The sequence below is a fragment of the Hibiscus syriacus genome, unplaced genomic scaffold (genome assembly GCF_006381635.1).
Source record: "Hibiscus syriacus cultivar Baekdansim isolate YM2019G1 unplaced genomic scaffold, ASM638163v2 tig00110607_pilon, whole genome shotgun sequence".
Lineage (NCBI taxonomy): Eukaryota > Viridiplantae > Streptophyta > Magnoliopsida > Malvales > Malvaceae > Hibiscus > Hibiscus syriacus.
In genome coordinates, this window is record NW_024062799.1 from 1,260,286 (window position 1) to 1,321,233 (window position 60,948).

The following is a 60,948-nucleotide window of genomic DNA, read 5'->3' on the forward strand; positions in this document are numbered from 1 at the left end:
TCAAAAGGGGGAGATTATAGAACTAATATTTTGATATAACAAATAAGGACAAAAATGTTTTTGGACCAAATTGAATTTGTTCAAACATTACAAAAATAATTCAAAGTTTTTATGTTTTTAAAAGGTAAAACATGCAATTTTGGGCATGGTTTTGAAACCCCCATGGCAAAATGCAAAACTTGCCAAAGGTTTTAAAACCCCCTTAAAGGTTTCGAAACCCCCTTGGCCAACGGTCAAAATTTTAAGGAAGGTTTCAAAACCCCCTTAAAGGTTTTGAAACTCATGCGCAGAACAACAGATTTTTCAGCTCCCAACAGCTCCAAATCATCCCCAATGGCTAGAAACGACTATTAACTCATTTCAACATATAAAAACAAGTTGAGGACACTTGAGGAAAAAGACCAACACCTATACAAGCATTCATACACAAGAGAAAAGTTTTTCAATTGTTATTTTCTTTCTCTTGTAAATATTTGTGTTTTGAGCTTAATTGTATATCCTTACGTTTTGTTTTTGTGTGCTAAATCTTTGTAAACACCAACCTAGAGAGATCTTTTTGTTTACACATTTCTTATCCTTTGTAAAAGGTTTTTGGTTCTTGTTTAGCCAAGTGAAAAACTAGGGAGTTGTAAATGTTACTCTTGATCCTTGAAAAAGAAAGAACAAATTAGTAGATTTGTTGGAAAATCCTAAGTGATGAGCTTAGGTAGTGGATGTAGACTTCATTGAGAGAGTTGAACTACTATAAAGCATTGTGTAAATTTGTCTATCTTTATACACTTTACTCCCTAAATTTCAAAAAGCCAATTCACCACCTCTTAGAATATTTTCGATTGATTCATCGAGCTTCATCAAGCCTAACAACAACCATCAACATCATTGAATTTTAATTTAAAGTTTGAGTAGGAACTAATGTTCCATATCACAAATTAGGCGAATAAAAAAGATTACCCATTATTCTGTTTAATGTGAAATAATTCCAACAATAAATCAAAATTAGATTTTGATTTATTCAATAAATAAAATTTAGCCATGAACTAAAATTCTTAAACAAACCAGTAAAAGAATTGTTACTTCCCACGATTTTTATTATAAAGAGAAATTAAATAATTATGTTGCACGACAGAATTAAAATCCCATTTGATTTAAATATGAAATCAAAGATTCTAGTAAACATAAAATTAATTCTCGTTTATTTTCGATTTTGTTATCGAACAGAATCAAAATTCTGAAACAAAATCAGTAACCACAATTACTTGTACCATAATTTTTATTAAACAGTTTTTTCCACTTTGAGATTTTGACAAACCTATTAAAACTACAAGATAAATCCCGAAACAAATTTGTTTGCTATATCAGATTCTCACGATATATGCATAATTTTAGATTTAAAGAAATGTAGAAGAAAGAGTTCCGAATCTTTTCAGATTAAAGGGAAATATTCAAATTTCACCTACTTGATTGATTTCATCGTTTTCAACCAAAATCTTGAATTATTTATCATTAAATTCACCATTGATAATCAAAGCTTTAACAATCAAGAACCAAGGTGTGCCCCACAGAGTGTGCAACCACAAAGATCTTGTAAAGATTTTGAAATCCAATTATTTGAATCCCTAGACAGAAATTAATTGAGTCATATCTCACATTAAAAATTAAACTAAAAAATATTCCTTGATATAAATTCAAAATTGAAGGAAACTTATCTTTGGCATAACTTCCTCTTGATTTTCGCTCAATATTGTTTTGCCAAAGTTTTTACACTTCTCTTATACACAACAAGGATTAAACTCAAATGAATTCTAATCATCTTGGGAAAGTAAGAAAAATTTGTCTTAAAACTATTAGAAAGATAGCGTTGCAATTCGAGATAATATAGAAAAATAATAATGATAAACAAATATCACAATAAAATCAAGAGAAAGAACGGGATAAAGTGATAGAACGAGTTTACTCTTATCTTGAGATTGTTATCCGAAATAATAATTTGAGACAAAACCAATCCTTAGAAAATAAACCAAAACAGTTAAACTTCTTAAAAGATAAAATAAGAATAAATGGAAATAAAATACTCTTTTTATTTTGATCAATTGATCAGAAACAATTGAGGTATGTCGCTACACAGATTCCTTAAGACAGATTTTCGGCCACTCCTTTGGTGCTCGAGTTCGTTGGTCGTCTGTCTTACAGGATACAATAATTAGATGATCAGCTACAATAACACAACAATAGAGATCACGAACTATCCTTGCTTTCTACTATCATCGGAAAACTAGTGGAAGATGGAAAATATTTTTTTCTTTTTGAACTTGTCAAACTTATTGACTTGTGAAAACTTATAACTTGTGAATAACCTAGCATGTTAACTCACTATTTATAGGGAATTTTCAAGAGATGTTTAATCCAACCAAATACTTTTTTTAATATTCAAATGTAAACATATAAAAATATCTTTTAATTTAAAATATTCAAAAGATAAAACTCCTTTTACATTCAAACTTAAACAAATATTATTTTAATTTGAAATATACAAAAGTATATAATTATCTTTAATATTCAAAGTTAAAAATGTAACACATACATTTTTAAATTGACATATTCAAAGAGTAATTATCATACTAATATTTAAATTAAAAAGTATCTTTTTAATTTGCAATAGTCAAATGGAATATGAATTTCGTATAAATATTAATTCATCAATTAAATTCACTTTTTTCCAACAATTGAGATTGAATTCGATTCTAAATGAGATAACATAGTCCAAGTTGGATCTTTCCATATCTTTAAATTGAATTGGCGCTAGCGACGATAGCCATAGTTAGTCCACATAAGGACTAAAATTCAAAAATTGATTTTGAATTGTTGGTTTACTAGAGAGAAAAACAAATTATAGAAGTTGGGCCCTGTAGAATGTAACCGATAATAATCCGGAGTAAAAATCTTATTCAATGATCGACGGGAATTGAGGCAAAGCGAAGCTTGAGACTGTTTTACTTAATAAATCTTTCTTCTAAAAAAATCTACATAGTTTTATTTCTTTTACTTCCAAATCTTGTTTTCTTTAAATTCTTGTTCTCTTTAATTTTATTCATTTAATTCTTTTTATTGCTCTTTACTATCTCTCAACAAAAGTACTCCCATTTTCTTTATTTTCTTGCCAAATCAGAATCAAGAACTTTCTATATCAAAAATTTCAAAGTTCATGCGGATAGACCATTATTCTCTTCACTACGCTATTTAATTATTTCTTTTTGGAATTAGGGATAATTATTTGATAGCACACAACGTTTGTACTGAGGCTCTGTCCCTGAATCCTTAAGTGACAGATCGAGATTTGTAGTGGGCTATGGCCTTAAACCTTTGCCCCATACATTAAATTTTTAGATCGGATCGAACGAAATTCGAGTCACACAATTTTAATAGTTATGTTTTAAGTTTTAAACTGCCTAATAATTGATATGGGTATTAAAGATCAACTCAAATTTAACGTGAAACATCCATAAAAGATGTTGATCAAATTAATTCTCTTAATTTTTATTGATAATTTTTTAATACATTAAATCTAAATTTTCTATATTTGAATCAGTATTTAACACTTGTACCTATAGCAGATAAAAATAACTTAATTAATATCTATACTAATATTCTTATAGTTCAATTAAAATACTTAAAAATAAAACTATGAATTATAAATTGTGACGATAATACGATGATATTGGACTCAACACATGGCATATATTTTGAGATTGATTTCTATCTCTTTCATCAATCCGAAAGCAAATGGTCTACATAATTATGTGCTATAATCTATTAGAATAAGATGTAGTTAGTTTAAGCCTCACTTGGATGCATGAATGTGTTGTGGAAGAAAAGATTTTCTGTGCATAAAAATCTCGAAAACGACACTGAAATGATTAAAAAACCCTTAATAATTCATCACAAGAATTACACTACTTGAGCTTTTCCAATCAACAAGCTGTTTGAAAATATCAAAATGGACATAATCTGTCTGTCTTTGAAACCAAAATAAGTAAATACAGATGTCATTATCTTTTTTAATCCATCTCTGTCCCAAAGGGGTGACAACCCAATTGACAAGAAATATCAACAATCACCCCTTTTGTGATAATGGGATTAGACGTGCTAAAACCCACATTAAAAATTCCCTTAATAATTTGTCACCATGAACTTGATGTTAACGGTCCAAGGGTTTGCACACAATTTACACAAATAATGTCCCACCCTCTCTTTTATCTACTGATGTTGTGTGATTCTAAGAATAAAAGAGAATATTGGTTTTCTTTAAAAAAAAAATCGAATTTTAGTTATTATATTTATAAAATCTATATGCTTTATCACTAGACTAAAAAAAATTAAGAACAAACTTTGATTAAACGGAAACAAACTCGTATGGATGGGTTTAAATGTTTAGTGGTTGTCCTACATTCGTTTTTTAGCAGAGCAGAAGCACTTGAAGTTGCTTCTTATGTGTGCCTAGATGGAGAGGTCTTGGCAAAGGGGGAGGGGTCTATTCAGGGGTGAGCCTTTAATGTGTGTGTATCCCACTAAAGCAGGGTCCCCCTTAGCATTAGAGGCGACATAAGCACATGCATTTGTCATGTATTAACACTAAATTTAGGATTGGTTTTCAGCTTAACCTGTAGCATGTGACCTTATCTTTATCGTTTTAGAATCCAAATGATCATATATGCTTTAAGGTCTGAACATTGCTTTTCAACCATAACAAGCCTTTTTATAAGATGTAATTGATTGAATATAATTTTTTTATATATTTTTTTTAAAAAATTAATCCATATTTTTTTTTTGGAATCCTTTTTATAAGAAGCCCTTTTTTTATTTTTTTGGAACTAATCCGTAATTAAAAACTACATTTAACACCAAAGATGAAATGTTAAAAAGGGCGTTGAGGCATAGAAAAAAAGGTTTAAGCTTTTAATTATAATCCACAGTTATTTGTGCTTTTAACTGATATATAGAGACTAAGAGTATGATGAGAAATTGACTTTAATGAGGAGGAAGTTAAAGCAAAATTACAAGGGGGGTTAACATATTTAACCCTGAATCAATCATCAAAAGGTAGCCCCTGTTTTGCTTTCTCAAGCCAAATGCTTCTCGTCTCCCTGTAACCTGGAATAATACATGTCTTCCTCCTCCTCCTCCGTCTTTGGATTTGCATCGTAAGGCCCAAGAAGAGCCGATTACCAGTTGAAGGGCCGCATTATAAACACTAAGCAGAGCCACTAGAAATCAACACCAGCAGGTTGCCTCAGCATAAATGGATTATATGTGTCAATCACTTGGGCTCCTGAGCAATGCCTTACCATGGGCATTTTGGGATAATGTGATTTGTACTTCAATCTTACTAAGTGAATATAGTAAAGATGGAATAATGATTTTATGTTTGGGGGTAAGAACAGGGACGAATGTACTAAGTTCTCATTATTTTAAATAAATTATTAAATTTAGTTTAATGTGTTAAGGGAAAAAAATCTAAGAAAATTTGCATACTCATATTGTTATAAAAATAGAAACATTAAAATTTTGAAATTTCATTTTTAAAATTTTTGAATCTGCCACTTAGTTCGAATCTTCAAAAAAAAATATTAAAAGATCTAGAAGATGTATATAAAATTTTAAAATATAGGAAAATAGTAATTAAAATAAAATAAAAAATATTTAAATTATATAGAAATTTAAAAATTCTAAGGGTGCAACCATCTCCAACATCCCCTTGATCCATCCATGAATACAATAGTAGAGAAATTATTAGTTGAGTAACAATTTGTTAAGATTTTTGAGACTCTATGAACAACGAGAAAGTGTCAAAATGGAGTGAATTGACCTTTTTGAAACCTTTTGGGTGTGGAAGAAAAAGGATAGTAAAATTTGCATAAAAATTTAGAGTGGTTCAACTTCATCAATCAAAGTCTACATTCACTATCTTGACTTCACTCTGAGGATTTTAACATATTCAATAATTTGTTCTTTCTTTTTCTAGGCTCAAGAGTAATTTTTACAAATTCTCTATGTTTTTAAAGGCTAAACTAGCACCACTCCCCTTTACAAATGAAAAAAAAGATGTAAACAAGAAAAATCTCACAAGGAATGTGTTGACAAGAACTAAGCTCACAAGAAAGAATCCTAAAGATTTACAATTAAACTATGAACACTGTGTACAATAGAATATAGAATATAAAGAGTAAAAAGGCTTTTCTCTTAACCTCTAATGCTTGGATAGATGTTGTAACCTTTTTCAAGTGTTCTTGACTTATTTTTATAAGTTGAAATGTATTTGTGATCGTTTCTAGCCGTTTGGATGATTTGGAGCCGTTGGAGACTTTTCCAGAATAGGAAGTATTAGTATTGTCTTTTGGAGCATCGGTACTTCCTTTATAATATTTAAATAAACTAGTCGTTAATGATCATTAGGCTTGACTAGTATCGATATAGTTTGTGGTATCAAAATTACTATATAAAATAGTATCGATAGTCCTAGAGTATCAGTATCAATTTTGTAACTTAGAATTTGAACAACTTGAAATAAATAGGTAGTATCAATGCAATCATAGGAGTGTCGACACTTCTCTTTCCTTTGACATCGGTACTACAAGAACAATATCATAATTGTTCATGTAGTATTAATACTGTAAGAACAATATTAGTAATATTTACCCAAAAAAATATTTTGTGTTCAAATTATAGTTTTATAAATTTTGAATTGCTTTTAAGAAACTTTAAACAAATTTCAATCAAGTCAAAAAATATTTTTGCCCTAATTTGTTATATCAAAATATAGGTTCTATACGGTTAAAGTTCTTCACTAACGTGATAAGATATATGTGTCTAAAGTATTGACATGATACATGTCACATGTACATGAGCAATTATATGTGTCACATGTTCAAAATGATGATGTGACACATATCATATATATACAAGAGTGATAACATGTCATGTGACATGAGTCATGACATGTCATGTGTCACATAACCAAAGTGATAATCACTTTGAAAACGTAAGTCTTCTCATGTCAACAAAGAATATTATTATTAGTTAACATCAACAATGTAATACCCCAAACTTTGAGTCAGTGACTAATATTTAAGGATTTAAAATTTAGCGGTTTAAGTCTGATAAATTGAAATATACAAGGATTGATTTTGGAAAATTTTGTTTAGGACTTATTATTAAATATTGAATAATGGAAGGGCAAAATGATCTTTTGGCATGAAATGAATTTAAATTTCATTTCTTAAGGTTATATAACATGCGATGAAAATGAAGAAATGAAAGAAAGGAAAAATCTGAAAGCTCTTCTGTTCTTCCCACCGTGAACACCATGGCTAAGGTAAGTGATTTTAAAGTTGATTGTTTCTTTCATTTTTGAGTTGATTTTTAGAAGCTTAAGGAAGCTTAAAGATAACTAAAAACTATTGGATTGATGAGTTAATGGTAAATTGGTAAAATGGGTTTTTAAGGGAATTGTTGAAAAATGATTAATATTTGGATTCTAAAGGGATATTTGACTTGTCAAGGGTTTGAATAAGATGTTAAAAGTGTTAGAAAGGATTGAGAACATGTTTGAAGAATTGGTATGATTTTCAGTTTCAAGAGTTCTATGGAGAATTTTTTATGAAAAAGGGGGTTTTAATGGATACAAGTTAGTTGGAATAAGTGTAAATGAGTTTAAGGGAATGAATGGAGTTAAAAGTATGAGATTTAGATGAAGTTGGGTAACTTTCGAAGTGAAATAGGTGAATTCTGAGTAAGGGTATCGGATGAATTAAAGGAAATAGTATGAATCGGATGAACAATATCGATATTGATTAAAGTAGTATCGATACTGATGTGGAGGTATCGATATTGTAATGGAAGATGAAATTCCAGAATGTCAAAATGATATATATACTGAAGTAGGTATCGATACCATAGAAGAGAAGTATATGTACTGTGTGTAGAGTACCGATACTATTCAGTTTGAAAGTTTAAATTATGTGTTTCGTTTCAATTATGTAACTGCTAATTGGTTAGATGTTAAGTGAGATTCAATATTTATCTTGGACATGTTAATGTGTAGAGTTGGATCGAAAGCATATCAAACGAGTCGATGTAGTGAAAAGATTGAACAAAAGTCTAAATGATTTCGTTTATGACTTACGTGAGGCAAATGTGAGTGCATTTTACTATACTTTTATATATAATATGAGGAAGACTCGCGATGAGTTAACCTCGAATGTTTTGAAAGAAAAATGTTTTAAATTTATTATGAAATACTTTTATCATGCTTTGGTAAATAAATTTTGAATAATTTAGTTTGTGAAAAGCCAAATCTTGAAAGTTTGATAACGAAATTGATTTGGTTTATGTTATGATATTTTTATGATATTTTGACATATTTGTGTTTATGAACTTTGCCATGAAATGATATATGGGTTTAAATACAATGCTATGTGAAATACTATGAGTATATGTTATAGGTGAATATGTTATATGTGAAAATATTCTACGTGAAAATGTATATGTGAATATGTGCTAAGTGAATGTGTTCTATGTGAATAAAAAATACTTTGAATAATGAAATGTGAAATAATTATATGATTAAAGCCCAAAGTATATGTTATGAGAATTAAAGGTATAGTTGGTATGCCAAGAGTCGAGGGTTCTACGCGGTTCTTCAGGATAATTCTATGTGGTCCTTCGGGAAAAATTCTACGCGGTCCTTCGGGACAAATCTATGTTGCACTTCAGTGCTTATTCTATGTGGCAGTTCGGTGCAAATTCTACGTGGTAGTGGTGACCGCAATTATAGTGCACAACCTCATTGTACTCATATACCTTGAGTTCTCCGTTATATACGTTGGGCTAATTAAACAAATTGATATGGATTGAAAAGAGTATAATTGTATATGTAGTTTTTATGAAATGTAAATTGATTATGAATTGAACGGTGCCTAAAAGTCTATTTTATTTATAAGAAACGTAAATTGAATTTCGTATTAAGTATTTTCTCTGAAATGTTTAAATAAAGGTTTTATAGTTTTATTATACTCATTATGTCTCACTAAGTCAAAGACTTAGCGTGTGTTTGTTTTCACACGTAGGTTCAGAGAAGTCAACAGAGTTAGCAAGAGCATGACAACATACCTTTGAAGATTATCAGATCAAACAGATTTGAATCGTATGTGATTTGGTTATTTGAAATTTGGTTGGCATGTACTATAAATGTTTAAATTGTAGATGTTCTGATATATTTTGTAAATATGTTTTCATTTTCCAATAAAAGTAAAAAGTCAAATTTTAGTCATATTTTCAAATAGTCAAAGTATTGAAAAGTCAATATGACATCTCAGGTGTGTATCCGGGTCGGGTACGAGTCGGTAGTATTACAAACAATGAGTTATTTTACTCTAGAATAGAACGTTAGAGGTCAAAGCACTTCAAAAAAAAATAGTTGTCTATCGATGAATGATGTGTGCTGTGTGGGGAGGCGTTGGAATCAAAGAATCATTTGTTTTTTGAATGTTGGTTTTCAGCTGGGGTTTGGGAGAGGATGCTTGGAAGGTGTGGGGTTCGACAGGTTGTGATTGAGTGAGAACCTATGTTGAGTTGGGTTGTTGCTTCGCTTAAAGGTAAAACCTCTCGTGTTGTTCTCAAGTTAATTTGAAATGCTTATATATATTTTATTTGGGAGGAACGCAATAGGCGGTGTTTTAGAAATAATATTAGAATTGACCTTCATCTTTTTGGGTTGATTTGCGAGGTTGTACAGGCGAAATGTTTAATACACAATATAGGGGATTTAGACCAACAAATTTGTATAGAGGGGGAGATTGGTGATTGATTTGTTGTACAGAACCTGTTGGTGTTGTAGCAACTTTCTTGCTGTATTTTATTTTGGATATAATACATATATTTTATCTAAAAAAAATAATAGTAGCCAAAATAATTACTTTTCAAATATTAATTTTTTAACAAAATAACTATTTTTATCTGTTTTAGCATATTGATTTTTTTAAATATTTTTATTGTTATTTATTATTATCATAATTAAGACTCAATTCATTTTTTTATTTATTTTAAAAGTTATGAAAAAATATATTTTTAATAAAATCAAATTGTGCTTTAACCTTTCTTAACATTTTGAATCTTAAATTTAATTAATTCTTTTAAGAGTGGAAGAGTGATCATAAAATATTTTTTCTTTATAATCTTTCTTAATTATTAATTACACGGATGTAGCTATTAATAATAATTCTTTTTCTTTATGTAAAATAATAATTTTATAAGTAATCAATATAACTAATCCAAAACTATTGATAACAATTTCTCTTTTCAATTTTTTTTTTGATACGCTCTTTTAACTAATGATTCAAGAAAAAGTATTTTCAAATGTAAAAAGGATTTCGACAGTGAAAATCTAGCTCTACTTCGTTCCAACGTATGACCATATTCAACATGATGAACTGTTATGTTGGAAAGAAAATGGTCTTAACTAGTACAAAATGAAGTTTGTATGTCATGATGTGTATTATATATACATAATTACACGAAGAAGGAAGGAAGCTGCTGCAAATGAACCACTAGTTTCTTTTGGAAACTGAAACACTTAATCTGATATCTTCACCTCTTTTTCTTAAACTAATCTTGCTGAAATGCTGATCTTCTCAATGATGACTGTAAATACTCCATTTTCAAACAGTGTGTAAGCAAGCCCGTACACGAAGAAGCCCCCTGATTCTCAGTTTTCAAAGCTCTCCCATCCCATCCGCAAGCTCAAAATTGATTGAATTATAGACTCCTGCACGAATTATTTACAGGTTAATCTCTTTCAATTTTTATTTCATGAAAATCGACTTAAAAATCAAATTTCCATATCATCTATAAGAGAACAATTCCAAAAATGTAACCTGATGCGAGTGAGGAGACCTGCAGCACTGCTTCCAACTTTTAACAATTGTTTTGCTAACTCTCGTCTTCAGTAGATGTTTTTTGAGTTAATGTGTCCGATTCCATTCCATCGATTTAGAAAAAGTAACAGCGGCGGAGGAGGCTGGGGATACGGTGGGGGTCTGGACCGGTAGTTGGGGAAATCTCGCAGCAGTCAACGATACGAAGGGTAATCGCAATGGCGGCATGGACGGTAATAGAACCTGGCCGGAGAGGCCAAGCATGTTGAGTCTAGCTTGGTTGATCGCCGGAATTAGCGAAGATGTCGATGGAAACTGTGCCATTTGCATTGAGACAGCCATGGGAGAATAACAACCACCCAAAGGCCGTGCATTTATATGTTGTATCGACGGAGACGGTAACATCATCGGAGGCATATAAACACCACTACTTCCCATTGACATCATCTGTTTCGAAGCAAGATCCCGTTGTTATTAAGCGATATTTTTGTATTTATTGATCCAAGGAATGATATCGAAAGGCTCTAAAGTCTAACCTGAACTTGAAGCTGAAGAGTTTTCAAGTACTCGATTGCCTTATCAAGAACCGATGCTTTATCCATCTTATTACAGTTGGGTATGAGCTCTTGCAATGCTCGCATCTTCTTGTTGATTTTATCTCTTCGTCTCTGCAACCCAGAAATCAAATATTTCAGTTTACTACAAAACCCTGAATTTATAAGCTGTTGGATTTGGTTGCTTACCCTTTCAGATAGGCTGTGAGCTTCTGGTTTTCTCTTTCTCTTTGAGACTTCACTCGGAGCGGCTTCGGATTGTTCATCGGGAACCCACTTTTTTTCCATGGATTTTTTTCCTTGTTTTTCAAAAGAATTGATTCTTATCGGAATCTGGTTAGATTTTTGAAGAGCTGGAGATCTTGAGAAGATTGAAAAGTTCACCCTTTCATTTTTCTCATCAACTCTTGCTTTCACTCTCTCCTTTGATTGCTTGTAGAAAGATTGAGGTACTTGCATATCGTTGTTCATGGTTTGCTGAGGAATCATCTCTTCTTCTTCAAGCTGGGGCACGTTAAATTTGTTTGAAGCAGCAATATTTAAATCCACGACCTGTTTATCGTAACCGTCCTCGTATAGTTCAGCCAGCCGTAGCTCCTGGTACCCGGTTTGCAGACAAGTTATGTTCTTCTTTCCGGGTTTCTTGGACGATAAACCTCGAATCAAAATCTGACCATTTTCCCGCATCGGCTCCGCCGCGTCAGGATCACACCTGCAAACAAGAAATATCAGAAGAAACACATTGAAAACACACTGTTCAGCTATATATGTGTGTGTGTGTATACACGTACGTGGATGGTAAATTAGGCAAGTGACGTGTCATCCACGGAGGAAGTGATTCAAGTTTCTGTTTTTCTGCCATTGAAGGATGATCGGATTCAGGAAGTATTTGACGTGGCTGATAATCTGAAAGAAAATCCGATAAGTTAAGCCGTCAAAAAACCAAGAAGACCGACAGTGAGAAAGAGTATCAAATCAAGCCGTGGAGAACAGGATGATGTCTTGATGAAAACGGGGAGATGGTTGGGGGAAATTATTACGAGACACAAGTGATATAATAAGATGGTTGGGGGATGGGAAGATTCCTAGTTTATGGAAAATGGGGCGCGCGTCCACAACAACCGAAGCTTTGCTTTGCGTAATCTCTAAAATAAATGGTGTTCTGCCACGTTTACTGCCCCACCACCCACGAAGCTCTGTGTTGGGACCACTGGAATTGTGGTCTTTCACGTCATGCCTCTTTATCCCTAAAATTCTGTATAATTACAAATTCTTCCATTTTCATGCTTAGAAATATTTTTGAAGATATACCCATTTATTGATTGATATAAAATTTTTATTTAAGAAAAGATATAAATAAAATTTTAAAATAAATATAATTCATAAAATACATAAATAATTGAAATTTTTTATATTTCAAGATAAATTCTTGTTCATCCTTAACCCTATTTGCATACATTATTGAAGAATAATTATTTAGGCCGAGTGTGATATTGACCGAAAAACTTTTATAAATTAATATATTGATGGGGTAAATTATTTTACATTATCGATGGATTAAATAATAAATATATTATTAATTTTAAAATAATATTTTTCAATATTTTAATAGGTGTAAGTATTTGATTTATTAATAATATGCAAAATCATATAAGGTTAACAAATTATATATTAATCTTTTATTCACAAATGTGGCTGAAATACTTAAATGTTGAGATTTTCTCAATCCAAGATTGCGGTTTTTATACATGGTTTTGTTTGAGAATATTTCTTTAAACGAGTTTTTTCAATAAGTTTTTTAATGTAAAAATATTTTTTTTTCATCTTTTTTATTTGAGTCAATAATCATGTTTTATACGTAATTTTTCGATTAAAAATTAATTGTTTGAGAATATTTTTACGTTTCAAGTAACAATTTTGACAAAAAAAAAACACTTGTACAAACATTCCCAAACAATCTTTAATTCATTTGAACGCGATGAATTACGTTTTCGTCACACACAACAAGACAACAAAGAGAATATCTACGATTTACCTTTCTTGATTTGATAAAAAAAAATATTCTCATCATCAACGGTCAATCCAAATAAAATTTTAGACGAGAATCTAAGAATATATTTTATTCTTGGTCCTTCTATATATCGAAAGATTTGACTTCATGAAAAAAGTTATCTTATATGCTTGAATTTGAATTTGAATTTATAATATAGGTGATGAGAACTTTAAAAATTTTAATATTTTTTAGCTTATTTAAATTTATTTCATTAAATTAGTTATTCAATTCAGTATTTATAATAATTAATTTTTAAATTAATTAAAAATATAAAGCTTAAAATTAGGAAGAAACTGAAAGGAACAGATGTAATTTTAAATTTTAAACTTTTCTATAATTTAAATAATTTAACATATTTTTATACCCTTTAAATTTTTAATATAATTTTTTTTCTAAAATCGTACTCCTCACTTAAATTTTTAATATGTTACTGCACTCAAAGGAATAATAATTGTATTAGGTAACCAAAATGGTAAGATGAGTTGAGAATAAGCATGGGATAGTGGGGATCGTTTTTACGTTGAAAGTGAATGTTCAAAAACGTGAGGAAGACAAAAGAGTCAAAGACCAAGGACTGTAAGACACCCCCTCACGTGGACTGGGGGGGACTACCCGCGCTCCCACGTGGACTACCCATTTCACTACTCACTCACCCTTCCCATACCAGGCCCATTTTTTAAGAAAAAATCGTCCACTTCACGTGATCAACTTATACTTCATGTGCCCCTATACTTTCTTGCCTTTGTACTTCTTTTATTTTGCTCAAAATTGTACTTCACTCCTACTATACTCAACTTTAAGATTAATCATTATATATTTTTGCTTAAAGATTCCTAAAGTCCTCAAACTTTTGAAAATATTAATCAAGTCTGTAAACTTTTTTATCCAGTTAAACGTTTAAACTGGAAATTTTGAATTAATTAGATCGCTAAATTGAAAAACTAAATTAATCAAATTGTTTTAATTTAATTTTGATTGTTAATAGCTTTTATCTTGAGATATTACTATCACATAAAATATTATAGTTTTACAATAAAAAAGTCTTTAAAGAGTGAGTTGAGAAAAAAATACTTTAGGATGCAAAGTAGAAAACGAATATACTTTGAAGGGAAATCATCAAACTAAAGTATAGAACTAAATTTAAACTTTATGCATAATAAAAGGACCAAGACAAAATCTTCACATTTTTTATCTTTAGGTTGAGATATTCTTCTTCCAGGTGGCAAATAGCAAGGTGGATGAAACAGAATTGTGGCCAGTTCTCTGGAGGATAAACCAACAGAAAGCGACAATGCTAAGGAGGGAGGTAGGCCACCACAACAATGGTGACTATAATGAAAGCCCTAAAACCCAACAAACCATTAAATGTTTGTCAATTGGAGAACCTAATCCCACATTCAAATACGCCCCAAATTCCAAAGTCTTTCGTTTTCAACACTGGCGTGTCTGCCTGAGAAACACCAGAAATTTCCTCCCCTCCTCTCTCTTTTATTAGTGTTCAACCTAACCAAGACTCCTTATTGTCCCTTTATTTTTTGTTTTCTTTTCTTTTTCTCTTTGGTCCCAATTCCCATGCTGATGAAAAAGACCACAATGGTAAACCAGTTTCGTTATATCACACCCAACAGCGGATAGTGGGGCATAGATAAAGGAGTGGTGGAATAAGGGCAAAAAAAGAGGAAAATTGAAGACATATCTCGCTTTGATTGTGGACCATAAAGACTAGATAAACATTCAGAAACCAACTCCCTGGACTTAAGATGATAATATAAATAACTGAACACCGTAAATACGTTTACTGGGATTATCGCTCCCAGCAAATGTATGCAAATATATACAGTGGAAAACAACCAAGAAAAGTGTACCATCATTTTCCTTCATTTACGAATAAATAAGAAGATAAACCGACCAAATCTTGGTCAGAATATACCAGTGGAACCATCTCAGGTATAAAAGCCAACAAACATGCACATCAAGACCGGAAAGTGCAGGCCACTCAAACGAAAAGTTAATATTCACTATTACAGATAAGGTTCTATTGGACGAAAGTAAATAATCAATAGCTAAGTAGAATAAGGTGTTAGGAAGATATTTGGACATGCAAAATTTTCTAAGTCAAATCTTCTTAGTTCTTACTTCTTAGGAATGTCAAGTCCATCTTCAGACCTCTATCGGTTCAGTATATATCAGTCAAGCACTCGGCAATTTCATGTTTCAGCTGCAGCATCTTTTCCCTCGCCGACTGCATTAAATCAGGATTATAAACGTGCATGTTATTCAGGATATAAAACATAGAGTTCTAGATTATAATGAAGAATTTGAATGCTAAAATGAATGGTCTATGCTGAATATCCTAAGTATGAGGACTTAAACATAAACCAGGTAGCAACCGAAGGATCCCAGAGCATAAACTTGTTAATCCTCATGGTCTTTTTCATAGAGCAGTACTTGGTGATAGAATTCCATAAAAGCACACTGTACACCCAATAGCATAGATTTCCATGCCCACACAAATCCTAAGGTCTGGTGGCACCGAATTCATATATCTAAACCTACACACCAAGGTTTGGTAACTGTATTGACATGTTTTCCAGAACCAAGCATTTGGATAGTAGGTGCCCTACGTAATCTGTGGATGACACATAGTGCCTGAATTGTGGAAAAGCTACCACAAACATAAACAGAAACATCAAACTTGCCTCATGGACAGCTGTGATTCTTGTTTCGGCATTATTAAGTTGGAATTTAGCTGCTTCTTCCACATGCATGAGAAGCTTCTGGTGTGACACTTCTGTAATACGAGACACAGCAGGCATTCAAACTACACAATATGTTTAATCATAATACTAGCTACAAACGTGAATAAAAGACTGCCAAAACATAATTCCATATCTATACATTGAAGTCTAATTTCCCAAAGAATTATCACTTTGCTGCTTCTGAATTTTAAGTTAGTGGTTAGTTTTGCAATGTAACCAGTTTTAAAATTTTAAGCCTCTAACAAATAATTATAGAATATTAGAATAGGGAAGTGGAAGTCATAAATACTGTATTCGTGAACGCAATCACTAATGCCAGAATTTTCAAAGTGCAACTGCTAAATGAGACGGACCTAGAACACCACAGTATTTCTTAAGTCTAAATTTCCTTTAGTCCAATGTTCATAACAGGGATGCATCAAAACACCCTCCATATTCTCATATCCAAGAAAATCTATGGAAAAAAGTAATTTATGTTCCATGCATTGAAAATCAATCAATAACCCAATGAATCCCAGATGTCTCTCCTTATGAAGCAAATGGAGTCACAATTCTTCCTAAGCTAAAAGGAAACATCTACGAAAACAAGATGCAATAATGCAGTCACAATTATGGAACTTATTCAAAATAAATTGTCATGCATTGAAAATCAATCAATAACCCAATGAATCCCAGATGTCTCTCCTTATGAAGCAAATGGAGTCACAATTCTTCCTAAGCTAAAAGGAAACATCTACGAAAACAAGATGCAATAATGCAGTCACAATTATGGAACTTATTCAAAATAAATTGTTGTCATACTTTGTTTCTTCATGATTCCCTTTAGTTCATTTTGGTGATATTCCATCCCTTCAAGGATACTATTGCAATCGAAGAGATGATGATGAATGTCCTCCTTGAACTTTTCAAGTATCATCTTCAACTGATCTTGTTGCTCTGTGAGAAAATATGGCAAATCAAAAAGAAAAATCATAAAGGCTTCCTTGACAGTTATTACCAATATAAAAATTTAAATGCAGAGAACCCCTAAGATTGATAGCACTTATGTCTCAAGTTTATGATAATAACACCCACACATGCCTTTTGGTAAAAACATTACTGCGATGGCTAATATATCATAACTAACTACATGTTAATAGCATGCCTCTGAGACAAAACCTTGCATGTGGTCCATTCAAGCATATATGTGCTGTCAAAGTAGACATACAAGCACCAAGGCTCAATGTAGCTCATTGTGCCAGATCGGTGAACAAGTAGAAAAGCAGTTGAGGCTCTTAATCTATAACGTTGAGATTGGTAAAAACTAATACATATAATCACTTTTAGTATACCATTAGGAACCAATTGCATCTTATTGAAGTCTATCAAGCTAATCAGTTGATAAAAAACTGTCACCTTGCAATCTTGTTTCCAGACGTTTCCTTTTTGTTTTACTGAGACAAGTCAACTTCCCCCTGAAAGAGTATGAAAACCAAAGCTTAAGTATCAATATAATGGGTCAGCAAAGCTTTCAGTTTTAAGTACATACACATCAGATTCGATCTGAGACTCAGCCTTCAGCGACATTGACTTCATCTCATCAGAAATGGACATCAAAATCTCAGAGGACTTTTTTCTAGTAGCTGAGTCCATTTTGCGTTTAAATGATTCTAAAGCCAAAGCAAGCAATGTAATAGCCCTGGAACATAACCAAGCAAAACCAAACTCAATGAAGATAGTCCACAGATGGAAACAGCAGGTATTTCCTTTTCTTTGTTTATGTATTAATAGGGACCTTGTCAATTCATCTTCTTGGTCCTCTTCCAAGGGTTCCTGGAACCAATAACTTTCTCCAGTTCCTGCCCGTTCTGAAGAAAAATAGAGAAGAAACTTCTTTAGAAAGAAACTGATGGGAGGATAAGAAGAGCACTCGATATTCAAATGTTAAGATGTTGTGCCTTTTTGGGAGGGTGACGTGGGACTGAATTCACTAAGTTTGGCATCTTCCTTCCGAAACCGCTTGATTGGGCAATGCTCAAAATTTGGTTTCTCAGAAATAACATTCTCTGCTGAGATCAGATTTTCTCTGTGACCTTGACAAAATCATCAGATAAAGAGCCAAAGGAGCATCCATTAAGAAGGAAAATTTAAAAATCAGAAAAGAAGATGAAATTACGAAGAATCTGTGCTGATGCATAACATATATGCAATACACTTAAGGTTGGCATGCAAATTGAGAAATACAGCCAAGAAGACTAAAAAAACTTGGAGCAAAAGCCTCGCGAGACAAATTACCGAGGATTCTTCTCCAAAGGATAAGTTATCATGAATTTAATAGTTACATCATTCATGGTACGATATTAGAATAACTAACAGCAATTCCAAGGGTTAAGTGGTTTTATGATATGATTTTTGCTCTGAACAGTTTCCCTAAAAAGAATACAAACTGTCCAATCATAAAGAAGCTCAAGAGAAAAAATTAAACTTCAACTTTCCAATCTTTGTACTTCTAGGAAAGACAACCATTGATAATGAATCTATCGGCAGTAATAAATCAGGTAGAATGCTACAACGTGAGCTGGAAAGGCAAATACGAACTCTTCTCATCCCATTAATTGATTGTTTAGGAAAAATGGCTATTTAGAAGTAACTACTGGTAAATCACATCCTAATAAAAGTTGGGAGGAATGCATATTTTCTGTTTCAGAAGAGCATTTTATATACTTACAATCATATCTATCAATAATGGGTGATCCTTCTATGAAGGTTTCAGAGAACTGTTCTTCTGATGCTGATGATGATGGTTCAGAATGCTCATTTACTGCATCAATTGTTTCCTTACCAGGCATTCCGTTCCTGAGTGAAGAAGCTGTATGCTTCTCTGTATCTTCCTGGAACTCAATAAGGAAGGGCAAACGCAGAAAATATAATGGTCAAGTTTAGACACTATTCAACTCCTATATTAAAATCCTGAAAAATAGTTAAGGATACAGACGACTGAGCTTCTGCATTGGATTTAGGACTAGCAGGTCCTGAAGTTCGGAAAGTCCTGAAGCTCCCAATATTTCTTATGGAAAATCCTCTCTCAAAGGGTACAGGACTACAAGTACCTCGCTCTATCTCTACAGTTTTTGGTGTTGGGCTTGAAGAAGTATTTAAAATAGGCGTATTGAACCTGAAAGTTGGACTTTGGAAATCATCTTGTGCATGTACAAAATTCCTCAAGGATATATTACCATCATCTTCTTGTTTATCCCATTTTCCTGGTGATGTTGTATTGTCAAAATTCACCTGCTCATTTGTCTCGTTTAGCATTGGAGAATGAAAAGAGTCCTTTTCTTGAACCTTCTCTAAGTTTTCTCCTCTTTTCTCCCGAGAAGAGTCAGGAAGGCTTTCAATCTCATCTGCATTCTCCTCTTCAGGAGAACTGATGTGATGTGGATCTGTTTTAGAACTTTTGCTTTGCAGATCTTCCTTCGCCAAAAGATAAGATGCTATCTCCGTGTTTCTGCTTGGAGGATAAATCGATTTTAGAGTTAGCAAGTTGCACTTTTGCTAGAGCTCGCTTTTGGATCAAGGAACGGGTTGCGGGCTTCTTAACAGTCTTATCAGGATTTTCTGAAACAATTTCTACATCAACTGAATTTTTTCTGTACTTTATAGCTGTGTCTCCCACATTATCACCACTTCTCCTTTGTTTTGAATTATTGGAACCGACCTTATGAGACTGTAAACTAGATTCAAGACTTTTTGGTGAAGCAACAGTTGCGAACAACTCATGCAGCTTCTTTTTCAAAGTTTCAGTTTGTATGCTGTCAGTTTTACCTGCCTTTTGCTCTAACTCCACTTTATCTTTCCATTGATTTGCACAATTGAACTCCTCCACCCTCTGTGAGTTGTCATCCTTCCTTCCTTTCCTTTTGTAGTTTAGGCCAGTAATGAGGCCATCAAACTTTTGCTGCTCGCTGCCAACATTACGTGCACTAAAGTTTTGGTTTTGAGAAAACGAAAATGAATTTATTTCTGGAACATCCTTCACTGTATTCAGTTTCTTCTCTTTGGGGTTGGACGCTTCTTTTGGTAAAGAGGTAGTCTCTGGATAAAGAGTTTCTCTATGCAAGGATCTAGGAGTAATCCATGGAGACTTAACCTGCTCATTATCTTCAGTTTGATTCCCCTTGGAAGTTCTGAAAGCATCCCCTTTGTTTTTTCCCCCCGAGGAAATTCCAACGCTAGGTTTGTTTCTTTCTGCATTTGCCTGTTTATCCTGATCTTCCTTGTTGCCTCCAGGTTTTCTCTTAGCTAAAGAGTCTACCAATACTCCAATTGAAATCTTTCTAGATTGGCTGGATGGACGAAAATTGCTGCCAAAACTTCGACAGTCACTCATTCGATCCTGAAAAAAAATTCTGGGCATCAAACACTAAATTTCTCAGAGCAGCTATTTGAGCTTCAATAAGTTACCGGAATAGTAATGCAGTAACAGGTATACCAATTCACTGCTATTAGTTTTTCTCTAATATAAGTATAAACCTATTCAAAAATGTCAACATTAAATAATTAGGACATTCCGCAAAAACAACACCAAGAAGTTGCAATAACTTGAAAATAATCTACTCGTAACAAACAATGCAGTTGAATAGAATTGCAAAACTAATCAAGTATTAGAAAATACCACCACATAATACTTTAATAAAATGCCATAGGTCGTAAAACTAATATGTTATCCAGAAAAGCTTATGCTAAGCAGGCCATGCTAGCTAGAAGCAACCTGTAGAGAAACCGTTGAATTTTAAAAGAAGAAACAAACAGAGAAATGTACACGTCTAAAACTCTGTTTGGTTATTGGGGAAATGCAAAACGCAAAATCATAATTCAAGTCATGCGAGATATAATCTTAGGAGATCTCTCTACTTTCTCATGAGATGCCAAGTTTTTAACCGTTTTTTTCTCTACGATTTTGTTGTTTCCCACAACCAAACAAATCCTAAAGCAAAGGAAGAGGCACCAAATCATCAGATCTCAAAGGAAATCATAAAAATAATAATAGATATTTAGCACAATATCGATGATCCCATGCTACAACAAGAAAAAATATTAAACGAAAATCATCCAATCCTCAATTTTTCCAATCACAAGAAAAACCGTCAACAATATATTAGAAAAAACAATAGCAGAAATTTGAATCCAAACAGCTATAGAAAGGTCAAAAGTATGCAGTCTGCGAGAAACTTTAAATCCAAAAACACGAACAATGAGAAAGCGGAGCCATAAATTCGCAGTATAGTTATTCTTAGATCTAAAAGAAAAACGTGAAATAACATTTGAGAAAGACATCCGATTCGAGAATAAATTGAAAATGAGAGAAACATCATTTCAAACGAGTCACCTTTCACCTGATAATTAAAGAGCGCTGGATTTTCGGTTTTGCTCGGCGATTTTGAACGAGAAAATTGTAAGAACTGAAAAGAAACGGTAGACTTGCAGAGTAATGGTCGTTTTGGGAGGAGAAAGAAAGAAGCGGGAAAAGAGAAACCTGTTGTGAGCAGCTTGAAACCGGCATGGTTTTTATAACCGGACCGGTTAACGAACGGACATGCTATCGGTTTATTGGTTCAACCGGTCGAATCGGTCTGACCGGTTAGAAGAATCGGACGACGTCATAATTATTTAAAATATTAAATAAAAATACTAAAAATATTTAATAAAAAATAATTTTGTATATCACAAGTCATATTCAAAGCATGTCATAACATATATGAGTTAAAAACCATAAAATCAAGTGAAACAAAATGATTCAAATTAACTATAACATAATATTTAAGGTAAAACATATTAAATAATAAATATAATTATATAACTATAATAAAAAAATAAATTTGGGGCTAAAAAATCATAACAAAATGATATTGTTTGGTTTAATTTTTTTTAAAAAAACAATCTCACATGGCTAAGAAACATAGAAGAACATGAACATCCCAAAAGTCTAAAGAATAAAAATATGAGAACAAAACAATCCCACATGGCTAAGAAATATAGAAGAACATCCCAACTAACATCTATAAATAATAGAGGTAATTTGACATTCAAAATCATGAAGTCTTTTGGTGAGCATAGAGTGAACTATTCTTTCACTTCAATCAAGCTCGAATTTTAGGCTTCAATCAAGCTTCTAAATTTTTTTTGAGTTCAAGCCTTTTCGAGTTCAAGTTTCAATATTATATTTCGAGTTCGAGTTGAACTTGATAATTTTTAGTTCGTGAGTTTGAGTCGAGTTGAGCTTACTTTTAAAGTTTGAGTCGAGCTCAGCAATACTCGAGTTCGACTTGGCTCGTTTAACAAACGACGTCGTTTGGTTTATTTTTTTTTTTAAACAAAATTAGTGATTTTCAGTGGTCCGGTTTGAACGGTTCAACGGTTATGGCTGGTTCACTAATAGCGGTTCAACCGGTTTAGTTTAAACCGGACTAGGCAACGATTCCCGGTTGAACCGATTGAATTGGTCGGTCCGGTTTTCAAAACAATGGAAACCAGGAACTCATAATTTGAAACGTACTCAGAAGTGTTACCTTACACGCGGTGCGTAATGCGCATGTTTCTTAGGTCAGTGTCTATAATTTCCCTATATCCTTTTGATATTTACAATTATGGCGCGTTTAGTTCACAGAATATAAGATTATCAGTGGGAATGTAAGATTACTAGGGAATAGGATTACTGAGAGTGTTGTATTTTGTGTTTAGTTGGCTTAGCAGGAATGTAAGATTACCGTGTTTGGTTAAAGGAATAAAAGATTATTGGAATGTATATTTGACCAAATTGTCCTTATTATATATTTATTTTTTTAACAAGTTAGAAAATATTTATATATTTTCTTTAAAAAAATTTAAATTCATAAAATTTATAAAATGTTTTTACAAAATTGAAAATATAAAAAGATTTAATGAAATGATAAAATTTTATTTTAACCCCTGAACTTCATATAAAATTTTAATTATAGATTTTTTTGTAAATCTAAAATAGTTTAAGAATAATTTTGTAATTTAACCTTCGTAGAATTTTTATTATTCAATGACAGAAGAATGATATTTTTGAAAATAAAAATAAAAATTTAAGGGCATTTTAGTCCAAAACGTCGGTAATTTTACAATACCTAGGGTACGTTTGGTTCAAGGAATATAAGATTACCAGTGAAAATAGGATTACCGGAATGTAACATTACCTAACACATTACTGGGAATGTTACATTACTGTGTTTGGTTTGTTTGGCAGTAATGTAAGATTACAGTATTTGGTTGAAAGAATAAAAGATTACTGGAATTTATATTTTACCAAATTGACCTTGTTTTATATTTTTTGTACAAGTGAAATTATAATTATTAAATAAAAATTATTTATATAAAAATTATTTATATAAAAATTCATCTATAATATATTTAAATAAAAATTATTTATATAAAATTCATCGATAATATTTTATTTTATTTTTTAAATATATCATGTATTATTTTAATTTTAATTAATATTAAATTTTACATAATTTATCTAAAAATATATTAAAATTTTACTTCAACATTTAATTAAATGTTCAATAGTAGGGATTTTTAACTTTCACTACTTCAACATTTAATTAAATTTTACATAATTTATCTAAAAATATAATATTTAAATTTATAAAAAGTAATTAACATATTCGAAAACTAGCACATTACTTGCAAGACATATACTACATAACAAAAAGAAGTATAACATTAATCATCAAAAGTTTGTACAATGTTCAGACTTACAAAAGATAATAGACATGACATTCTAAACTTAATCATATATGTTGGCTATATTATATACACAAAAAATTATCCAAGTCAAAAGATTAACTTAGTTTCAAGTTAAAAGATACAAGAAATATAACCTCATGACTGTAAACAGAAACTTAAAACATCATTTGTTTACTTTTTTTTATAATAATCATTTATTTACTCTTAAAACAACTTTATTGGGAGGGATAACGACATCATTTGCCATAAAATAAATTAGCAACATTAAACTATAGTGACTTTTAGAACTTTTGCCATTACCTTTGATTCTGGCATTCAAACATTTTTGTCCAACTGAGTTCGAGAATTTCTCCTAGCACTTTCCAACACGGTTTTATCAATAGTAATAAAGTAAGCTGCAATCGATACTGTTAACGAACAAAGATAGTCATATTATTACTCGAGGAAGGTGGTGTGACATTTCAATTTCTCTCCTATTTCTATGTCCTTAATGGATATTCAGATCAATATGATGTCATGCAGATATCATGGAATCATCAATTCAAGTTACAAGATCCCTTTTTGCTTTGGTTTGCTTCAAAGGGAAAACCAATCATAAGTCGTGCATCTTATAACATACTATGACTAATCTCTTGAGCAACTGATACTATAATCGGTACATGGATATTATTTTTTTAGGAACAGTTGGATGAATAAAATACAGCACAATCAGAGATGAAAATACATGTTTTGGACTAGAGGGAAGTTATGATAACAAACATGATTAATGTATGGCTCCATTTGATGCAATAATTCATAGCCCTATAAATGACCAAAGTTAGTCGTGAGCAATGCATTCAGCAAGTGATTGAAATTTGAAACAATGAGAAAGAAATAAAGAAGTGATGACATGCGATAACTTGTTTGAAGTATCAAAGATGAGCATCCATAGTCCCACGGACAGCTTCCAGAAACTCAAATCGCTTTTTGGCTTCAACATTTGAAAGAGCAGTAACCTGTAATTGTAAACCACAGTAGTGTAATTACCATCTTGAACCAATTTTGAACTATCAAAGCAACATCAATTTAGAAATCATCTGCTGGCAAGTCACTCACTAGATTAAAACGAGCATGCTCAAATGTTGACCTTGCATTATGAAGTTCCTAGAATAACGCCAACCATGTCAGACTAAAATATCCATCAACATTATATCTACGCAAGTAAGAATGTCAAATACATGAGATTATAAACCATTAAAGCAAGCCATTTTGCAAGATACCTCTTCCAAAACATTGGCAATATTACTCTGTACTTTTTCTTAGTGAAAGAAACTTTTTACGAGCATGCAAGATTACACAAAGCAATACAATGTAACAATTAATTTGATTTTAGGCCAACTCCAAATTATATTATCACATTCAATCAATGAAAATAAAGAAAGCTAACAAACTACACAAGCAAAATAAATTTAAATTCTAAAGCACCTGGTCGTAAATGAGACTAGCCTTGTCAAAGTGTTTACGTGCTTCCTGCACTCAGATAAGATATTTTAAAACAAAAAGTTTACAAATAAAAATACATGATCTAGAATTATACACAGATTATAAGAAGTTGGATGAATCTATAGCAAAGTGATAAATAAATAACCTATGTTTCTCTTGATAAGACTGTTTTTACATAACAAAGGTTAATAAGGCAGTCCAGCTTTTAGCTAGTTCCAAATCCTCACAACTTTACAGGGTAACTTAAATCTCAAATGAGAGAAAGGCAATTACCTTGACCTCAAGTAAATAAATATTGACAAACTGCAGTAATTTGTCATTTAGCTTGGTTTCAACCTAGAGAGAAAAGAAAGCATTTCATAAATATTATTGTATGTTAATATTATTGGACAATGAACTATATAGTGTCAAAGTTCAATATAGCAGTAAAATTTATATTCTCACAATTTTGAAAAGAAAGGACAGTTTTATAGAACATAGATGGTGTTAAATATCCATGAAGAAAACAACCAACAAAAGATTAGTTACTACTGACATTTCTAAATTATTATCATTTCCTTTCACCAGGTATTCACAGCAGCAGTTGGAGAATGCCAAAGAGTGAATTTATCCAAAACCAGTTATCTTAGGTCCTTACTCCTCAGTAATAAATTTGAATTCATGTTAAAACGATAGTTCAGAGAATTACATGGGACCGAATAACTTCCTTGTATGTTCCAATTTCTCTCAATGCTATGGTAAACTTGGTCATAACCGGCCCTAAAGAAGCGAAAAAAGGTTCAATTACATATATGATTCCAAACCAAAATATAATCTAAATGTGATGTTAGAACCGAAGAACAGAATGAAAAAGCTTCTACGGATCGAACAAAAATCAAACCCATTAACAACTGCATTTGACGGAAAAACAAATGCATTTCAAGAAAAAAAAACATTCTTATGTGATTGATTCTAGACATCCGAATGAATATCATGTTAAATTATATTTAAAAAAAGAGAAGAGAAATTTCTTTGCGATTTCTCAGCTGCAAAAAAAAGGAAATGAAAGAATAAAAATGCCAACCTTGAGAGAATTGATGGGCTCTAAGCTTTTTCACGTCATCAGCAGGGTGAGGAATTCTCGTCTTCAGAAGGACTCCAAGCAAATACCTAATACGCCAGAAGCAGAAATCAATGCCAAATTGAAGAAGAAGAAGATTTTGTTTCAGCAGAATCAAGCGGGGAGAAGGATATTTTAGGAAACAGGGGACGAGAATAAACAAATACCTAAGGGAGATGGGGGACTAACATTCCTAGGGAAACAGGAAAAAAAAATTGTTGGTATTAATTTTTGATTGGTACTTGGAAATGTAGAGAAACCAAACGTGGGTATCTTTAACCCGGAAAAAAAATTCTCCCTAGGAATGAAATATTCTGTGAACCAAACGGGACCCTAATGGAAGGGATGTAATGACATTCCCGATAATATATCCTAAAAAATTAACTAGTGGTAATAAAACATTATCGGGAATAACATTCCCGGCCAACCAAACAGGAAAATGTAGATTTCATTCTCATAGGAATCTCACATTCTCCCATCCAAACGCCCCCTTAAGATTAGACGCCCAAAGGATGAGGCGGCGGTCCACCTAACAAATTTGAGATTTCCTGCCCCCGTGAAAATCTGCTCTCTTATCCTAATAAAAATCTAATTTATCCTATTTTTTTATTTTATAAGAAAAATACAATTCAAATGCTTGTATTGTATTCACAATTATATCAAAATTTGCAATGAATTAGTATTATATTTCCTCCGGGGACACATAGATATAGCTCCTTCGATGAGACCATTTTCCCACCCACCTACCAAGATCATCTTCAATTACTTCTAAAAATTTAATTTATAATTTTTTTCTTAAATCTTGAATACCAAACATTCATGATTAATCGTCATCGTATCATTGATCACAATTTATCTTTCAAATAAAAAATAAATTATCTACCATGAATATAGTTATCTTATTACTATGAATCATAGTGCAAAATATCATTTTAATAAGATAATATTAATAAAAATATAAAATAACCATAGTTAATAGTAAATTATAGTTAAATTAATCATAGTTAATATTAATAAAAATATAAATCAATTTGTAATATCATTTTAATAAATGAATGATTGTTATTTCTATAAATTAGAGGTTCGAGCACCAATAATTGTACATGGTATTTGAGCATTTATTGCCAAATTGTTGAGAATTTCTAAAACATATATTACCACTTATAAATCACCTTAGATTAATAAAAAAAAGAATATTTTATAACTTTTAATAGTTGAATAACTCAATGAAACAATAACCTATAGTCAAGGGATCATTTATGTAGTTTATCCAATAAAGAAATATAGTAAAAATGGTAAATTACACATTTTGTAACTGGGCTTTACTCTCTCTCTCTCTTATTTCACTCATTGTACTTTTAATTTTTTTTATTTTACTCACTGAATTTTATAGATTGATTTTTTGTCACTCCACCGTTAAATAAATAAACGGCATTAAGACATGACAACTTACATCAAAATGACGTCGTTTTGAATTCTTGAAAAAAAAATTTAGACTAAAACAACGTCTTTTTGATTAAAATATGGCCATGTCATAACGTCTTTAATTATTTAACGGCGGAGTGACAAAAAAATTCAATCTATAAAGTTCAGTGAATAAATTGAAAAAATTGAAAGTACGATAAGTGAAATACAAGAGATATTTAGGGGTGAGCATTCGATTAAGTCGATTCGAGTCAAAAAATTTCGAGTTGACGAGTCATATTTTACAACTCGAACTTAACTTGAAATTTTTTGGAGTCGAGCCGAGTTATTCGAGTTTCTATACTAATTTTATTATAAATTATTTATACTATTATGACAAGGATTTGTTACAATTTTTTTGCTTTCTCTAACCATATAAGATATGTATATTTTATATTCTTTTCACATTATAATGTTATTTAATATATCAAATACAATATAAAATTATGAAATATATTCATAATATTATATTTTAAGGGTAAAATATTGATGACAGTATAAAGGAGTAAAGGAACTGATGGGAAGAAAGAATTTACAAACGATTGTAGTTAAAAGATCAAATTGAGTAACATAGAAAGTTAAGGTACTAAATAAAAAAGAGAAAATACACTTTTTGTAAAAGTAAGAATTGAAGTTATATAAGTATTCTATTTTAGTATATGAGCACATGGTTCAAATTTGGTAAAAATATGACTTAAAATAAATGATGAGTTGAATAAATAAGGAAGTTATGAAAAAATGATGGACTAAATTGAAAAAAATGATGGACTAAATTGAAAAAAATTATCAGAAAGAGGAATAAAAAGTACATATGTATTATACTATGATTTAGGAACATGTAGTTCAAATTTAATAAAATATGGACTTAAAATGAAAAAAAATTAAAAGAATAATGAAATTAGAGACTAAATCATAAAATTATCAAAATATTTAATCTATTTTTTATTTTTTTGAGTAACTCAAAATTTCGAAAACTCAATTATTAAAGATAGTAAAAGTTCAGTTACCAAAGTGTAGTTTTTCCCAATAAAAATTGAACCAATTCAAACCTGTAAGTATCACACTAGATTTTTCCTCTTGAAGATAGCATAATCTCGCCAGAGTCGAACTTTCAATCTTCAATCGCACGTTGTTTTAATTAGCTCTCATGGACCTTTCTCTACTCCGGTCGTCGACCTTTGTTTCCCCATTCTCCAAGCCCAATCACCAGCTTCAGCCACGCTCTTATAAACCTTTCAAGCTCCGATGCTCTGTCGCCGAGGGCCCCACAATTTCCTCTTCAAAAATTGACGGCGGAGAATCATCCATCGCGGATTGCGTGATCGTAGGAGGTGGTATCAGTGGACTATGCATTGCTCAAGCTCTCGCCACCAAGCACCGTGATGTCGCTTCCAATGTGATTGTGACGGAGGCCAGAGACAGAATCGGTGGCAACATCACTACCGTTGAGAGAGATGGATATCTGTGGGAAGAAGGACCCAACAGTTTCCAGCCGTCCGATTCCATTCTGACCATGGCGGTAGGTTTCTCTTAATCTGCATTTGGTTGAATCACATTTACTGTTATACGATTAATTTTATAGTTTGCTACTCAATTGTGCTTCATTGCACCAGGAATTTCAGGTTTACTAATTATGTTAGTGTCCATATGAACGTGTGCTTATTGTTATAGGTGGATAGTGGATTGAAGGACGATTTAGTTTTAGGTGACCCTGATGCGCCGCGATTCGTACTATGGGATGGGAAACTAAGGCCTGTACCCGCCAAGCCAACTGACTTACCGTTTTTTGATTTGATGAGTATTGGTGGAAAACTTAGGGCTGGATTTGGTGCTATCGGCATTCGTCCTCCTCCACCAGTTTGTTCTCTTCACTTTCTTATAATGTTTTTCATTTGTTTGGTTATACATAAGAAGTGCGTGGCATTCTTGTATTTGCATACCGTTTTTATGTGTTGAAGTTTCTCATATGGTAAGACTTTTGGCAAATGTGACAGGGTCATGAAGAATCAGTAGAGGAGTTTGTGCGTCGTAATCTTGGTGCCGAGGTTTTTGAACGCTTGATTGAACCCTTTTGTTCAGGTTCTGATAATCATTGTCTTTGGATTTAGCATTTTTTCTCTTTTAATCAATTCACAATTGTTATACCAGAAAAATTATTATTGCTGCAGGTGTCTATGCCGGGGATCCATCGAAGTTAAGCATGAAAGCAGCTTTTGGACGGGTATGGAAGCTTGAAGAGATTGGTGGTAGCATCATTGGTGGCACTTTCAAGACAATCCAGGAGAGAAATAAGACACCTAAGCCTCCCAGAGACCCGTAATTATGAACATACTGAGGCTTCTTATTTGATCATTTTTACGATATTTATTTTCATCGCGCTGATTGGTTATCTTACAGGCGTCTACCAAAGCCCAAGGGCCAAACAGTTGGATCTTTTAGGAAGGGACTTGCCATGCTGCCTGAGGCAATTGCTACTAGGTTGCCCTGTCACCATTCTAATTATGATTTAGCCTATGTAGTTGTTCTAAAATGTCAATGTGCTTCTATGCCCATCTTTACATTTCAGGAGTCAGGATCCTAATTAGTTGTCTTGACTTGGCAGTTTGGGTAGCAATGTAAAATTATCGTGGAAGCTCTCCAGTATTTCCAAATTGGGAAATGGAGGGTATAGCTTGATGTATGAAACACCAGAAGGAATGGTCTCTCTTCAGAGTAGAAGTGTTGTCATGACCATTCCATCTCATGTTGCCAGTAACTTGTTGCATCCTCTCTCGGTATAGTTCAATATCTTCCTGCTCCTTGCTAGGCATCGGTTTATGAATGTGGTTAATAATACTTAATATCTAGCATAGAAGGGTCACTCCTTTATGTTGCTCTGTTTAAAATGTTAAATTATCAAAAAGTAGGCTTATATGTCTGCGTCTATATGCTTGCATAGAGATACATGCGTGTGTTTTAAATTTTGAAATCTGAGTGAAGTATGTACTTCTCCCATATTTGATTGAGTGCATAATGGCCTCGTTTGGACCGCTGAATTGTGCATCTTTTATGTGGTCTGCCAGCACGCTATATCATTTTAGATATTCAGCTTTATGTCAGTCCAGTTTCTTTAGAAATATTCCATGTACGCACTTTTTGTTGGTGGATCTCTATGATTTTCCTGGTATACCAGTAATGTGTATTCATGCCTTAAATAGTACTTTTACCAAGAAGGGGAAATTTTCTGAAGGAAATGATTGCCTAAAATAATTTTGAGCCCATGTTTTAGTTTTTTTCTAATTTTGTTTAGAATTTTACTGTTACTTCAGTCTTTTATCCATTTTTGTACACTTCGTAGGCTGCAGCTGCAGATGCACTATCTCAATTTTATTACCCTCCAGTGGCGTCAGTCACAATCTCATATCCAAAAGAAGCTATTCGAAAAGATCGATTGATCGATGGTGAACTTAAGGGGTTTGGACAGTTGCACCCTCGCAGCCAAGGAATTGAAACTTTAGGTAACTCCATAATTCCTGAAAGTAATGTAGCCTAGTATTATGCTGAATGTTGCTTGCAGTAAAAGTTTGCTTTGAGAAATTTGATTGATATACAAAAAACTTGCAGGGACTATATACAGTTCAGCACTTTTCCCCAACCGAGCTCCACCTGGCAGGGTATTGCTTTTGAACTACATTGGAGGAGCTACCAACCCTGGAATTTTGTCCAAGGTAGACATTGTTTAAGATATAGAATTTGTTTTATTTTTAAGGAAAATGAAGTTATGGATAAGGACACATTTGGTAGATGTAGATGGTCTCATGCTCTATATGCAGAAAAACAATTTGTTGTTGTAGACGTAGTCTCTCTAGAGGATATAACGAACCTGTATGATCATGGACTAACTAGTCTGCCAGCAAGCTTTCATATAAGATGGTTAAGATCATTGACAGTTCCAACTTTTATCACTACCATGATTTGTCACATGAACCTAAAAATAATGCTTTCCATGATTTGGAATTCATTGCTCAAATGAATTGGCTTGTTTTAGGTCTGTGTAGGCCATCTAAATATTTGCATGATTCTGTTGAAGAGCTACTCTTCCTTTTGTTTTGATGTGTATTATGCCCATTTTTCTAATTCTAGAGACTAGAAACATATTCTTCAAAGTTCGTTCTTTTTCCCCTTAATATGGTTATATTTTTAAGTTCTGATTGATGCTCTGTTTTTTTTCTTCTTTAGACAGAAGGGGAACTTGTAGAAGCCGTTGATCGCGATTTGAGAAAAATGCTAATAAATCCTAATGCAAAGGACCCTTTTGTTTTGGGTGTGAGAGTATGGCCAAAAGCTATTCCACAGTTCTTAGTTGGTCATTTGGATCTCCTTGATACTGCAAAAACTGCTCTCAGGGATTCTGGATTCCATGGCCTGTTTCTTGGGGGAAACTATGTATCTGGTGTGGCATTAGGACGATGCGTGGAAGGAGCTTACGAGGCTGCAGCTGAAGTGAAGGAATTCCTGTCAAATTATGCATACAATTAGTATAGGAATTTAAGTTGTCAGACTGCAAATGAAGAAATCTATCGTTGGGTAGTATCTCTTCATCTAAAAAGTTGGGCAGGGTTTTGCTGTTAGTTCCTTGATTGCTTTAGGAATTTTTTTTTATTAGAATTGAGGGATGCATACATCATGCAGTAAGAATCGGAACATAATACTAAAACATTTCATCTTCCTATTAAGTTGGCATACTAAAATGATTGGGTGACGAGCATCAGTTTTGTCTTTCGGTAGTAAATCTTTTCACTATTGTGATGCTTTTATTTATTTATCTTTTGAAACTTTATTACTGAATAGAAAAGGTACATGCAATACGAGAAGCCTCTTTAAGAAATCTCCTTAAACTTAAGCGGGGAAAAAGAGTGCAGTCAAGTAATGTCTCAAAATACATAATCCACCCTTAAGAAACTCAACCTAAAACACCCGGGGGGAATGAACTCAAATCCAATTCACAAGCCAAACAAACCAGAAACGGTGTATAAACAGGGCAACTAGAACCAAACTTTAGCCACCAAGCTTATTAAATGGGCGATCTTCCCTGGCAATGAGCAAACCTACCGCCCAAATACAAGACCTCCTTACTAGGAAGAAGAAACCTGTGGATTATTCTGCTTCGGAATTCGCCCCCTGGGCAGGTGATGTCCCTATTGCCAGCTTTGCTAGCTTATCAGCCGTCAAATTACAAACTCTAGGAATTTGTTTAACTTAAAACTTTTCTCGAACAACTATTGCTGCAATAGGGCGAAGTATATGCGTCCATTCGGGTGGAGCATTAAACGGATATAGGAGCCAATTCACCCCTGCTACACAATCACATTCGATTATTAACTCTGCAACCTTGAACCACTTTGATTCTAAGAACAGCTTTATAGCATGCTCGACTGCTAAAATTTCCGCTTACACAGGAGTTCCGCACACGATTGGAACCGAAAAAGATATCAGCACAGAACCATTAAGGTCACGGAGAATCCCACCAATACTTCCATCACCACCGTCGCCCACATAGCGCTGTCTAATTGAATTTTAGCGATCCTCTTGATGATGGAATCCAAGATGGATGTGGCTTCGTCATCTTCTTCTTCAAGAAGGCATCGACAGCAAGAGCTAAATCCGCTGTCATATTTTCTATGCTAAGAGGGGAGGCTGGAAAATTGGCCTTTAGCCAGCAGACAACTCGGAATTTAATGAGAAAAACCACCTGGAGAACATCTAGCCTTTTTCCCTTAAAAACCATGCCGTTCTGATGCAACCAAATAGACTAAATTACAGCGAATGGCAATCAACTCCAAATTGTCTTACAATGCAAATTGGAAGGGAGGGATTCGCACCAAATCATCACGAAACTAATAGGTTCAATTTAAAGAGTAATCAAACTTCCCACAAAGAGAGGAAGACTTCCCAAATTTTCCAGAAACCTCACAAGAGAAAAATAAATGCTCGACAGTTTTCAGAAAAGTCGAACACAACGGACACAAAGAATCTGGCAGCGTGACCACTCTCTTGACCAGTTCAACCCGGATTGGAACTCTTCGATGAAATACCCTCCAAACAAAAGCTTCCAATTAAATTCCGCTGGTCCACTCGGATGAGAAATGTAAGAGTACATTTGAGAATAAGATATTGAAAATGTAATTTTATTTAATAAAATTATTAATATTCAGAATGTAAGATTTCATTCATTTTCCGCTACCTTTGCACGGTTATCATCCACAGATGTTTCGCTCCCAACAGTTATGTGCGTTATCAACAATGCAGTCATGGCAACGACCTGCTTCTATGGTTGACCTTGAAACTGTTACCGCAGCCATTGCTTCTGATCCGAATATCACCGCAGCCTTAGCTGCGGCGCCTATTTTGACAGTTATCGGAACACCAAGTAACAATGGTGGGAATAACAGTTCCTCCAATGGGGTTCATAATCTTCCTAGATCACCACAGCTATATATATTCACTTTTTAGCACAGGCTCAAATAATCAATTCGAAAGAAGCTTTCATCTGTTTTACAATCATATTAATAGGTCCCTAGCATTATGTACGAACAAAGCGCCCTCGGTAGTAAATGAATTGCTGTTATTTGTTGAGATCTCATGTTCGAGCATCAAGAATGTCAGAATATAAACGTTCAATGTCAAAAGGTCAAGATATAAACGTTCAATGTCAAAAGGTTAAAAGTTATATTTAAATATCTTATATTTAGCCCATATATATAGCATGGTGAGTTTGTATTTAAATTATTGGGTAAACTATTTAGTAACTCACTTATTCATACGGTTTAAATAGTCGTGTATGCATTGTCAATGATTAAAAAATATTTTGAATGTATACTATATGTATTATAATCATCCTTATACTATTAAAATAAACAAAAATAGACACATCACCATATAAACTACTTGTATAAAATCGCTAAAAATAAACTCTTATAAGATTTCTAATAAAATCAGTTCAAATTTAGACCAAAATCTTGCTATAAACTAATATTACCTGATTAAATATTTTAAAGTAATAAAATAATTTAATTTAAAAAATTAGCTAATAAATTTATGACTTAAATATAAAATAAGTGACTAAACTATTCTGCTTTTCACGAACATATTACAACAGAACAATTCAATAGCGGGTTTTTTTGTCCTACAGCAGCATTTATAAGTGCCGCAAAAAAGCTTCCTGGTGGAAAAAAAACGTCGCAAAAAAATGCTGCTAAAACTAACTCCACAAAAGTTATTGACGTTTGTAAATAAAAAAAGCCGCTATATACCATGATATTAAGTGGTGTTTATGTAAAAATGTCACTATATACTATGATATGTAGCGGCGTTTGTTATACTAAAATGCCGCTAAATGTTAAGCCATATAACAACGTTTGAGAGTAAAAAAGGCCGAAAATGTGTAGTCCTTTAGTGGGTTTTCATCTTAAAACACCACTAATCGAATCTGTTTTACTAATATTATTTTTTTACTGTTTATAGCCCAAATTTAATATATCATGTAACAACATCCAATAACAACCTTGATACGACTCGAATTAAGTAAAAAAATACTTAACAACATAAATAAATTAAAGTTTACAAACATTCAAGTAATGTAGTTCAACGCCAGTAAAGGTAGATGAATACTACAGAGCATTCCCGTAAACGTCGCTATTGTTTTTATTTTTGTGACGTTTTATCTGTAAACACCGCTTTATGTACAAAACTTGTGGTGTTTTAGTTATAAACGTCGCTAAAAACGTTGTTAAAGATATGTTTTGTTGTAGTGATAGGTGCCTTAATTACTTTGAACTCATCCAAGTGTCTAACGTTATAAATATTATAATTTTATGTGCCTCGATTCTAACGGTCGTTAAAAAAACCCGTTAAGTGAAATGTGTCATAATTTGGTAATTTTAGAAATTTATTTTAAGAAAACTTAAAAACATTTTATTTTCAAAAAATCCCCATTTTTTTCTAAAATATAAAAATCCCAAAACTCCCTAAATTTCTTATTCTAGTCCCCCTCACTCCAATTACCAGCAATCTCCGACCACCTATTCGCTGTCAATCAACCACCCATACGTCGCCGACCACCTACTGAATTGTCACAACCCTTGCTATCATCTTAAAATCCAAAAATTTCAAATTCCTACATTTCAATCTCTAATCCCTAGAATCTTAAATACTCAATCCTTTAAATTATTTTGTTCAAACGTGATAATCGACCGTTTATCCGACTGTGACAACCGACATTTGGGCCATTTGATTGGTCGTTTTGTCCGTCGTTTGAGCTTTGGTTGTTGGCCATGAAAGTTTCTAGAAAGTTTGGTAAGGGAGGGGGACACGGGTTGTTTTTTTTAAACAAAAATAAAAAATTTAGATTGTGACACATGTTATTTAATAATGTTTTATAACAACCTTTACAGCCGAGAAACCTAAAATAGTAAGGTTAGACACCTAGATGATTAAAAAAATAATTTAGTCACCAATTCATGAAAAGTGATGTAAATTGAGCACTTATTTTATATTTAAGCCTAAACCTAGTTTCGGAGATTCGGGCTTCTATTTGGACTAAAATTTTGAGGACTTCCCCAAGTTTCAACTCGCCAGTTCAGTATCATAGAGATTAGAGAATATAATAATTACGGCTGCTGGGCTGGCCCATGGAATGAGCGTAATGGTCCCCACACACGATCTTTGTCTTCCGAGGCCCCCCAAACAAAAAAATGGAAAAAGTAAATGATGAAGATGAATCACAGCCGCCAGATGAACTATGGGACTTGATCTACATCTACGATCGTCGTTCAAATTTCAAACCGCCTTAATTTCAAAACAAAAACGAAAAAAAAGAATTTCAAATCTGCTTATCTGAAGTCGACCGTTGGGAAGTAAGAGAAACTTTTTTTCTCTTTCAAGCTAAGCGTGAACTTCGAGAGAAACATTAAAAACACAGAATATCTAACAAAGAAGAAGTTTCCGCTTAGAACTTCCAGTTCCTATCTATGGATTTGGGTTGCTGAAATCGTTTAATTTGTTTTAATTTTATTCAACACCCACACAAAAAATTGTTGTTTTCTTGGTTTCGAGAACTTTGAAGTTTTATGGCTATGAGGATCATGAGACGCCATGGTTGGCAGCGGCCTTTCCGTCCTTTACAGGTGCATTGTCAACGCTTTCTTGAACCTTTTTGTTTTTTTTACGAATTCGTTGGGATGAAGCTTTGAATTGAATTGAAATGCTGGGATTTTTGCAGATGGTGGGAATGGCGATATACAGTTTTGTAGTTGTGGCCTTTTATACATTTTTAGGCCTTCTTTTCGGAAACAGAATCGCTGAGATCACTGTCACAACTCTTTTTTCCTTCCTGGTAATCTTCTCAATCATTTTTTTAAAACTTTTTTTAATTTTTCAATATCCCAGAAACTAAATGGGTGTGAGATGTTGACTAGCTGAAAAATTTTCAGGCACTCTCAGTCATGTTTCTGTTTATTAGGTGTACTGCTATTGATCCTACAGATAAAACCAGCTCTAGGAAGAAGAAAAGAGACAAATCTAAAGAGGGTTTCAAGCTAAATTTTGGGTTCATATTGACCCAGATTGTTGTAAGGTCTTTTAGGAGGCTGGAGAAGAAGATTCTAAGGACTTTTATAAGAAGGAAGTATCTGGATCCTCTTAAAACCAATGTCCAAATGGAACCATTGCTACCATTTCCCCTTGTCACTAAGGATGTGTTATGAACTGAGGAGAATAGAGAAGGAAAAATCGAATAGATGAAGGTTTTAGAAGAAGAAAAACAGAGAGATTTCAGAAATCAGAAATTCATTCATTCATCAGGTATCTTTCTCATTCCTTAGTACATAGTATTTATTTGATTACAATGTACTATAGCAAATAAAAAGAGGACAGTTGTATAACTGATTTTCTAACAGACTCCTTGCAGCTGGATATTTTCCTCCTTTGGGCTGTTGACTGGATCCACGTCTGAGCCCATCTCTTCTGCCCAACTCTTCCTCTGCTGCAACTCCAGGTAAATCCCTTCAGCCTTCTCATTAGAGATTGAAATCCCTAATTCCTCTCTCTTTTCTCTCAATCCCTAATTCCTCGTCCATTTCCCCCAATTCCCTCGCTTCCATTCTAATCTCCTCGTCCTGGTCTTCTCTTGCAACCGTGACAATACCCCCTCCATCAGCAGATCCTTGTCCCCAAGGATCGAATTCAGGAAACTGGGCACGCAAGACTGTATAATCTTCCCAAGTATCGTTTTCAGCACTCAAATTTGTCCATCGAACCAGTAATTGAGTAACAGCACGGTTATCTCATTTTACAATTCGTTTGCTTAAAATCTTCTCAGGAAATACTTTCAATCGTCCATCATCTATTACCTGAGGAGGTTCGGATGAAGCCACTGTCTTCTCTCCCAATTTTCTCTTCAAAAGGCTGACATGGAAAACAGGGTGTATTTGAGCAGTGTCTGGTAAGTTCAACTTATAAGCAACCTCACCAATCTTTTCTAGAATTTTGTAAGGACCATAAAAACGAGCTGCTAACTTCAAGTTTTTTCTGATTGCCAGGGAAGTCTGCCTATATGGTTGCAGTTTCAGGTACACCTCCTCACCCACATCAAATTTTCTTTCACTGCGTTTTTTATCAGCTTGCTGTTTCATACGATTCTGGGCTTGCTGTAACTGATCTCTCACAATCTGCCTGATCTGCTCTCTGTCTTGTAATAATGTCTGAACACTGTTGACATTAGATTCAGAACACCATAACATTGTAGGAGGTTTATATCCATAGAGTGCCTCAAAAGGGGTAATTTTAAGTGCTGTATGATAGTTTGTATTATACCACCACTCAACATGAGGTAACCATCTTGCCCATTGAGTAGGTTTTAGGAAACATAAACCCCTTAAGTACTGTTCAAGACACTGATTTACTCTCTCAGTTTGACCATCCGTCTCAGGATGGTAAGCTGTGCTAAAGAGTGTGCTGGTTCCCAACTGCTTCATTAGTTCTTTCCAAAAAAGACTAGTGAAAGTCTTGTCACGATCTGAAATGGCCATCTTAGGTTGACCATGAAGCTTATAAACCTGATCTAAATATAATTTAGCTACTTCCATCACAGTGTAGGGATGAGAAAGTGCTAAAAAATGAGCATATTTAGTCAGTTTATCTACCACCACCAAAATGCAATTCTTATGCAAAGAATTAGGTAAACCTCCAATAAAATTCATAGTTATCACCTCCCATGCTTGTTGAGGAATTGGAATAGGTTGTAGCAGCCCAGGTTTAGCCACATGCTCCACCTTAATGCGTTGGCAGACTTCACACTGTTGTACATAAGTAGAGACCATGCTTTTAAGTTTAGGCCAATAAAAATAAGCTTTCACCCGCTGGTATGTAGCTTGAATACCCGAATGCCCTCCATGAGGAGAATCATGTAAAATCTGCAATATCTTTAATCGTAAAGCACCAGATTGTCCCACATAAACTCTATTTTTGTAACGCAACACTCCCCTTGAATACTTCCAATTTGGAACACTAGCAGTGTTAATAGTTACTGCTCGAATGTACTCTTTAGCATCATCATCATTTTCATAGCTTTGTTCAATATCCGTCACCCAAGTTGGAATTATAATCATGGCCCCCATCTGTTGACACTCACTCACCTGCATAAATTGTCTTGACAAAGCATCAGCCACAACATTCGTACGCCCTTTTCTATATTGAATTGTGTAGTCCAAACCCAACAATTTAGTCAATCCTTTCTTCTGAATTGTTGTTGTGAGTTTCTGCTCTAATAGATACTTCAAGGGTTCGTGGTCTATTTTAATGACAAACGGACCACATTCAAGATAATGTCGCCATTTCGAGACTGCCAAAAGAATAGCCAAATATTCCTTCTCATAGATAGAAAGGTCTATGTTTTTAGTGCTTAAAGCTTTGCTAAGGTAGGCCAAATGACGACCTCCTTGGGATAAAACAGCCCCTATACCTTCTGAGCTCGCATCAGTTTCTAAGCAAAATTCTTTAGTGAAATCCGGAAGAGCCAAAACTGGAGCTTTACACATTATTTCCTTCAACTGATTAAAGGCTGTCACTGTTGTAGGATTCTATGTAAAACCATCCTTTTTTAACATCAGTGTAAGTGGCCGACTAATAGCACCATATCCTTTGATGAACCTTCTATAATAGCCTGTTAGCCCCAAAAATCCTCGAAGAGATTTTAAGTTTTGAGGAAATGGCCAATTTTTTATAACAGCAATTTTTGATGGATCAGTGGAAACCCCTTGAGCAGTAATAATATGGCCTAAATATTCCACTTGTTTTTGGCCAAAGTAACATTTACTCCTCTTAGCATATAACTGATGTTGTGTCAAAATTTCCAAAACTTTTCTCAAGTGTAGTGCATGAGCAGTCAATGTAGTGCTGTACACTAATATATCATCAAAAAATACCAGAACAAACTTTCTCAAATAGGAAGTGAACAGATCATTCATAAGAGATTGAAATGTAGCAGGTGCATTAGTGAGACCGAAGGGCATTACCTTGAATTCAAAATGTCCATGATGAGTGCGAAAGGCAGTTTTGTAGATGTCTGTAGGCTGAATTCGAATCTGCCAGTAGCCAGACCTTAAGTCTAACTTAGAAAAATAGGCTGCTCCATGTAATTCATCCAATAAGTCCTCCACCACTGGTATTGGAAATTTATTTTTTACTGTTTGAGAGTTTAGTTGTCGATAATCGACGCAAAATCTCCAAGAACCATCTTTTTTTCTTCACAAGTAAGCAAGGTGAGGCAAAAGGACTCTTGCTTGCTTGAATAACAGAGGCTACTAGCATCTCAGAAATTTGTCTTTCCACCTCTGTTTTTTGCTGATGTGGAAATCTGTAGGGCCGCAAATTGACCGGGGCTGCACCCGGTTTAAGTGTAATTGCATGGTCATGTACTCGTGCAGGAGGTAATCCTTTAGGTTCCTCAAAAACTCCTACAAACTCGGCTAATAATGGTTGTAGCTCATAAGGTACCTACTGCTCATCAGTTTCCATAGTTAGGAAATAGAATTCTCCCAATAAAACTGGATCCTTGGCAGTAATCTTGTGCATTTTGTCATTTGAAACTGTTTTCATAAGGAATGGTGCTTGATGTCCTTGAATAGATAATTGTTGTCCCTCCTTCTCAAAAGTAATAGTCATGGCATTAAAATCCATCAGGATCGGACTATACTTGCGCATCCAATCAACCCCAAGAACCATATCGCTGCCGCCTAGATTAAGTACCCAAAAATCATGAAAAAACTGATGGTCTTGCATGATCCAACATAATTGATTACTCTTAGCTGAACTGAATAATTTCTCACCATTAGCAACTGTAATGGCTAGTGGTTTAGTTGAAACTAACTCAGTACCAGCTTTAGCCCACTTAGGAGTGATAAAGCTGTGTGTGCTACCACTGTCAATAAGAATATTGAGAGGTTTGCCCTTGATCAAGCCTTGAATTCTAATTGTAGTATACCCAATGCTTCATGTGAGAGCATTGACTGAAATTTCCAGATTCTCTTCTTTATCACTTGACTCTCCCAAAACTTCTTCTGTTATAACTGCTTCTTCCTGGTTATCCAATTCCTCCATAGCATTCAACTGTCGTAACTTGCATTGGTGGCCTGGTTGAAATCGTTCACCACATTTGTAACACAAATTATTCAATCTGCGATACTCCAGCAAATTGTTCTTGTTAGAAGGATTTGGTAGAACCTTCTGTGTTGTTGGACTAGCAGCAGGTTTGTTAAAAGTTGTTTGGGTGGGATAGGGTAGGAATCTTGCATTCTGTTTCTGTCTTTTACTTTCAAACTCTATTGAAATCTCATATAACTTCGCCTGCCTACAAGCTTCAGTTTCCTCTTTAGGGTTGAGAGCTTTGACCCTATGTTTCAACTCCTCCTTCAGTCCACTTATGAAAATGGACACAAAAAATTCCTCCCCCAAGGTTGGATTCTGCATTAAAATGAAAGGTTTAAGCTCTTCAAACCTCACTTGGTATTCTTCCACTGTTCCTTTCTGAATTAGCTTACTAAATTCTTCTATGACATCTGTATACTGCATATCACTAAATCGATGACATAAGTCTGCTTCAAACTCATGCCAATGTACTCGATTTTTTTGCATGATATAACCATCGAACCAGGATTCAGCTTTTCCCTCTAAATACATTGCAGCTAACTCAACTCTTTGCTCTTCAGGAATTCCAAAGAGATGAAAGAACTTATGACATTTTTGCACCCAACCTCTTGGATTAGTTCCATCAAAATATTTTAGCTCTACTTTAGGCCTAGGAAGTATAAATCCAGTGTTTCCTACTGTCCCTCCCTGAACCATTTTTGCCTCATTACTATCCTTTGTTTGATTTTCCATTTGCAACTCATAGGGTTTAGATTTGAGGATACCTGGTTCATCCATATTGTACGAGAATCTGGACTTATCATTAATCACTGTCACCATCACCGGTTTCTTTCCCTCAACCTTAGTTGGAGTAGGCGTAACAGTCTGCTCCTTTTCTGAGCTTGCCATGTCCTGCTCATCGTTCATCCCCGTTAATATTCGTAGGACTTGTTCTATATAGGCTTGATTGGTGTTCATCTTCGATTCCAGATTGTTTAGACGGTTGTTTTGCTCCTCCCACCATTTTGGAGGTTTCGTTTCATCACTGACTTGTTCTACTCTTTTTGATAAATTTTCAATCTGCTGCTGAATGGCAGTAAGTTCAGTCGACTCTGCCATAACTTGATTCTTTTTCTGTTTTCCCAGTTTGCTAATGCCAGGAAAACTGGCTCTGAATACCAATTTGTTATGAACTGAGGAGAATAGAGAAGGAAAAATCGAATAGATGAAGGTTTTAGAAGAAGAAAAACAGAGAGATTTCAGAAATCAGAAATTCATTAATTCATCAGGTATCTTTCTCATTCCTTAGTACATAGTATTTATTTGATTACAATGTACTATAGCAAATAAAAAGAGGACAGCTGTATAACTGATTTTCTAACAGACTCCTTGCAGCTGGATATTTTCCTCCTTTGGGCTGTTGACTGGATCCACGTCTGAGCCCATCTCTTCTGCCCAACTCTTCCTCTGCTGCAACTCCAGGTAAATCCCTTCAGCCTTCTCATTAGAGATTGAAATCCCTAATTCCTTTCTCTCTTTTCTCTCAATCCCTAATTCCTCGTCCATTTCCCCCAATTCCCTCGCTTCCATTCTAATCTCCTCGTCCTGGTCTTCTCTTGCAACCGTGACAGGATGATGCAATTTCTCCTGACCTTAAAGAGGATGACATCTCCTATTGCTCTCTCTGTGATTTTGAGGTTGCCTTTTGTGATGTGAACAATTCCATTTTTCTCACAAATTAAGTCGGTTTTTTTTACATCTCTCTGTGGTTTATCTTAGGTGAAAAAGCTTAAGCATTGTAGGACTTGCAACCGGTGTGTCGAAGGCTTTGATCATCATTGCAGGGTAAGGACCGATTTTCGCTTTCTAATTATGTTCCTTTTTCCAGTTTGCATGTCTATCTATGTGTTTGTTGATATAGATTTGCTTGTTTTATCATCTGTCAGTGGTTGAACAACTGTGTAGGGAAAAGAAACTATACAACATTCATTCTTCTAATGATCTTTGTCTTGTCAATGGTAAGTTGTTTGACAATGCCCCTAATTTTCCTCCAAAAGGTTTGAAAGTCTTAATTTTAATTCTATTTACCCTGACATCAAATCAAATACTGTTACAGCTAATCCTAGAAGGAGGAACTGCCATTGCTATATTTGTCAGGTGCTTTGCAGATAAGAAAGGAATAGAGCAGGAGCTGAAGAAGAGGATGTATATTGAGTTCCCAAGAGAAGTTCTTGCCACAATAACAGTAAATATTGGCGTCTCTTGCTTACTTTGAAAATCAAATATCACAACTTCTTATATGAATTTGCTTTTAACTCCTGAAAATTGTTGCAGATATTGTTGGCCTTGTTTACTGCTTATGGTTCTGCAGCAATGGGACAACTTTTCTTCTTTCATATTGTGCTTATAAGAAAGGTAAGTAAATTATAGCTCCCTTCTTATCTGTCGGTGCATTCTTCCAATATCTCCACTGTAACTTTATTATGTATATGAAACAAAGGCTTTTTCCATCGGTCAGTTTGCGAGTCATGTTTATTCGATGTTGTGTCGTCTTCATCCGGTAACCGTTTGTAATCATAACAATTCTGAGAATCTTACGTGCAATTTTTTTTTACGTTTCCTTTGGAGAGGATTCAAGTTGTCACTATCTCAGCAATTTAACCTCTGCGGTGACTGTTTTTACAGGGAATGAGAACATATGATTATATAATGGCAATGAAAGAGGAGGAGAACCAATTTACACTAGATCCGTTTGAGGAATCGGATGTTTCGTGGGATGATAGTTCGGATTTAGATTCACCTGAAAAACCATCTTTTATATCAAGGTTTATATGCAGAGGACAGGGAACTCAGGTACATTAAAATAAGTCATTTTTCATCTAGGAAGTTTATCTAAAAGAATTTGAGTAGGTCCATCTAACTGGTCTGTTTGATTTCAGAACTCATCGAGATTGTCCATAAGAATTGATGGAGATCCTGAACCTTCCACATTAACAAGCAAGAAACAAGGGTTCCATGTAAGCATTGGCCCATGGAAACTGATAAGTCTTAGTAGGGACAAAGCTATTCTAGCTGCAGAGAAGGCTAGAGAAAGGCTTCGGATGCAGAAGCCGGAGGTGGAACTCGATCCATTGAAGCCATTACCACTGGAGACAAAACGTGGTCCACTCCTGAACCCTGAAAGAAACATGGCTAATTCAGGAACAACGCCTCTCATCTCCAAAGCCAAACTACCAGGTTCACCAGTAGGGCTTACTAGTCCAAGGCGTCGGTTTTCGGGATCTCCTACAATGTTCTCTAGTGTTATGCCATCACCAAAACAGAGCAACTTCGATATGAAATTAACCAAGGTTTCCAGGGAGCTCGAAACATACATTTCAAGGCAGGTTTTATGTTCTGTTATAAAGAAAGATGGCAGTGAGGCATCTCCCAGATAAAAAAGAAATCCTTTCAATTTCAATGTTCTCAGCCTCTGAGAAAAAAAAAGATTCATTGGACCGTCTGTGTGCATTCTTGATTAAACATTTCAATCTCCTTCGATTTTATCTTCTTCTTTTTCAAATCTTTTATGTACTTTTCAATTCAATTATCTTCAGGTTAATGAAATACAGCTACAGTTTTCATAAACAAAACATGGGTCTAGCGTGTCGTTTTCATAGCATTCTCACATAGGAACTTTCTCCACATATCATTCCAGAGAAAGGAAAGGCACTTTCCTTTCATACAAAGATGCAAATTTCCAGGAAACTGGTTCAGCTAGGCCAGTCACGGTAAAGCAACTCGAATGATGACAAATTATATGTAAATATTTATGTGATTCTCTTTTCATGGAGCTTTTCGAACAACTTCTTGCCAAAATTTATAACAAGCCAAAGAAATAGTGGGGAAAATGCCTTTGAAAGAAGACATAAGCTTCATTTTTCTAACAAATCACTCAATTATTTGTTACTGCAAGCAAACTTACAAGAAACAATCTTTTCTAACAAATGGACAACCACAAGCTACTCCAGTCAACTTCGTATTTTGGTCATCGTTTCCCCGGTGAGGTGACGACGGGCTGTTGTGTTGAGAAATGGCAAGAATCAAAATTCCAAACTAAAAAAATTCAAAATTCCAAACCAAAAACTTCTGTTTTGATTACCTGAACTATGCAAATGATTCGATAGATGGTAACAATCAGAATAATGCTTGGGGTAGACGCTTTCCTTTAGAGGTTCACAAGTTTCAGGGAAAACCAAGGCAGTGTACCCTTGAATGTACGAGCAGTTCCATGGAGACTCCGAGGTTACGTTGAGGGTAATACTCAATAAGCAAAGATGACGAAAACCGTCCCCTTCTATACCATTGAAGAGGCCTACAACTTTTTGTTAAGGTTTAAGAGAAAAGAGTAGACACGAGAAAAGAATTTAGAAAAGAGAGATTATAGAAAAGGAATTCATCATTCATTGCATAAGGAAGAAATGTGATTACACAGCAGGTATTATTTAGTTACAAGCTGGTACAAAGAATCTAAAAAAGACAGCTGGCATTCTATAATAACAGAATGATAACAAACTGATTCTTATCCTTCTATTTTGGCTGCAGGTATTGGGCCGTCTGGATTGAGCCTCTCCCTCTCGCCCACTACTCATTTGATCTGCTCCAACCCATCAGATAAGTCAAACATATTATTCCCTCGTGCTTAAAATCCTTCCCTGATTTCGATTCCCAAATTACTTTCCTCAATCCCTAACCCTCATTCTTCTAATCCCAAATCTTCTTCGTTTCTCCGTTCTTCTTCTTCTCCTCCGACTCTAACAATACCTGCCCTACAAGACGAGCCTTGTCTCCAAGAATCAAAAGCAAGAAACTACCCTCTGAGAACCGAATAGTCCTCCTATGTATCATTCGATTCGTCCAAATTTTCCCATCGAACCAAAAGCTGAGTGACTGGTCTATTCTTTCGATTTATAATACGTCGTCCCATAATCTTTGAAGGTTTAATGCTTAATTGGCATTCTTCATCAACTGCAGGAGGATCTGTGGCAGCAATAGAAGAATCCCCAATGAACTTCTTCAAGAGGCTCACATGGAAGACTGGGTGAAGCTTCGATGAATCTGGTAAGTCCAATCGATAAGCCACCTCTCTAATTTTTTTCCAAAATTGCATATGGTCCATAATACTTGGCTGCTAACTTGAGATTTTTTCGCAGGGCAATCAAAGTTTGCTGATACGACTGCAACTTCAGGTAAACCCTATCTCCAACATTAAAAACTCTTTCAGACCTGTTCTTATCTGCTTGTTGCTTCATACGATTACTAACTAATTCTAACTGTTGCTTGACTAAATGTCTGATTTGTTCTCTACTAGTTATAATTTCCTATACTGATTGTAAAGTAGAGTCAGTAGACTAAACCATAATAGGTGGTTTGTATCCATATAAAGCTTGAAAAGGAGTAAGCTTAATAGCAATGTGATAAGTGGTATTATACCACCACTCTGCCTGTGAAAGCCACTTAGCCCATTGCTTAGGTTGATAAAAACATAAACCCCTTAAATACTGCTCCAAACACTGATTAACTCTCACTATTTGACCATCTATTTCTAGATGGTAAGCAGTACTAAAAAGTGTCTGAGTGCCCAATTATTTCACCAGTTCTTTCCAAAAAGAACTGGTAAAAGTCTTGTCTCTGTCTGAAATGACCATCTTAGGCTGGCCATGTAACTTGTAAACATTATCTAAGTATAATTTAGCAACTTCTGTTGTAGAATAGGGATGAGATAGTGGCAGAAAATGACTATACTTAGTAAATTTATCCACTATAACCAGAATGCAGTTCTTCTTGAATGAAGTAGGTAGACCCTCTATGAAATCCATAGTAATGACCTCCCAAGCTTGATTAGGAATAGACAAGGGTTGTAATAGACCAGGCTTAGAAATATGTTCCACTTTTGTTTGTTGACAAATTGTGCGACATCTCACATAAGTAGCAACCATAGCTTTCATGTTAGGCCAATAAAAATTAGACCTAATTATGTAATAAGTAGCTTGTACTCCTGAATGACCACCCTGTGGAGAGTCATGTAAGGTCTGAATTGTAACATACTCAATACCGGGTTAGTGACTAAATTGTAAAATTTCAGAATTTGGTGATTAAAGTGGAATAGTTCAATGACTTATTTAAAAATAATTTATAAAGGGTTATTGGTAATTATTAAAAGATTCAAAGGGAAAATGAGTCATTGAACAAGAAAATAATTTAATAATAATTAGTGGGTATTATAATACCCATGTGAAGCATGTTTTGAGGAGATAAGTTTTCAGACTTATCTTCTCCATCTTCTTCTCTTCTCCAGGTAAAAGCTCAAGCAAAAGGTAAGATTTCCTCCGTGTTGATTATTAGCTGAAATTTAAGTTGGGTTTTGATCCTTAGATGATAATTAAGCTTAAGGAAAGCTTAATTTGTCTTAAAATTAGAAGATGAAGAAGTTATGAAAGATTAAAGGGAATGTGTTATTAAGTGAAATTTTGAATAAGAAGGTTTAAATGAATTTGGAGAATGAATTTGACTTGTCATCTATAAGAATAAGAAGTTAGAAGTGTTAGAATTAAGTTTGGATAACATGTAAAATTTAGTAAGATTTTTGGTTTTAAGAATTTGGATGAAATATGGAATATTATAAAGCGTTGGAATGATAGGAATTGGTTAAGGTTGTTATAGATGAATTTAGTAGTATAATAAGGATTTTATACATCAAAATTCGGGTGAAGTGTTGATGATTTTCGGATGAAATAGCCTATTCTGGGCAGGTGCGTCGATACACTATGAGTATGCACCGATGCACTAAGACAAATTTTGAAGGTGCATCGATGCATTAAGGGGTGCATCGATGCATGGATATTTCAAAGTTATTTTGGGTGCCGATGTACCCATAGTGCATCAGTACACTCCTAAAGGAAAAACTGAAATTTGGTTTATTAGATTAGCCTAAGTTATTAATACCAAGTTATAAGGTTTAAGCTTCTGAAAATCGTCTCAAAATTTATGTTATGTAGATATCGAGCCTAAACGAGTTACGGAACAATCGAAGAGTTAGGATTGAATCAAAGAAAGCAATGCTAAGGTGAGTACAATTTAATTGTACTTATGTTATTGATCAAACATTGGCTTGCGATGAGCCAGTGACGGAGTTACTATGGTAAGAAGTAACTTCTAAAATATTATGTGATTCTTATATGTGTAGGAATACATGAAAATATGATATAAGCTATGTATATGTGATCTAGGTGAATGTATGTATGTATGATCAATTATATGACTATGAGCTATGTGTGATGATAAGTATATGATCATAAATGACAAGATATATGTGATATATGTTATACGATATGATTTATGTGATTGTATGCAAAGTGATATGAACTATGTGACATATGAATGTGAAATAAGCTATGTGATAAGAATATATGGGTTTATGTGATATAAAAGTGTATATGTGAAATAACATGATAGGTGATAAAACTGTGAGCCTATATGAATATGTGATATTAATGTGATATATATGATGTATGTGAAGCATATGAGAACAAGAGATGACAATGATTTACATGTCATATGAACACAAGAAAAGTGGTATAAGCTAAATGACATATGATTATGAAATCATATGAAAAGTGAAATGTGCATGTGAATAAATGAAATGTTATAAATGATAATGCCCATGTTATGTGATATGAGAGCTAGTGGTATAGTTGGCATGCCAAGAGTCGAGGGTTTACCTATGTTCTACGGAACATATGGACAAAATTACCTATGTCTTTCGGGACATATGAACAGTATACCTATGTTCTAAGGAATATATGGACAGTTTACCTATGTTCTTTAGGACCTATGGACAGTTGCCGAGGTTCTTTATGACCTCTGGATACGTCCTTCAGGACATTTATATGAGTTGTGGTGACAGTATAGTGGTGCACAACCTCAATGTACTCAAAAGTATACATGGGTTAATATAAGGGCTTTAAAGAGAGTAAATAAATTAATTAGTATGACACTATGTGTGTTCTGTTGTGAAATGATATATGTGATCCATGATGTGTATATAAATGTTGAGTATATGCTTATATGATAAAAAGAATTAGTGACATGTGTACATGGACTAATAAAGAGACAATAACAAATACATTATATGTGATGTATATGCTTTTGGTGTTATGAAATATATTACATGAATGATATGATGTTATGTGTGTTATATGATATACAAGAATGATAAGTACAAAATCATATGATAAATAAAGATTATGATGATGATAATATATGTATATGTATGCATTTTGTTATATGAAATGTTCTATAGTTTTATTATATGTTTTATATGCCTCGCTAAGTCATCGACTTAGCGTATGAATGTTTCACACGTAGGTTTGGAAAAGCGAGAAGAAAAGTAAAGAGAAGCAAGACAGTCCAGTTCTCCTTACTGAAGGTCAGATCAGAAGATAAATGAATAGTTTGTATTTTGTAATAATGATAGTGGTTGGCATGTAATAAAGATTTGAATCCGATATGCTCTAATTGGTTTGTAAAATCATATGAATGAGTTTTGTAACGTTTTAAACATGTATATGTAAAAATGGTAAATTATACGAATAAAAACTTAGATTTTTATGAATTTATACGTATTTAACGAAAGTACTGTGCAGTGCATCGATACACAATTTATATTCAAATTTTTTCACTATTCATGGTACTGTTCATCGTATTGTTCACGATACTGTTCATATCGTATAATATTGTTCATAAATACATATTTTTTTCAAATTTTTATAATGAAGCATAATTTAATAGAACATTATTGTATTTTATTAATATAAGTTCAAATGTTTTGCTATTTTACAAGAATATTGTTTTAAAAGTGAATGTGATATCTCGGACTCGTATCTGGGTCGGGTACGGGTTTGGGTGTTACATGAATAATTCTCACCCTAAGACTTCCATTAGCCCCAATATAGACTCTTCCATTGTATCTAAGACATCCTTAGAATATTTCCATTTACTATCATCAGTAGAATTAATAGCCATAATTGAAATTCAATTCTGAGCTAAAGTATCACCTTGATAACTGTCATCTACCTCCTGCACCCAAGTAGGAATCAAAACAGTTACCCCCAAAGTGAAACACTGAGTTTGGTCTTCCCATCTTCTAGATAAAGCATCAGGAACAACATTTAATTTTCCCTTTCTATACTGTATAGTATAGTCCAAACCCAAGAGATTAGTCAACCCCTTCTTCTGAAAAGTGGTAGTCAGATTCTGTTCCAATAGAAACTTTAAGGGTTCATGATCAATTTTAATAACAAAAGGTCTACTCTCCAAATAATGTCTCCATTTAGAAACAACCAAGAGAATAGCAAGATATTCTCTTTCATAAGTAGAAAGTGATGAATGTCTAAGACTTAGAGATTTACTTAAATAAGCAATGGGTCTACCTTCTTGTGAAAGAATGTAACATCCGCAATACCAGGTTAGTGACTAAATTGAAAAGTTTCAGAATTTGATGACTAAAGTAGAAGAATGAAATAATTCAAAGATTAGTTGAATATATAATGAAGGTTATTTAGTAATTATTAAAGGAAATTAAGGGTATTATGGTCTTTTCCTTTAAAAGATATTCTTCCCCCTTTTATAAGAGTGAAAAACGTGAGAAGAGAGCTATCTAGAAGCTTTCTTCTTCTTGCTTTCTCTTCTTCACGTGGGGCTTAGCTACAATAGGTAAGTTTAATTTCAGTTGGTTAATTCTTGAGTTTTACGCTTAGTTTTTATTCTTTGGGTATTAAATAAGCTTAAGGAAAGCTTATATGGGATTTAAACAATAAGATAAAGGAATTAAGAAGGAATTTGTAATATGAGTTTTAAGATGAAATTTTGATATGGTATGGTTGTTGAAGTTTTATGGATGCATTTGACTTGTCATCAATCTAATTAAGAAGTATGAAGTGTTAGAATTGGAATTAGAACACATTGAAAATTTGGTATGATTCTTGAATCTCATATGGAAGATAGGATTTTGAGGTTTAAGATGAAATAAATGAATATAGATTGGTTTAAGTATGTGTACTAGAGTTAAGAATGAAAAGGGAATGATATATGAAGTGTTTGAGAGGAAATGAAGTAATTTTCGGGTTGAAAATATGATTTCTGGGCAAGGGGAATCGGTACCCATTCAAGGGGAACCGATACCCCTTCAAACGAACAAAATTTCCAGAATGTCATGAGGGAATCGATACCCTATTAGTAGGGAATCGATTCCCCCTAAAGGAAAAATGGGAATATTGGTTTAATAAGTTCGTTTAAGTTGCTAGTATCCAATTACAAGGTGTAGGTATCTAATGATTTCCTCAAAATGTACATTTATGTAGATTCTGCGCGTAAAGCAATTCCGGAACATTTGGCAAGTAAGATCGATCAAGGGAAGATAAGAGATTGGAATGGACTAGTGAGGCAAGGTGAGTGCATACTAGTGATATGTAGCGTTTAATGGAAATAAGACTTGCGATGAGTCTATTTCCTAGAGTAATATGCATGAAGTCATGGACATAATTATGTGTGGTTATAATTATATGTGATTATCTGTATTACATTGATTGTATGTATGCATGACTAAAGATAATGATATGCTTTGTATATGTTATATGATGTATGTAAGACTTTAATATGTAATAATGGAAGAACATGAGATAAGTTATATGATAGAATCATAAGAAATGAAATGAACATGAGAGAATAAGATAATCAAGTATAAGTTATATGATATGGTATAAGTGATTATACGAGAAATGTTAGGAGACTCTAAGAGAATAGTATGAATTCGAGGGCATAAATAAGGATACATAAGTAATATAGGGAAGATTGATAAATTAAAGGAAACTATGGTTTATGTATTATAGTGAAGAGCTACAAAGTTTTATTAAAGAGTATTGTGGAAGTCATGAGAAATTGAACTAAATAAATAGATGGTTTATGTGAGTGGAAAAGGAAAATGATATAAAATAAATGGAAATTATTTATAAGATAGCATGAGACTAATTGAGCATGTAATATAAACTTTATAAAGGAGTACTTGGGTAAAATCATTATATGATACAATTATAGAGTATTACTATACAAATCATATTAAAATATGATATATGAGAATATGAGTAAGTTTATAGGATATTGATAGGACATATAAGAATATTTAAATGTATGATGATATGAAAAAGGGAATACAAAGAAATGGAGCATCAGGTAGATAATATGATATCAGTTATTATATATCTATATGATATATGCCATCAGGTAATATGAAAGGACTCTGAAAATTGATATAAGCTATGAGAAAGTGTTATAGGTGTTTCTGTGTTATATGAGCATATATGATCATATGTGAACAAGATATGATATGTATGTTTATATGAATATCTGAGAAATGATCTAAGCTATATGATATGTTATATGACATAGATCTATGTAACTACGCGAGAAAGTATATAAGCTATGTGACATGTAAATGTGACTCATATGAAAATGTTCTATGAGTAATTGAACTATGTGTTATGTGAAATGATAAGTATAAAAGAAAATGCCCATGTTATGTGTCTTGAGAGCTAGGGGTATAGTTGGCATGCCAAGAGTCGAGGGTTTACCTATGTTCTACGGAACATATGGACAGTTTTACCTATGTCTTTCGAGACATATGGACAGTATACCTATGTTCTAAGGAACATATGGATAGTTTACCTAGGTTCTTCGGGACCTATGGACAGTTACCGAGGATCTTTATGACCTCTGGATAGGTCATTCGGGACATTTATATGAGCTGTGATGACAGCATAGTGGTGCACAACCTCAATAGACTCACATATCTAAGTTCTCACAGGTGTACATGGGCTAATCAAGAGATATAAACAAATATATGTTAGTGATATGATAAATGTTTACAAATGATATGATGTTGTGTGGTATAGTGTTTGATTGAAAAGGTTAAGCATAAAAGTATGTGATTACATGATAAACTGCTAATGATGATTTGTGTATGTATGTATTTATTGTTAATTAATCTGATATAATTTTACATGATATGAGGAAGTCATGTAATTTGGTATAGCATGATAGAACAGAACATGCATATATTGATATATGTTATAAAGTGCATTATAAGTTTTTATGCCTCACTATGTCTTCGACTTAGCGTGTAATTGTTTCACACGTAGGTTTCGAGAAGAGTAAAGAGTAATGCGGAGCAAGACAGGTCAGTTCTCCTTACCAAATGTCAGATCAGAAAATATATGTACTGGTTATAGAGTGTAGTTGGCATGTAGTAAAGATATAAATTGTATGAACTCTGATATATTTTATAAACGTTTTGAATAAGTTAAGTGTTATCAAAGTTTTTAAATTACTCACTATTTTATACGAATAAATGTTTGAAAAGTCAATGTGACACTTCAGACTCGTATCCGGGTCGGATACGGGTTGGGGGTGTTACATTTAATGGTATCAGAGCTATGGTTTAGCCGATTCTCGGCATAAACCGAAGTCCAAAGTGTCATAAAAGGTGTACATGCCAACATAGATTGAAAAAAAAAATTCTGATATGATAGTGTAAGGAATATGTTATCTTGCTAATAGAATAAGAATAATTTAATACAATAGAAATCCGATCGTGATAATTTCGAAGTAAGTGAAAGGTGATATTCCTGATTGTGATAGCTATTCACCTGCCCTGGCCAGGCAGGATGAAGAGCGGACACCTCAGGAAATGCCTAGTAAGATCAAAAGTTGATTTCAGAAAGCTGAAATCATATCTGAATAATGATAGAAAGTTTTCATCGTTTGGAATCGGAAACACGATATAGAGTAGTTTGTTATTATGTGGATAAGATAGAATATGGTGAACAGTGTCACCATAAGAAGGTTAAAAGATCTAAGGACGTGATGAGTACGTATAGAAGAACTCAAGGATAAGTGCATCAGTGACAAGTGTATAAGATGTATAAAGTCAGAGCTTATGAGTTTGAAACGAAGTGATAGTATTGCGCATAAACAAGAGTATGTTTATGATAAGGGTTTGCAGTTAAGATGGAAAGAGTTAGCATTGGCTAACTAGAGTATGTGATAAAAATGTACTGGAATTATAAGATTATAAGATATTGTCAGGATATGATAACCAGATCTGTAATGGATCTGGATATAGTTGCATATTTGGATCATAGTAATGTGGTATAGTAAAGGAAAAGGAAGTAAGAATTTGTATATTAAGTAAGCTGAGGATTGATAAGAAGAGTTTGAGAATATGTATATCGATAATCAGATTATAGGACACAGGAAGTCAGAATGTTGAGTTTGAGTAAAAGAAATTTCAGGATGTATGAGAATAGAGGTGAAATTGATAAGTTGAGTAAGCGAATGTTGAGATAATTTAGATTGGAAAGGATGTCTATGATTGGTATAATAGGGCTTGTGCCCTAGATTGAACAAAAGTTATTATCTAGCTGTCAGAGTAAAGGTGCTAGAGTTATAAGATTGGAGGAAAGATAAAGTGGAGTTAATTGATTATGATGTGAATTTGAATATAGTTGTATGTTCTGAGCAGATAGCTATGATGTAGACACTGAGATAAGTATTCGCATGGAACCTTCAGGAAGGAAAATACAAGTATAAGAAATGATAAAGAATGAATTTATGTATAAGAAATGGGTTATTAGAGTAATGAGGATGCAATGAAGATTGGTACATAAAGATGAGTATAGTGATAAGAAAGAGTATGCGAATATGAAAGGAAATATATGATTTGTATAAGGAAGAAGGAATAAAGAAATGAAAGGGATTGATTTAAAGGATCAGATACGAAAATATGGAAGTACGAGGACAATTTTGATATTGAAATAAGACAAGTGTGCAAGGTGATGTGAAAATATTGTTTTGACTCCTTAAAGTATATGTTTAATCACATTGAAGAAGATTTAAAGTTGTGTTTTGGTCAAATATGACGAAATACAAGTTTGGTATGGTTATAGGTAATTAGAGAGTTATGAAGAAATAGATGGATTTATGATATAGAGATGAATGTATAAACGAAAAAGATAGTTGGAAAACTAAAGAATTGAAAAGTAAGTTTCTGATGATGACAAGAAAGAATAAGTCAGAGAAGCAACATAAGAACATTAGAAGATATGTTCTTATTAAGATGTGCAGTGAAAATTCGAGGGCGAATTTTCTTAAAAGGAGGGGAGATTTGTAACATCCGCAATACCGGGTTAGTGACTAAATTGAAAAGTTTCAGAATTTGATGACTAAAGTAGAAGAATGAAATAATTCAATGATTAGTTGAATATATAATGAAGGTTATTTAGTAATTATTAAAGGAAATTAAGGGTATTATGGTCTTTTCCTTTAAAAGATATTCTTCCCCCTTTTATAAGAGTGAAAAACGTGGGAAGAGAGCTATCTGGAAGCTTTCTTCTTCTTGCTTCTCTTCTTCACGTGGGGCTTAGCTACAATAGGTAAGTTTAATTTCAGTTGGTTTTCTTGAGTTTTAAGCTTAGTTTTGATTCTTTGGTTGAAAATTTGGTATGATTCTTGAATCTCATATGGAAGATAGGATTTGAGGTTTAAGATGAAATAAATGAATATAGATTGGTTTAAGTATGTGTACTAGAGTTAAGAATGAAAAGGGGATGATATATGAAGTGTTTGAGAGGAAATGAAGTAATTTTCGGGTTAAAAATATGATTTCTGGGCAAGGGGAATCGATACCCATTCAAGGGGAACCGATACCCCTTCAAACGAACAAAATTTCCAGAATGTCATGAGGGAATCGATACCCCCTTAGTAGGGAACCGATTCCCCCTAAAGGAAAAATGGAAATATTGGTTTAATAAGTTCGTTTAAGTTGCTAGTATCCAATTACAAGGTGTAGGTATCTAATGATTGCCTCAAAATGTACATTTATGTAGATTCTGCGCGTAAAGCAATTCCGGAACATTTGGCAAGTAAGATCGATCAAGGGAATAAGAGATTGGAATGGACTAGTGAGGCAAGGTGAGTGCATACTAGTGATATGTAGCGTTTAATGGAAATAAGACTTGCGATGAGTCTATTTCCTAGAGTAATGCATGAAGTCATGGACATGATTATGTGGTTATAATTATATGTGATTATCTGTATTACATTGATTGTATGTATGCATGACTAAAGATAATGATGCTTTGTATATGCTATATGATGTATGTAAGACTTTAATATGTAATAATGGAAGAACATGAGATAAGTTATATGATAGAGTCATAAGAAATGAAATGAACAGAGAATAAGATAATCAAGTATAAGTTATGATATGGTATAAGTGATTATACGAGAAATGTTAGGAGACTCTAAGAGAATAGTATGAATTCGAGGGCATAAAGGATACATAAGTAATATAGGGAAGATTGATAAATTAAAGGAAACTATGGTTTATGTATTATAGTGAAGAGCTACAAAGTTTTATTAAAGAGTATTGTGGAAGTCATGAGAAATTGAACTAAATAAATAGATGGTTTATGTGAGTGGAAAAGGAAAATGATATAAAATAAATGGAAATTATTATAAGATAGCATGAGTAATTGAACATGTAATATAAACTTTATAAAGGAGTACTTGGGTAAAATCATTATATGATACAATTATAGAGTATTACTATACAAATCATATTAAAATATGATATATGAGAATATGAGTAAGTTTATAGGATATTGATAGGACATATAAGAATATTTAAATGTGTGATGATATGAAAAAGGGAATACAAAGAAATGGAGCATCAGGTAGATAATATGATATCAGTTATTATATATCTATATGATATATGCCATCAGGTAATATGAAAGGACTCTGAAAATTGATATAAGCTATGAGAAAGTGTTATAGGTGTTTCTTGTGTTATATGAAGCATATATGATCATATGTGAACAAAATATGATATGTATGTTTATATGAATATCTGAGAAATGATCTAAGCTATATGATATGTTATATGACATAGATCTATGTAACTACGCGAGAAAGTATATAAGCTATGTGACATGTAAATGTGACTCATATGAAAATGTTCTATGAGTAATTGAACTATGTGTTATGTGAAATGATAAGTATAAAAGAAAATGCCCATGTTATGTGTCTTGAGATCTAGGGGTATAGTTGACATGCCAAGAGTCGAGGGTTTACCTATGTTCTACGAAACATATGGACAGTTTTACCTATGTCTTTCGAGACATATGGACAGTATACCTATGTTCTAAGGAACATATGGACAGTTTACCTAGGTTCTTCGGGACCTATGGACAGTTACCGAGGATCTTTATGACCTTTGGATAGGTCCTTCGGGACATTTATATGAGCTGTGATGACAGCATAGTGGTGCACAACCTCAATAGACTCACATATCTACAGTTCTCACAGGTGTACATGGGCTAATCAAGAGATATAAACAAATATATGTTAGTGATATGATAAATGTATTACAAATGATATGATGTTGTGTGTGTATAGTGTTTGATTGAAAAGGTTAAGCATAAAAGTATGTGATTACATGATAAACTGCTAATGATGATTTATGTGTATGTATGTATTTATTGTTAATTAATCTGATATAATTTTACATGATATGAGGAAGTCATGTAATTTGGTATAGCATGATAGAACATAACATGCATATATTGATATATGTTATAAAGTGCATTATAAGTTTTTATGCCTCACAAGTCTTCGACTTAGCGTGTGATTGTTTCACACGTAGGTTTCGAGAAGAGTAAAGAGTAATGCGGAGCAAGACAGGTCAGTTCTCCTTACCAAATGTCAGATCATAAAATATATGTACTGGTTATAGAGTGTAGTTGGCATGTAGTCTAAACATATAAATTGTATGAACTCTGATATATTTTATAAATGTTTTGAATAAGTTAAGTGTTATCAAAGTTTTTAAATTACTCACTATTTTATACGAATAAATGTTTGAAAAGTCAATGTGACACTTCGGACTCGTATCCGGGTCGGATACGGGTTGGGGGTGTTACAAAAAACAACCCCAACACCCCCAGAACTTGCATCTGTCTCCAAATAAAAGGTCTTAGAAAAATCTGGCAAAGCTAAAACTAGAGCAGAATACATAGATCTTTTAAGGTCTTCAAAAGCAATGTAAGCATCAGAATTCCACTAAAATCCATCATTCTTTAAGAGTTATGTTAAAGGCCTGCTAATAATACCATAATGTCTGATAAACCTCCTGTAATACCCTGTTAATCCAAGAAATCCTCTCAAATATTTAAGGGTTTTAGGTCTTGGCCAATTATGTATTGCTTCTACCTTGCTGGAGTCAGTAGACACCCCTGCAGCAAAAATAATGTTACTTAAATATTCTACCTGCTGTTAGCCAAAAAAACACTTGGACAATTTTGCAAATAATTTATTAACTTGTAAAACTTCTAAAACCATTTTTAAATGTCTTATATGATCTTGCATACTTCTGCTGTAAACTAGAATGTCATAAAAAAAACCAAAACAAATTTTCTAAGGAATAAATTAAATAATTCATTCATGAGAACCTGAAATGTAGCAGTGGCATTAGTTAGGCCAAAAGACATCACCTTAAATTCATAATGGCCTTGATGTGTTCTGAAGGCTGTCTTATAAATGTCTTCTGGTCTGATTCTAATCTGCCAGTATCCATACCTTAAATCAATCTTAGAAAAATAGACTGCTCCATGCAACTCATCCAATAAATCCTCCACTATAGGAATATGAAATTTATCCTTGATTGTCATGCTATTTAATTGTCTATAATCCACACAAAATCTCCAAGTGTCATCCTTCTTTTTAATAAGAAGGCAGGGTAATGCAAATAGACTTTTGCTAGGTTGAATAATAGAAGAATAAAGCATACTGGAAATATGTTTTTCTACCTCAACTTTCTGATTATGAGGAAACCTGTAGGGCCTTAGATTGACAGGTGTAGCATTAGGCTTTAGAGGAATAGCATGATCATGAGTCCTCTGAGGTGGCAATCCTTCTGGTTCAGCAAAAACTGTGTTGTACTTGTCCAATAGTTGTTGTATTTCAGTAGGAATAGGATAAGAATTTCCTGTCATAGTCAATAGAACAATGTGACCCAAAATATCTGAATCCCAAGTAGTCATTTTAAGTGAGGTAGCCCCTGAAATATGATGTAATTCTTATGAAGGTTGTTGTCCTTGAATACATATATTTTCTCCTTGATGGTCAAATCTCAAGGTCATATTATTGAAATCCATCAATATAGGGCTGAACAATTTCATCCAATCAACTCCCAATACCATATCACTACCACCCAATTTAAGCAATCTGAAATCATGTACAAAAGTGTGTCCATGCATTTGCCATTCTACCTTGTTGCATGTAGCAAAACTAAATAACTGTTAGCCATTAGCCGCAGTGATGGCCAAATGATAAAGGGTAGTAATTTGTATGCCAGCATCAACCCATTTTGGAGTTAAAAAACTATGTGTACTCCCACTATCAATTAGGATATTCAATGATCTGCCCTGAATAGATCCTTGAATTCTCAATGTAGTATGTCCAATAGAGCCCGTAATCGCATTCATAGAAATTTCTAGAGTTTCCTCTTCTGCTTGTGGAGATTGTTCTAAATCAATAGGAAAAAATTCTAATGAAGGATTTTCAGACTCTTCAGTAATTATATTCAACTGTCTGTTCTTACATTGATGACCTGGAATAAATTTATCACCACACTTAAAACAGAGATTATTATGTCTCCTGTAATCAATAAGATTATGCCTTGGGTTTTGTAATGTTGTAGGTTTTGAATTAACTGGCTGTGAAGCAGGTTTAGAACTAATAATGGGGTTTGGGTAGGGTGGGGATTTAAAAGTAGGCCTCAACCTTCTATTTTGAAACTCAACAGATAACTCATAAAGCTTTGTCTGTTTACATGCTTCAGACAAATTCTTAGGATCCAAAGCCTTGACCCTATGTATGATATCATCCCTGAGTCCACTAATAAAGAGTGAGACAAAAAATTCTTCAGTTAAAGTAGGATTCTGTAAAAGCATATGAGGTTGTAATTCCTCAAATTTTTATTGATAATCCTCCACAGACCCCTTTTGAGTCAATTTAGTAAATTCCTCCACAATATCATAAA

At 33.5% G+C, this 60,948-nt stretch overlaps 4 protein-coding genes and 1 long non-coding RNA gene across 5 annotated transcripts; 2 read left to right on the forward strand and 3 right to left on the reverse strand.

The window, feature by feature from the left end:
* Window positions 1-10,577: 10,577 nt before the first annotated feature.
* On the reverse strand, window positions 10,578-12,506 carry LOC120135318 (transcription factor PIL1-like). The gene is made up of 5 exons (XM_039151601.1): window positions 12,274-12,506; window positions 11,672-12,194; window positions 11,465-11,596; window positions 10,929-11,375; window positions 10,578-10,819 (listed from the first exon to the last, which is right to left on the reverse strand). Exons 1-4 carry the CDS (start codon window positions 12,342-12,344, stop codon window positions 11,016-11,018), a joined length of 1,086 nt encoding a protein of 361 aa, XP_039007532.1. The 5' UTR covers window positions 12,345-12,506; the 3' UTR covers window positions 10,578-10,819; window positions 10,929-11,015.
* Window positions 12,507-15,514: 3,008 nt separating this feature from the next.
* On the reverse strand, window positions 15,515-21,766 carry LOC120135397 (meiosis-specific protein ASY3-like). Its single transcript, XM_039151664.1, has 11 exons — window positions 21,670-21,766; window positions 19,735-20,669; window positions 19,265-19,700; window positions 19,002-19,164; window positions 18,232-18,366; window positions 18,069-18,141; window positions 17,823-17,972; window positions 17,690-17,748; window positions 17,096-17,230; window positions 16,235-16,326; window positions 15,515-15,777 (listed from the first exon to the last, which is right to left on the reverse strand). Exons 2-11 carry the CDS (start codon window positions 20,661-20,663, stop codon window positions 15,712-15,714), a joined length of 2,238 nt encoding a protein of 745 aa, XP_039007595.1. The 5' UTR covers window positions 20,664-20,669; window positions 21,670-21,766; the 3' UTR covers window positions 15,515-15,711.
* A 7,457-nt stretch (window positions 21,767-29,223) lies between these two features.
* On the forward strand, window positions 29,224-32,722 carry LOC120135362 (protoporphyrinogen oxidase 1, chloroplastic-like). The gene is made up of 10 exons (XM_039151642.1): window positions 29,224-29,610; window positions 29,763-29,948; window positions 30,086-30,170; window positions 30,260-30,407; window positions 30,489-30,569; window positions 30,694-30,865; window positions 31,429-31,588; window positions 31,695-31,798; window positions 32,310-32,625; window positions 32,662-32,722. Exons 1-9 carry the CDS (start codon window positions 29,239-29,241, stop codon window positions 32,607-32,609), a joined length of 1,608 nt encoding a protein of 535 aa, XP_039007573.1. The 5' UTR covers window positions 29,224-29,238; the 3' UTR covers window positions 32,610-32,625; window positions 32,662-32,722.
* A 4,475-nt stretch (window positions 32,723-37,197) lies between these two features.
* Window positions 37,198-45,280, forward strand: LOC120135273 (protein S-acyltransferase 18-like). Its single transcript, XM_039151560.1, has 10 exons — window positions 37,198-37,255; window positions 37,351-37,464; window positions 37,562-37,825; window positions 43,385-43,450; window positions 43,533-43,598; window positions 43,700-43,771; window positions 43,870-43,998; window positions 44,088-44,168; window positions 44,439-44,606; window positions 44,693-45,280. Exons 1-10 carry the CDS (start codon window positions 37,199-37,201, stop codon window positions 45,188-45,190), a joined length of 1,515 nt encoding a protein of 504 aa, XP_039007491.1. The 5' UTR covers window position 37,198; the 3' UTR covers window positions 45,191-45,280.
* Window positions 45,281-45,631: 351 nt separating this feature from the next.
* LOC120135315 lies at window positions 45,632-46,039 on the reverse strand. Its single transcript, XR_005517240.1, has 2 exons — window positions 45,895-46,039; window positions 45,632-45,810 (listed from the first exon to the last, which is right to left on the reverse strand). It is a non-coding gene; the product is annotated as an uncharacterized LOC120135315 (long non-coding RNA).
* Window positions 46,040-60,948: the final 14,909 nt, after the last annotated feature.

What these genes read in the sequence shown, in the direction of transcription:
- LOC120135318 (XM_039151601.1), bottom strand. Translation starts at nt 12,344, where the DNA reads ATGGCAGAAAAACAGAAACTTGAATCACTTCCTCCGTGGATGACACGT. An exon ending in CTCACAGCCTATCTGAAAGG is followed by an intron (nt 11,597 to 11,671) that starts GTAAGCAACCAA and finishes TCTGGGTTGCAG; the next exon opens with AGACGAAGAGATAAAATCAA. An exon ending in CTCTTCAGCTTCAAGTTCAG is followed by an intron (nt 11,376 to 11,464) that starts GTTAGACTTTAG and finishes GCTTCGAAACAG; the next exon opens with ATGATGTCAATGGGAAGTAG.
- LOC120135397 (XM_039151664.1), bottom strand. Translation starts at nt 20,663, where the DNA reads ATGAGTGACTGTCGAAGTTTTGGCAGCAATTTTCGTCCATCCAGCCAA. An exon ending in CATTATTGATAGATATGATT is followed by an intron (nt 18,367 to 19,001) that starts GTAAGTATATAA and finishes GATTTTGTCAAG; the next exon opens with GTCACAGAGAAAATCTGATC. An exon ending in TCTGGAAACAAGATTGCAAG is followed by an intron (nt 17,231 to 17,689) that starts GTGACAGTTTTT and finishes ATTTTCTCACAG; the next exon opens with AGCAACAAGATCAGTTGAAG.
- LOC120135362 (XM_039151642.1), top strand. Translation starts at nt 29,239, where the DNA reads ATGGACCTTTCTCTACTCCGGTCGTCGACCTTTGTTTCCCCATTCTCC. An exon ending in ATTCCATTCTGACCATGGCG is followed by an intron (nt 29,611 to 29,762) that starts GTAGGTTTCTCT and finishes TTATTGTTATAG; the next exon opens with GTGGATAGTGGATTGAAGGA. An exon ending in CCAAGGAATTGAAACTTTAG is followed by an intron (nt 31,589 to 31,694) that starts GTAACTCCATAA and finishes AAAAACTTGCAG; the next exon opens with GGACTATATACAGTTCAGCA.
- LOC120135273 (XM_039151560.1), top strand. Translation starts at nt 37,199, where the DNA reads ATGGCTATGAGGATCATGAGACGCCATGGTTGGCAGCGGCCTTTCCGT. An exon ending in GGCCTTTCCGTCCTTTACAG is followed by an intron (nt 37,256 to 37,350) that starts GTGCATTGTCAA and finishes GGATTTTTGCAG; the next exon opens with ATGGTGGGAATGGCGATATA. An exon ending in GCTCTCTCTGTGATTTTGAG is followed by an intron (nt 43,451 to 43,532) that starts GTTGCCTTTTGT and finishes GGTTTATCTTAG; the next exon opens with GTGAAAAAGCTTAAGCATTG.